The sequence below is a fragment of the Perognathus longimembris genome, chromosome 7 (assembly GCF_023159225.1).
Source record: "Perognathus longimembris pacificus isolate PPM17 chromosome 7, ASM2315922v1, whole genome shotgun sequence".
NCBI classification, from domain to species: domain Eukaryota; kingdom Metazoa; phylum Chordata; class Mammalia; order Rodentia; family Heteromyidae; genus Perognathus; species Perognathus longimembris.
Window position 1 is genome coordinate 51,579,414 of NC_063167.1, and position 72,089 is coordinate 51,651,502.

Here is a 72,089-nt window from a genome sequence, read left to right on the forward strand (position 1 = left end):
AACTTCAAACAATTATGAGTAGGCTTTACCAACAAAATGGAGGTTTCCAAATGAAGAAGCAATTCTGCCTTAGGCTTGCTGCATTAACAAACCTGACAGAAATGACTTCTGTCTGTGTCCCGCCTTGCAATTTAAGACTTAAGTCTATACCAATAACTTTTTTTTTTTTTTGACCAGTCCTGGGGCTTGGACTCAGGGCCTGAGCACTGTTATACCAATAACTTTTAAGGAACTTCTGGCCTTTAGATACCTTACATTTTCAGAACTGATAGCCTAACAATTCGCTTAAATGAATCATGAGTATTTCTGCTTCTCTGGGGAACATAAGACATCAATGCCGAATTGTTTTCCAGAGAGTGTTCCAGAGGAAAGAGTATTTAGGATATGTTTTCTGAATTGTTTCTATGAATTCTAGGGTTCTTCAATCTAAGCAGATTTAAACTACTAATAATTCTAGTTCCAGTAGCAAGGAAATTGCTGCTACTCCATGATATGGTATGGTAAAAGGCATAAGCAAAATATCACTGGTGGTTATTCCACAACTATGTACTTATAGGACAGAATATTGATGTCTATGCATTTGGTACCTACAAGTATAACCAAATTAGCTGGATGCTTTTATTATACTGGGCAAAATAGGGAAAGAAAATAACACATAAAATCTAATATCCAGTTTAAGCAACATATGAATGCTCTGAAAACAATTCTATGATTTACCTAAACAAATTATTTTCTCTTAAAGCCATAGAGTGAGAATTACAAGTAAAATAAATGGAGGTCTCAACTTGCCTGTGGCAGAATGACAATTTAAATTAAGTTACTAACCTTTCAAGATATCTACATTTAAAATTAAATATTGCTGATGAAAGATTAGGATATAAAAATAGGAATGAAGAAAAATGGGAATATACTGATGAGGGTACTGATGATGAAGTTGGAACAATTGAATCTCCAAATTCTGCTGAATAATCATTGCCAGAGAAATGGCCCTTCTATTTATGTCTGAGGAGATTATCTCTGATTAAAGAAGAGATAATGGGAACTACAAGATATTTTCCTGCAAAACAGCAGTAATTATCCTCAGGAACAACCCCTCTCCATTACCTATGCTTAGAGTTTAATAAGTAGACTTATTTGCTAGCAGTTCAAAAAAAGGTGTGGAACACTGTAACTCATGAGGTGCTGAGCTATAAATTTTTTTCCTGTATAAAACAGAACTTCAGAGAATATCCAAGTTAATAAATAGTAAGAATGTATGATGATAGTGAAAGGACCATAAAAGTTAAATAGCCCAAATTCACTAATAAATCCTAGTAAGTGCTGATTCTATAGTAAATTTTATAGCTCTGAGAAGATAGAAATATGGCAAATATAGGTTTGTTTTGTTGCATAAACTATGAAACACAGGTTCCTCTATATTAAATGAGGTCAAAATTCTAGGATTGTCTTGCTGTATTTTAGAAGGGTTAAACCAAGAATGTGGTGCTATTTCAATATTAGTTGCTTTATCATCTAAGAACTACTCACATACCCCCCCACCTCCCCAGGGGAAAAAATGAAACAATGAAAATATAGCAAGCAACTAGAGATGGTAAGGGCAAGGTGCAAATAATTAATTACCAAAGGCAAGGTGATTAAAGGTTATCATATAGAAATCTCAGCAATAATAATAATTATCTGTATCATGAAGACCAATTATAGTGGTTAGTCGTGATATTCCTAGAAGTGAAATAAGTGGGCAGTGCTAAATTCAAGGTCTCAAATAACCCATGGCTGATAACTCCACATTAGCCTTCATCTCACATGTTTGTCCTACACAGAAAATAGATCTCAGGAAATCATGGTTATTGAAACTTAACTAGGTGATAACTTCACCCGTAACTGCTGCACATGAGGAGGGTTTATTGTTCAAGCCATGAGCACTTTTCTCTGTCTCTGATACGCAGCTAGCTGTATTGACCTGAGAAATTCTTTTTCCTTCTTCACAATTGCTAACAAAAATCAATACAAGCAGTTTGCTTCCAGCTAGCAAGTTCAGCAATGCACATGCATTGTTCTACCTCAGGATTATATCAACTCTACATCCCTGTTATAACATGCTTTATAGGGATCATGTTACCTTTACCTGCCTGAATACCCTTGTAATTCATTTGACAGAAAATGTGCTGTTGGAAGTACTGTGTAAAAAGTAGCAACAACTCTAGATTACAGCTAACATTTTATGTTTCAGAGGGTGGCAAATAAGTCTAAGGAAGATTTAGGGAATTTCTACTTTCATCCATTGCATTTTAAATTCATAACATGCATCACAGTAGTATGTCCCTTCTAAAATAAACAGAAAAGTACTATACTCGAGAATTCTCTACAAACAAAAATGGGCACCTTAGCCAGTGTGTTAGTGTATGTCTCTCATGGCAGCTATATGGGAAGCATAAGTAGGAAGATAATGGTCTGAGCCAGTCAAGGGAAAAATACAACATCGTTCTATACTGACAAACACATCTTAGGTATATTTACTTAGCTGGAAATTCTCTTCCACCTTTACTAACATATTTTTGTTTCATCTTATAAAAATCAAGTGCCATAATATTTAAAAGTTATTTTAAACTTTTCCCTGTATGTCATCTCTTCTTTGTGTAACTTGTTATTACCAACACCAGTAAAATAGATTGAAATTGTGAACAGTTGTGTTTTGTAATTAACAGTCTAAAATTTTAGGGTACGTTTGGTTCTTTACTTGCTACCAACCATTTATTATCTCATTTATCTTTTACTTGTGATGACTTTTTATCCTTTAATAACTCAATTGTCCTTGACAAATCATTAAACCTGTAATGTGATCTTTATTTCTAAACAGTGCACTGTAAGATATTTTCAAATAATGTCACATTTCAATACTGTCTGAAATACAAACAAAAATCAAATGCAGAGTCTATGGCTACCCTTAACACACATACAGCTCATCTAAAATCAATGCATCATCTTAAAAGACAGAGAATAAATCAAAGTGAAATTCTGCTGAATTTCTAAAAGTTGAACCATTCCACCAATGTTTAATACCAGGGTAACATGTTAAGGAATCTCACTAAAACATATTTAGGTTATGAGAATTAATTATTTTTTATTATCTGTAGTTACAAAATACACTTTTGTTTCTAGGAAAAGGGAAAAAACAGATTAAAAAAAATGACTCTAGCTTACAAGTTGTACAAAACATGTACCCGCTGCCTTACATATGAAAATGTAACCCCTCAGTACATTGCTCTAACAATAAATAAGTAAATATTCAGAAAAAATTCATGTTAACTCTCATTTTCTTATTCCAGTAGTCACAAGAAACTACATTAGAATGCCCCCTTTAAACACAATTGTGAATAAGAGAGATTTGGGAAAGCTTTGATCTTGCGTTTCTATGTAGGTATTGATAAAGTCACAGGAAGCCACAAGTAGAAAATACTTCCCCTTTTGCTTTTAAAGTGGTTTAATAGTATCAACACTACAGTTAAGATTTAATAAAAAGTAATGTACAAACATATAAATGAACATTTAGTTGAAACTAATTTTTTGCATAATTGAGTGCATTTTTACTAATAACAGCTGCAGTATTTGCCTACTCCTGGTGTTTTAGCACGTTCGCAGTTCAATTTTGATTCTCTGAGAGCTTCATATATTTTACGAGAGATTATAAACTACTTCTGACAATTGGTAATATGTAGTTCATGCAAAGGCCATATTATTTTCATTGAAAATAATGATTAATTTCTATAGGTCCTCTTGTACTCCTTCTTGTTCTCTTGCCATTTTTCTCACTTTTATTTTCACATGCTGAAATAAAATGAAAGAATGAGTCCAATAAACAAACGTCCTAGTTTGTCTCAATTTGTTTCCAATGTGAACAGAGCATTTGGTAAGTAAATAAATAATTATGCTAATATTCTTTAGGAATTTTTCGTGTGTGTGTGCATGTGTGTGTGTGTGTGTGTGTGTGTGTGTGTGTGTACTGGGACTTTAACTCAAGGCCTGGGTGTTCTCTCTTAGAGTCTTTTTTTTTTTCTTTCTCAAGGGTAATACTCCACCACTTGAGCCATGACTCTACTCCTGACTTTGTGTGGTTAATTGAAATAAAGATCTCATTTCAAACTGTAATCCTCAGTATTCAGCATTGTGAGTAACTAGGCTTACAGGTGTGAGTCACCCTTGTACCTGGTACCAGGTGTCTCAAATACTTCAGTTGCTCTCACAAATCCCCTTGTTGCGTACAAAAGTAGTTGAACCTCAAAGCTAGAAAAAAAATTGTGGCATATGTCAGTGTCTGACTCTACACTCTTATTTATCATGAAATCCCATAATTTATCATGGAATATAAGACAAAATTCTATGTGTTCTTACGAAAAGTTCTGAAAGTTGGGGATTTTTCTATAGCTTATAATGCATAGTGGGGGAAAATGAAATGTTTGACTGCACTGACTTCAATTCCTATTCTAGGTTATAGAAATTCATATTTCTTATGGATATTTAGTGCAAGATATAATTAAAGTGTTGGCTGAACTGCTAAGGCATTCATTAGATAGGTAATTTACCTTTTGTGTTTTCTTTGAATCATTCTTTCCTTTTCTATCTTGGTTCATGCTTCTCCTTCTCCTTCTCCTTCTTCTTTCTTTTTCAGTTCTCCAGAAGTGACTAGATTATTTACTTCTCTCAGAAGTAGTGTTATCCATTAAATCTGCAAAGACCTATGCTAAAATAAAACATTGTTTTATCATCTATGTAGTGTTTGTATTTTTCATTCCTTCCAATAATGAAATAAAAGCTTTTAAGAAATTGCTTTCACCTGTCCATATTTTTAATGACATGCATAAGTTTTCTCTTGGATAAAATTAGGACATACCCACATATTTCACACCTTTTTCTATACTATAGGGTAGAAAGAGTTTGCATGCTACACCTTGTCAACATTGAAGTACACAGAAAATAGTGAAGGTAGCACTTATACAAGTAGAATAATGCCCCTTAAATGAAGGTCTTCAGCGAACTCAGTCCATCTCAACTTGTTTTGGTAACATAGTGGAACTGGCTATGATAACATATTAAGAACTAATTTTTTAAAACACAATTATGATCTGTATGCCCATACACAAAATGGAATATCTATTAATTATGACAAACCAGGAATATAGCACAGGAGAAACTTCACTTTTTCAGGAATAGAAAATATTAATAGAATTTAAATTAATAGAAGTTCCTTTTAGCTTCTATATATAACTATATATTAATATAGTTATCTCTGACTAGCAGTACAAAATCAGAGATAAGTGTATTTTCAGAGACATCATATGTCATGGATTGGTTTTTCTTATGAATACAATGAACCTATTATAACACTTGATAAACTGAATCATCTGGAAAGTAACTGGAGGCAGACACTAAAGGGTAAGAAGTCTGCAGTGAAAAAAACAACTTAGATGAATGAGAATTACTGGAGATCAAGATTCAGAAATTATCTAGGTACCAGTGGCCCATGCCCATAATCCTTGCTATTTGGAGGCTGAGCTCTGAGGATCATGGCTCAAAGGCAGCCTGGAAAGGAAAGTCTTTGAGACTTTTATCTCCAAAGAACCACCAGAAAACTGGAAGAAATGCTGTGGCTCAGAGGTAGAGCTGAAGAACTCAGGGGGAAAAAACAACTCAGAAATATACTTTACTTGAAATTGGTGGCTGCTTTGTTCCTGTGGAGAACGTCAAGAACAGAGAGAGAAATACTTTTATGCTACATTCTATCATATATTTTTAACTGGTAACTAAAGTTTCTCTGATGGTTGAGTAAAGAATAAAAATACAAGAAACATCACCACAAAATGAGCAAGAATGTCCCTTACAACACTTTCCAACTGTAATTATTTATTCTATGTATTGTGTAAAGTACAATGACTACACAATCATAGCAGCCAAGGCAGTGATCATTGTCTACTGTGCCTCTGCCATCCATCACTCCTTGTGTCACTCGTTGTGCACACAGATTTGTCCTCAGACTTTCTATCTCTTATTCTTCATATTTAATGATGCATAAAAATTTTGTAATAAAATTCATGTTTGTCATTTATCTCTATTCAACTCTCATTCTTATCCATTAGAAATATATATTTAAGTCACTTTGCATCTCTATGTATTTTTCCATTATTTACTTTGTTTTGACTTACCATTTTCCTTGCTGCTCATTCCTTTAGTTCCTACAAGATTTTGTTTAACATTCTTTACTAAATCCTGAAATTACCTCATAATAGACAATTTGAAGGCGCTATACATGATGTATCTTTACTATTAAAACATATAATTATGGTGAAATAACTGATTGGAAGGCTTCTTTTCTAAATTTATAGAATTTGTTTGTAGGAATATCATGTTCAATTATGATTAAAAATATGGACTATCTTCTAAGGTTTATTATAGGTTTCTGATTCTCATACAATAGAAGCAAGGGAAAAATAGTAATGCACAAAGTGATTCAAACAGGACAGAAAGATTTCAAATATATTATTACTGTGTTAATTATAAGACTACAATATTTGGAAAAAACTCTGGAAAGTGACTGTGTTTGTATGTCTGAGACATGTGTGTCACACACATACATGTGCATGCATACATACACATGTTGCGTGCATGTTATATGAATACACACATGTATATACCCATAAGCTATACATGGCATCACATATATAATACAATATTATTTATATTACATATATTGGATATGCATATATTACACATATTGGATATATGTGTATTTCATATATTGGATAGAATATATTGCATACACATACATTATTTTTCTCACACATATATATCTGGCAAAGTTATTTAACAATTGAAGTAATTATCAAGAAAATCTCATCCAATAGTACCTTAATTGGAAACTCATTAACAAGGAAAAAATATATATGGATTCATATTTCGTTTTATTCTTAATGTTCATATCTGAACATTTATTTATTATCTAGTTTATGCATTATGAATTTGGTCATTAAAAGACATTTGATGTACATTTTCCTTTGAACTGGGCAGACATTTATAGAGATAAAACTAAGTTTATAGAATTCAAATTTGTGCACTCCTCTTGCCCTATTAAGGAAATTAGCTTTGCACCCAACCTTTGATTTCTTGCTTCAGTGGTTTGGGTTAATATTGTTTCTCCAGGTGAGGGAATTTTTTAAACATCAATAAGCATCTTGAATTAGTTTTATGGTTTTCCAAAGTGATCTCCAGTTTTCCTGGATTTAATTATAATTGACAATTTGTTATTTTTACTCTGTAATTACAATAGCTGCTCTGTATTTATTTGTAGCATAGTTTATAGAAAAGTGGAAATGGTTGTGTATACTGTACATTAATGACCTTTTAAGAGCATGTAGAATGAGTGTGCATTTTCTCATTGGATTTACATACTAGTAAAACTCTCAGGTATGGAAACAAAGGCAAAATTTGCATCCACCATGAAATCAACTGTGAACATTACAGAGCAAGAAAGAAAATGTGATTTACAATATTATGGCAATGCTTATGTTATTTTAGAAGATGCCTTCCTAGCATTTAATGTGTCCACTCAACCCTTATTGTACCCATTATTGTCTGACTGAATTAAAATTTAGTATTTTGCTTCTAGGGAACACAGGTATGAGCAAATATGGGGTCTGACATAATCTTCAATTTTACCAGGAGGCTGGTCAGATGAAGCCTCAAAGATTAAGAAGGGATAGAGAATTCCCTCATCTCTCCTTACCCAAAATGTGAGAGGCATTAGAGATCCTTCAATATTATCAATCTCATAGAAACTGCCAAAATCTTTAACTCAGGATGGTCCTCTGAAACTATTTATACATTATGACAATCAAAACCTTTTATTTTTTGGTTTTTATAGGTGTGTGGTCTTTTGTGTGTGATTTCACATTCCTAGGCTTTGATGTTTTTTAGCTGTAATGTGTTCACACAACAAAATTATCACAAAAATTGAATTCAAATGTACATAAAATTAATTTTTCATATATATTACAAACATTACATAGATGAATTGATGAAATATTTTCTAGCTGTTATTAAAGTCCCTATCATTACCATATTTTTTCATTTCTTTATTGTTAAAGTGATATACAGAAGGGTTACCGTTTCATACATAAGGCAGTGAGTACATTTCTTTTTTTCTGTTTGTCTTTTGGTTGCTTTTTTTTTTTTTTTTTTTTTGTACTGGGGATCGAATCCAGGATGTTGCACTTGCTAGGCAAGTGCTTTGCCACTGAGCTACATTCCAGCCCAGTGAGTACATTTCTTATCCAACTTGCTACCTCCTTCCTCATTTTTCCCTTACTTCCCCTTCCCTATTTCCTTCCCCCCCCATGAGTTGTACAGTTTACACCATATAGTTTACACCATATAGTTTTGTAAGTATAGTTGTTGCATTGGTTTGTCTTTTTATCCTTTGCCTCTTAACTTTGGTATTCCCTTTTCCTTCCCTACTTTCAATACAGGTATATACAATATCCTGGGTACTAAAATCAGTTACAGTAATATCAGGGGTAAAGCTACAGGAAAGAAAGACTAAAGAAAGAGGGCATAATTTTACATGGTATATTGAAAATAACACCACTTGATTCCATAACTTGAAGTTCATTTCACTTCGTATCACCTTAGGTGTTCATATGGACATAGCTATTGAGCTATTGTAGTCTTCTGCTAAGTCTATCCAAGACATGTACTAATTATTCCCAATGAGGGAAACCACATAGTCCATGTTTCTTTGGGTCTGGCTTATTAGTATGATTTTTTCCAAGTCCTTCCATTTCCTTAGGAATGGGGCAATGTCATTCTTTCTGACAGAGGCATAGAATTCCATTGTGTATACGTACCAAATTTTCTCGATCCACTGATGCATGGGCATCTGGGTTGGTTCCATATTTTAGTCATGAAAAATTGTGCTGCTATGAACACAGTTGTGCAGGTGGATTTAGTGTGATCTTGCTTGTCATCTTTTGGGTAGATACCCAAAAGTGAGGCTGGTGGGTCATAGGGGAGCTCTATGTTTAACCTTTAGAGGAACCTCCATACTGCTTTCCACAGTGGTTGAACAAATTACAAAATAGCTTTTAACTACACAATTATCTTTGGTTGCTATACTAAAATCAGGCTCTATATTTGAAGCATGACCACCAATAATCTCCTCCTCTTCCCCCTCCCCCTCCTCCTCCTCCTCCTCCTCCTCTCCTGTGAAGTACAGAGTGGTACAGAGTGTTTACCATTTTCATATGTAAGGCAACTACATTTCTTATCCAACTTACTACCTCCTCCCTCATTTTCCCCTGCCTCCCCATTTCCACCCCCCCCCCATTAGTTGTACAGTTGGTTCACATGTATTGCTTTTGCAATGGTTTGTCTTTTTATCCTTTGACTCTCAATTTTGGTGTTCCCTTTCCCTTCCCTAGTACCAATACATGTATATACATTATCCAGGGTACTAAGATCAGATACAGTGATAGCCAGGTAAAACCACGGGAAAGCAATATGAGAGAAAGGAAATAAAGGGTACAGTTTCACATGACATGTTGAAACTATTTACAACAATGATATACCACTTGTTTCCCTAACTTGGAGTTCATTTCTCTTAGCATCATCTTATGTGTTCATTTGGATATAGTCATTGGGTCCTCCTCCTCCTCCTCCTCCTCCTCCTCCTCCTCCTCCTCCTCCTCCTCCTCCTCCTCCTCCTCCTCCTCCTCCTCCTCCTCCTCCTCCTCCTCCTCCTCCTCCTCCTCCTCCTCCTCCTCCTCCTCCTCCTCCTCCTCCTCCTCCTCCTCCTCCTCCTCCTCCTCCTCCTCCTCCTCCTCCTCCTCCTCCTCCTCCTCCTCCTCCTCCTCCTCCTCCTCCTCCTCCTCCTCCTCCTCCTCCTCCTCCTCCTCCTCCTCCTCCTCCTCCTCCTCCTCCCCTCCCCCCCTCCCCCGCCCCTCCCCCTCCTCCCCCTCCTCCCCCTCCTCCCCCTCCTCCCCCCTCCCTCCCCCCTCCTCCTGTCGTCTTCGTCATCATCATCATCATCATCATCATCATCATCATCATCATCATCATCATCATCATTTTATTATTATTTCATGCTGGTCCTGGGCTTGGATTCAAGGCATGCTCAGTACTGCTGCTCCTGAGCTTCTTGTTCAAGGCTACTGCTCTATGACTTGAAACACAACTGACTTCTTGCGTTTTTGGTAGTTAATTGGAGGTAATAGTCTTTTAGGCTTCCTTGCCTGGGCTGGCTTCAAATCATGATTCATCCTTAGATCTCAGCTTCCCAAGAAGGTAAGATTACTAACTTTAGCCACCAGAAGCCTATGAGACTTTCTTCATCTTTCACTTGAAAATTAAAGAAATAAAAAGCTGATATGGCTGCCACTGTTTTTTGCCTTAGATGTTGATGGGAAGTTCAAGCCATATTTGCCAAAGTTCAAAGGAATGTTCCCCCTAGGCAACCTTCCTATCTAAAATTTCAACCAAAGTCACTCTTTCCCTAATTCTAATTTTCCCTAATTCTAATTTAACACAGACAAACATGATCTCTTCTTCTCAGGATTCATTTAGAAGTTTACGTGTGAATAGCACAGTTTACTTTATTTCCTATATGTTGATATCTCTGTCATTTATCCCAATATCCACATTATGCAAATGAATGTTGGGAAGGATATTCCGTATGGATCTCTCCAATATCTAACAGATTATTAGGTAAAAAAATAAAATATTTTATATCTAGTCAACATATCACCTAGTTTTCAGTTGTGTTCTCTTGGGATTATGGAAAGTATGGAATTAATTGCTTACAGGCTACAGTGATGTTATGATACAGTAATAAAAAAATACTGAAGCTTTTATCCATCTCAAAGTAATTTTTTAAAAGATGAATACAAAATATATGTTATAGTTCTTACTCAATGGTGGTCTTTCTTTATCCCTAAGTTTTAATTTGAATATTCATTTTTTTACAGTACTCAATATTAGCCATAGTTAGGAAATGGGAGCTATGTAGTTCATAGCTGACTAATGACTATGCTCAGTGTGATGTTGTGTTAGGCTGTGGTGATAATGGTGCCTAAGAGTGAGTACTAACTTCTGTGTTCTGGTTCTGACAGGAAAAATCTAATGCAGTTGATTAAAATAATGGATGACCCATTTTATAGCAGTAGTGAAAAGCCATTTCATTCACAGTTCACACAGTCTGGAAATGGAAGGTGTATAGGGAGAGATGTGAAGAATCTAACCTGATGATAAAACTAGAAAAATTTCTACAAACTATTACAGAACAAGGAGGTCTAAAATAACTTTAGGCAAGAATTAGAGTACATCCAAACATGATAAGGGTAATCTTGATTTCAAACAACTGAGCATATATGAGTAGTGATGGTGTGTCCTTCTCTCTCAAGTGTTTCTTTGATTACACACACAAACACACACACACACACACACACACACACACACACACACACATCCATTACCATAGCCAGATGAATAGGAAACGTTAAATAATTTAGTGATGAGTTAGTACAAAGGTAAGCATAGTAGATGTAATTTTTTTCTGTACATACTAGTCCTATTGTTTTCTTCTTAGAATAAAACAAATCACATGTATTGATTCAAATTAAACTTAGCAAAAATTGTTAAATTGTAGATTCCTTGTTTTCTCCATGATAAACAGCTAAGCTTCTTACCATTAGTATTTCCCTGTGCTCTTTCACATTCTTCTCATTAAATAAGTGTCTACCTGAAAATTTAATGAGTCTGGTCCTATGTTTTTATATCTTTTTTAAAACACTTTTGTTTAATTATTTTTAACTTATTGGAAAAAGTAATAACAAGCACCAAAAAGAGCTGTTACATTATTTCTTTGTATGCCTGGTGACTAGGAGAATTAATTGAACATTTTAAAATTTCTTTTTTTCATTGCAAAGATGATTTGCAGAGGGGTTACAGTTACATAAGTGAGGTAATGAGTACATTTATTTTAGAACAGTTTCACCCCACCCTCATTGACTCTAATTATTTCATTCCCAAGCCCCCTCATAGCTAAGTTGTAAAGTTCCTTTCCAACTTAGTGTCTAGTGTCACTGCTGAAGTTATTCAACCTTTGTCCCACTCTTTCTGTGTTTCCCCTTCCCCTCCCCAGATAAACTTTCATACAACACAAGGGTACAGAAATAAAAAACAGAAAAAAGGGAAAAAAGAACAGAAAAAAAGAATTGTAAACAGTGCAATAAAAAGTTCCATTTCTTGGAATTCATTTTAAGAAGCATCATTTTATATGGTCGCATGCACATCACTATGGAGCCACTGTGATCTACTCTTAAGAATATCCTCCTTTGTTTTCACTGAATAAAACTTCAGCCAATTTGGGTAGTAGCATGTACAGTTCCACCATTAGAAAAGCTGAAGAAGATGGATCATAATTTTGAGGCGAGGCTTGGATACATATCAAGACTCTGGCTTAACATTTACCTCTAACATAAACTTAAAAAAAACATTTTTTATTTTCTTTTTTGTAAAGAATATAGTAATCTGAGAGAGGATCTCAGAATGTGACTGAGATAAAGCACGTGCTAATTTCTATAATTTTACTAAGGCACTAATCATAGGTAAATATCTTACAGGTCTGAATATCTGAGTCGTGTTCCACTTTATTGACATCTAAGTAGCAGAAAGGAATTTTGTGAATGTTCAGTATTGAAAATACTAAGTTCAAGAAGATATAAAATCTAGACATTCTCACGTTATAAAAATAAAATGTTATTCGATGCTAGTGGCTTACACCTGTAATGATTGCTACTCAGAAGGCTGAGACTAGAAGACCACAGTATGAAGAAAGCCTGTACAGAAAAATCTGTGGGAATTTATTTCATTGATTAAGAAAGCTGAACAAGTGTAAGAACCTGACTTCATGTTCCAATACTGGCAAAAATACACTTATGCCTATATTTGACTTAGTTTCCCTACTTAACCAGAGGGATAATTCATGAATTTCTTTTAGTGTTATATCTAAATATCTAATATGATTCTAGGAATACTTAAATGGACTCATCTTATATATGTAAATATATATCATAATACATCTGAATGTCTAATATACAAGTTATAACCTGAAAAACTGGATGAGAGTAATGGCCCTTATTAAAACATGTTTACAATCAGTTCACATATCACTAAAATTATCTGTATAAAGTGAATAAGCAGTGCTTTCAGAATGCTATGGCATAAGCATCCATAGTGATACTAATAAAAAAGATGGTTAGAACATTAGAAAACAACTCACAAAATAATGAAGAGTTCTTCAAAGGGATACTTGGCCAGCTTCCCCGTTGATATTTCATGGGTGTATATAGATGTGATTGAATAGGATTAATTGGTCATATGAGAGACTAAAATGATTTTGACCTCAAATATTTGGGTGGATGCATTTAGAAGCAAGTAAAATGAAAGCCAGGTGGTAAAACAATATAACATGATATGGATAGTATTTTATGAAAAATAGAATGAAATGATCTTTATTATTTTATATTCTCTTTCCATGTTCTTGTTCAAAAGCATAGTAATCACTGCTGTGGACCAAACATTTAGGAAATCAGGAACTAAAAGAGGTGGCATATTTATTAAATATTATTCATCTTACTTAGATTAATTTTCCTTAAGTTTCAGAGTAATCTAAGAGCTCAACATGGTAGCTATATTTAACAAGTCTCAGACTTTGTTTTTGTTAGTTAAGAAGAATGTTTTAACAAATTTTGTAGACTCCATTTTTTTGGTTGAAACATTCTGACCCCAGTTGATTACAAAAAAAACACTAATTTTTACATTTTTGGACACCAAATCTACCTATTCCCCAGGGGTCTTCATTATAAAGAGAAATAAGTTGATATTTTGATATCAAGAATAGTAATATTCAGTGGATTGAAGTAGCTTTTTTCAAATCCAGATAGGTAGTATGTGGAAAAAGAAGAAATCTATTCAAAGTGTATAAACTCCCTCTCTTGCCACTTCCTCATTAACCTATTTTATCAGGATATCTACTCCTATTGTAGGAAAAACAATGGCACTCCAAATATGTTTATATCTGAATCCCTACAAGCTATGACCAGGTTGCTGTGTATGGAAAGTAAGTAAATAGGTACATTTAACTTTGACAATAGTCAATAATTTAGTACTCAAGTTAGCCCAATTGAAACAGAAAATCCTTACAAGGAAAGACTATTCAGGCAAAAGAAGATGAGGCAAAGGTTTGGAACAGATGTACTGCAAAAGGACTGTTCTTGTTATTCAAGACAGTTATAGCAATTGCAACGAAAACCTCACTTTTCAGATTGGTGCATGCAAAAACATTCCTATTAATTCTGTACTTAACCTTCATAGAAATATTTTTCTAAGTAGAAAGAAATAAAATATTGGAATAATGTCCTTTGTAGGATTATATGGGAAAAAAAAACAAGCATTTTCCAATTATAGCTAGGTTTTGAAAAAGAGAAAAAAAATTCACTAGAATGAGCTTAGTCTACATTTTCCAATGTATAAAAATTATATACATGTATATATACATACACACACACACACACACACACATATATATATATATATATATATATATATATATATTTAGTACTGAGTACAAGGTCAAGTGGAATGATGCATGCCTAGTAAGCATGAAGCCCTGAGTTCAATCTCCAGGGCACAACAAAAAATCACAACATAAAACCAAAATGAAACCTGCGTTACAGCTGGTCCTTCACCATAGGCTAAAACATCCTGTGATACGCACTATGTGGTTTTCAACATAATACAAAATATTACATTCTTAAAACATATTGCTGAAAGATGCAATTATTTGGAATAATAGAAGGCCTTTATCCTTTATGAATTTGGCTTTTATATTTCAAAATAATGAGTGCTCAAAGGACTTAGCATTAAACCTATGGAATAAAATAAATCTATTTTTTATACTATGTGTGCTTTCAGACGTCAAGATGTATGAGCATTGAGAAAAGGAGAACACTGAACACTAAATCCCTGAAATACCTTTTCTCATTCGCAAGGATAGAGTTAAGCAAGGACTAAGGGAAACGACTGTACTGAAGTGTTGGAATCCATATTATTTAAAGGACCCTTGGAATTGGGTGGACTAGTGTTAATCTAAAAGAGACCCTACTTTCCTAAGTGTCTCCCAAATAACTAATTTCTTGTAATGCTGATCATAAAAGAGAAAATATGCTAATAATATCAGTGGCTATGTGGGCTAGCATATAACCCCCTCCCTCACTTCTATGGCAAGAAATAAAAGACGGAGCTGTGCAAAAGATATTTGCTCTTTGTCCACTTGGCCACTACCAGATCTTCCCAGTAGTGTGGTGAAATCTACATGCTCTTAAACTGTAACCTTACTTCTTACACCTAATTTCTTGGTCTCTTCTTTGGTCTTGTACCAACTTATTATATCATACGTTAGCTAGGCTTTTGACATATACATAGTACATAACAATAGAAAATACATTTACTAAGATAATTTTTACACAGCTGGGATATCCATTCCTCCTACTTCACTGGTAGATAGAGGCTAGTAGCTACATGATCACAAGAGAACACAATAGATGCTCTACAGTGTAGTGCAATATACTAAGCATGGATGTTCTATGTGGTACTCATATATTTTTAGCTTGCAATATTTTAAAATTTCGATAGGTCTGTCAGGTTATGACTCTGATGATTTTGGGAGAATCTATACTTGGAAGCATAAAAGAAGATATTGATGAATGATTGGTGGGCTCATACTACATGTTACATAAAACAAACAAATGTTATATGAATGAGAATAGCAATTTTTCTCAATATTCTTCAGGTGAAATAAAAAGAGGCATCTTATATTTGATTCCAAATTTGTCCATACATGCAATGCCTTTGAGCTATTGCTACTATGCGTCAGATTATTTCTTCTTTACTGTAGGAAAATTATCTTTCTTCATGTATTTACTTTATTCTTGTTTGTTTGATTGGCTATGATACTAAGGCTTGAACTTAGGGTCTGGGTGTTGTTGCTTAGCTTTTTCACTCAAGGTTAGTGTTCTACCTCTTAAGCCTGCACTCCATTTTGGCTGTTTATCGTTAATTGGAGAAGAGTCCTACAGATTTCTTTCTCTAGCTAAATTTAATGACACACCCAAATCTCTGCTGGGATTACAGTTGTGAACCAAAGGTATCTGGTTCTTTAATTTCTTTACTTGGCACAAATTCTTTGTCTTCTGCTATTTTCTGATTGTGAGTGTTAATGGTGTGTGTGTGTGTGTGTGTGTGTGTGTGTGTGTGTGTGTGCTGGTCAGTGATCTTATGCCTCAAACTCAGAGTCTAAGCACTGAGTGCTCTAGGGTAGCACTCTACAACTTTAGCCACAAATCTACTCTTGATACTGGTAGCTTGATATAGGTCATACTGAAAACTCATACACATAGAAAACCAACAACTCCTGGAATTCAGTAGTGTTTTTCTGCCCATTTGTCGCAGAGAGTTGGAGATTTAATATATACCAACCCACTACTGAAAATAATGCTTCCTCTGTGTTTACTGCAATATCTACAGGAAAGAATAGCTTGAAATTACCTGCAGCTACATGCAGAGAACAGGAACAAGAAAATTGTTCATAAGAAATATGGGATAGGAGTCAAGTCAGAAAAGCATGTCCAAATTATTAGAAATGGACAAAAGAGCCATGAGAGGACCAGGGGGAATGGTAAAGGGCTAGTGAATTTTTATGAATAATTCTTAGATTATTTTCCCTTACTACAAAGCTTCTGTAAAAACACATTTCCATAGTATATCAAAATAAATATTATTATCCCAAGAATTAGAGAGTTTTCCACTCTTTTATCAACAAATATAATTTTTAGAAGTAACGTCTGCACTTAGAAAATCTCATGTTGGATTAAGAAAACATGTGCCAAGACAATTGGGTTTTATTGCCCTGATTTCCCTATATTATAAATTATTTGCATTTATACTGTAACAGAGAGACTTTGGGGAATATGAGGATTCTGTCCTAGATAGCTATTTGTGCTCTGCTCCTGGTTGAGAATATGAAACAGAGAATGTACCTAATAAATATGTTAAATTGACCTAAATTCAAATTGTTGCTCTAGCTCCACTTTGTCAGAATGTTTTCTAGTATACCTACGTCATTTCAGACATACTGTAGGTGTCCCAAGTGAATACACGCACGCACGCACACACACACACACACACATTTTTAGAAAAGTAAGCACTTACTTTTACATAGGAGAAGTGAAAGGCTAACATTTGGATAAATCTGACCCTGAGGGTTCAATTAAGAAAATTATTCTCTAGTAATTTTCTTTGGACTTAGTGGGATTGACACTTTGAGCTTCCATGAAACCAAGATAAATTTACAAGTTAACTTATATGTTCTTGCAGAACACCAAAATCTCATTAGTAATATAAACATAGATATGTTGTAAAGGATGTGGAGTAAATTGATACAAAGCCTTTATTCCTAGAATGATGAGAACTATTATGACATTAATTTGAATTGCTGAATTATAATATTCATTAAGTGATGCTATGGAGAATCTTATCCAGCAAGAAGAATTCAAACTACTTAATATAATACATATTGTTCATTCTAAACTTGTAAATGCAAGAACTTCAATTATAAGACAGTTCTCAAGTGAAAGTATGGGTCTATAACCATTGTATCAAGAAACTTGATGTAAGATTCTCAGAGGAGCCGATGCAATGGAAAATGATTCAGCTCTTAAATTCAATAGATTAGACTTTGTAAATCCAGTGGGAATTCAGGAATCCAAGCTTCCAGAGGTTATAAACCACTATATCAGGGAAATGGGAGTTTGAAGAAAGAGAAATGAAACATCAAGTTTCCATCCTCCTCCATTTTATTGTCTAAATGTTTTTTTCAGTTTCAAAAAAATATAAATAAAATAAGATGAAATGTACAAATCAAGCTAAGAAAATGAAAGTATCCAGAGGTGCCTATTTGAATTCCTTTTCCTCAATCTTACACAGTGTTATCAACATTCTGTATACAACATCTTTTCCTAAAGAATTTTTGATTCTGAGAATAAAAGAGCTTCACATAAATTTGTCTCTTTTCTAGAGAAAATTACCATGATGGTATGAGAAAATGAACATTAAATGATTTGCTTCTGTCTTTTCTTTTGAATTAAAAATATGAATTCAAATTGTCTTTGTTAAAGGAGAGAAATAATACCCAACACTAATGTATATATTTATGCTATAAAGTACTATCTGAATTGAAGAAAGGTTAATAATTAAAGTTAATTTGGAAGCCATTTTCAATTTGGCTAGTTTGTGTATGACGACATTTTTTTAACGGCATTCTTAGCTGGTCTCCCATGGCTTATGCCTGTAATTTTAGCTACTCAGGAGACTGAGATCTGATCATCACAGTTCAAAGCCAGCCTAGGCAGGAAAGTCCTTGAGACTCTTATTTGCCATTAACCACCAGAAAACTGGAAGTGGCACAGTGGCTCAAGTGGTAGAGCACTAGCCTTGAGCTGAAGAGCTCAGGAACAGCACCCAGGGCCTGACACAGGCAGTTCAGGTGTTGCAGCCCCTGTGCCACAGGCAATTGGGGAGTCACAGCCTGGCCTTGGCAGGCAATTCAGGAGTCACAGCCGGGGTGCCACAGGCAATTCAGGAGTTGCAGCCTCTGTGCTGCAGACAATTCAGGAATCGCAGCCCAGCCTTATCAGGCAATTCAGGAGTCACAACCCCGGGTGCCACAAGCAATTCCGGAGAGTCAGCCCAGGTGCCATAGGCAATTCAGGAGTACCAGCCTAGCCTTGGCAGGCAATTCAGGAGTCAAACTCAGGGCCCTGCAGGCAGTTTGGGGGCCTGAGCTTGGGCTCCACAGGCAATTCCCGGGGCCTACCCATAGCTTCGCAGGCAATTCGGGGCTCTGAGTCGGGGCTCCGTGGGCTAGTCGGGGTTCCCTGTGCCGGTCGGGGTTACCACCCAGGGCTCTATCCACAGTTCAGGGGTCCCACCTGGGGTGCGCCAGGCAACTCAGTTGTCTCAGCCAGAGTCCCCTGCTCACGGTCACCAGCACAGGGTTTCCAGCCAGGGCCACCCAGGCAGCTTAGGGGTCTTAGCAAGAGTATGCTACCCACTGTCGCCAGCCCAGAGATCACAGCTGGGACCACTGCAAGCAGCACAGGAGTCACAGCCAAAGCCCACCGCACGCCTTCAGCAGCCTAGGAGTCCCATCCGGGGGGACCCACCACAGGCAGGTCAGGAGGCCCAGCCAGAACCCGCCACCTGCCCAGAGGACCCAGCCAAGTGCCCCATGCCCCATTGCCTCGGAGGTAGAACGCTGTTGCTGGTGCTAGGTTCAGGTTTGGGTTTCCTCAAAACCACAAAGTAGCCGATTCTGATGCAAACACACCAGAGTCTTTATTGCAAGCTCAAGCTTGGACTCACAACCGTCACAGATGCAATGGATCTGGATTGAAGAGTCCTAACCCTTCTGTTAGTAAAGTTTATAAAGGTAAAAGCATAGCACAGATGTAGGGGCTTGGCACAGGGATTAGAATAAGCAACAAATGAGCAAGTCTAGCACAGATGTAGGAGGTTGACACAGAGGTTGGAGCAAGTAACAAGCCGTGTACAGAATCAATTTTGGGGTTGACCTAATTATCAAGGTGGAGTCATCTCTACAACATCCCCACTTTTCTTTTAGCCTATTCAAACCCTTGACCTATTTTGTTTACATTGGGGGGCGGGAGTTTACTAGGTGTGTAGGACCATCAGTCAATTCTTTATACATATGGGTCAATCCAGCTTCCTGTGCCTCTAAGTGTCTATGGTTGGCCAGTGACATCTGTGAGGTTCACCCCCAGGAGGGCTCCATGCAGGTGCTCTCACCTATTTAAATCTCCATCCAGGTGACTGGCGCACCTGGAGGCAGTTACCTCCCTCCCATCTGCGGTAACACCCTAATCCATCTGGACATACTCCAATACACTTGGACATACCTCCCACCCCAGGCATCACCTGGGAGTGACTTTAGCCTGCCACATATGCTTTATCCAATTTTCTTTACAGAGTCAATCAACTCAGGAGTGGGGAGGTAACCACAGAAAATGTCTCCCCCAAATCTTAGTTTCAGCAGATCCAAAGCAGCCTTCCAGCAGGAATCAGTTACATGTGATGAACTCCCATCACAGTAGAAGTGCTCAGGGTGAAGATGTAGTGTCCTACAGGTGTCTCTCAGGCCATCCATGATCTCAATCCAAATGGAATGGGCAGGGGTTGTGGCTCCCAGTGACTCCAATAGAATGTCACACCTGCTGGGTTGCCTACAACTTTCTGCATAGACTTGTTTAAGAACCATCTTTCACATGTGTAAGTCTCCACTCTTTTACATTTGTTACCACAATTTTCCATGCCTCTGAGTTATCCTGTCTCTAAGTTACCTTCCCAAAAATGACTCTGGTACCTTGATCTTAAAGGAGAGCTGATGGACGAAGATCATCCATCTTCTGTAACTTCTTCAGGCTGACTCAGAGATGCTGACCCTACCTATCCAGGAACCTATAACCTTATTTAACCTACTTTACCAAGGGGTTGCCAGTGTCTGTTGTCTATTCGGGGCTTTACTCCAGACTGGAAATTACATACAACAGTTAACTTTTAACAACTGCATAGACCTCTTCTTGGGTTACAACATTGTAGTTTTTTTCCACTCTGGTTTACAGAAGCATTTTCCTGACTGTCTGGGGAAACTGATCTCTGATGACCTAACAATCTGTAAATTACCTTTGCAGGCCTTAGACAGATCAATAAAAGACACAATCTCAGGTCCATAAGCTTGCTTTCCTGAACAGATATGCCAGCTCAAAATTTACTCAGGGCTTTGAACAGATGCAGAGGGCTGTGATTTTAAATTCTACCCCATTTGACAAACTTAGTTTTACTACCCACTATCACAGGTGACTGGCAAGTTCCTTCCCAGTTACAAAGTAGACATGGGCATTACAAAGGCATGCTTACAAACTATTCTTCTAGGACCTCCCAGCTCCAATTAACTTTTAAAGGGCCAAACACACATAACTCTAACATCTGACATCTTTGCCATCCCAGCAGTGGCTTACTGCCTCTGGATGCTACATCATGTTGTTTCAGGAGTGACTTTTTCACTTTTACAGTCACTGGACTTGAACTCAGGGCTGGAGTGCTGTCCCTCAGCTCTCCAGCTCAAGGCTAGCACTCTGCCACTTTGAGCTCCACACAACACTGTTCCTAGCACTGTGCTGGATGATTAGACAAAGATTCTCACAGGGACCTTTCTCTGCCCAGGCTGGCTTCGAACCATAGATTTCAGTTCAATGAGTCTTACAAAAGGCCACTTAACTCCAATTAAAAGCGACAAGGTGGTCCACACAGTAGTTTTTAAGCATACTCTTACCTGGAACTTAGTAAGGGCCAAAGATGGATCTGACAAACTTGTAGGAATCATCTGTCCTTTTCTGCAGGCCTGTCTACAAATTTTACAGAAAACCTGCAAGGCAAACTGGAGTAGCAATTAAACAATCATCTTGGTAGCCCTAATTTTTCCTTTACCCAACTAGAAACAAATATTTAGGACAAGTTTTTCTTACAAATTTCATATCTAGAAGTGCATTCTTGATTTCTAAAGCATTTTACTAAACTCCACTTTAACACACTTTAGCTTTCATTTGAAGAACACTGAAGCCTAGACAGGTACCCATTGCTTCAGGCTGCTTGTCCAAACTGTGCCACAAATATCTGCTGCTAGTCAACAGCAAGACTTCTGACATACCGAGGAGTCAGGAACTGCCACTTCATTTCTTTGTTACTTCCAGTTGCTAGCATAGTTGTGATGTGCATAAATATATTCAGTGTATCCGTGTAGAGTCTCAACATTGAATTGATTTGATTATATCTGTTCTGTCCATACATTAGTGTTAACTCTGCACATTTGATTACTTTGAGTGTCATACAGAAGGAACATGCTGAAAAGAACTAATCCACGATACTTTGCCAATAAGTTCAGAGTAGCATCAGCCACAGTGTTAGGTGGCAGAAACATGGACCCCAGTGAAGACACAAACACAAGACCCAGGCCTACTCTCAGGGGTGCGCCCATGTTAAGAAACTTCTCTCTGGGAGTACACATGGTCACAGTGGAGAGGCCTCCCACAATGTTGGTGGTGTACCATACAGCTCTTATGAGAAGGGGTCCCCCTAATATAGTCAGAGGAGCCACCACTGTACCCATTACACCAGAATGAAGAAACCTAGCAAGATGCTTTGAGCCCATGTTCTGGTGATACGATATGGATTGAACAAGCATTCCAGATCCAATCATGGCTACAGGAGTTGCACCAGTTGTCACCCAAGAGCCTGTCAGAATGAAATTCATGAGAACAGAAGATCTGGCTATTGCCAAAGCTGACAAAGCTGTTACACCAATACTTCCTGCTAAGTACATATAGGTAGAATGTATCCTCTCCTTCACATACTGAGGCCAGATTATAGCCTCTTCAATAGTTCCAATCTCATTAGACATTTCCACGCCATAGCAATAGTATGCCAAGACCCATAGCAGCCCCTTCTGCAACAAATCACCTTCCCATCTGGCTAATTTTAAATACTTTTTCCATTGATGGTTTGAATGCTGCTGCTTTGAGTTCTTGAGCAGTTTTCCCATGGAACATCCCAACTCTTGTCTTGGTGGCAGGTTCCCTGCTGGGTGTTAAGAGTCATTGATTCTTTGTGATAGAATTCTTCACAAGGGGGAGGCTTTGGTGAAAGCTGGGTGGAAAACCCTAGAAGGTAGTGTCCAGAGACACACCACCCTTGCAGCCAGCCAGCATGGTGATGAACCAGGTTTACTAAGCAGATCTGAAAAGTTCAGCTTCTGGTGATCTCCACCACACAGTTTTCCTTGCCCACCTGTGAAAACATGGATGCCACACCTTCTCGGCCCTCTGCCAGGTCCTTACTGTCCCTGCATGCTGTCACTCTGACTCATTTCCTAGAACATCTGAACTCAATTGAGGTTTTCTTTAATGCAAGAATTACAAGCACCAGAGTTACAAACACAAGAATCCGGACTTAGCTTCTTCACTTTTTCAATACATCCAAATAAACTTTTTAACCTTCTTTTTAACTTTCCAATTTTAATCCATCCTAAGGGGCAATTTTAGAAATACCAATCAAATCATTCATTTTTACCATCAGGTTTCCAGTGTTCATCTGAGAACAAAAGAGACAGGATAAAGAAAGGCTTCTATTGGCCTGTCCTACAGAATGGGAATATACCCATCTTACTTCTTGGAGCTTGGTGAATTGCCTTTTTGCCAGCAATCCTTTTCCACCATGCCTGGACGCCCCCTTGGGGCCCATACTTTCCACCAGGCATGGCTAAGCTGGCTAAGCTGCACTTTTGCCAGATCACCCCTCACTTCTGAGGGGAGGCTCACTGGCCTACCCCAGGTTTTTCCTGTCCTTTCCTATTGATCTCTGAATGAGAATCCCAAGCAGTTCATTAACAGTGATGAACATTAATATCCAAATTTCTAACATTTAGTCCCAAATTTTAACAGTGGAAATATGTTTCAAGTTCCCAATGCCTTTTGCTAAACCAGATAACTTGATTACAGTGCAAATAGTCTTATGCATAAAGATACCAAGTTTTTCAAACATAAATTAGAAAAAATCTTTTTTTTTAAACTGTTGTTTCTCTTTAAGACAATACAATATCTTTTTAGATTTTTGGTAATGGCAAAACTTGACCTTTTGAGTTTAAACTTAGATGTCCTTTTGAATTTAAACTTTAACTCATCCATTCCTACATCATGATGGCAGTTTTAATCTTGACCATATTCATACCCGTACATGCACATATAAATGCAAAAGATCTTAAAGTGCGCAAAATAAATATTGGCCACACATTTTCCAGTGGCAAGAGGTATTTTTGCCAATCTTACTCCTGCAATGACCAAAACTTAAGACAAAACTTTTAACAAATGGTTTTAGCATTCTCCAGTCTCATTTACCAGGGCTTGCTTGTGTTAGCAAGACATTTTAGCATCAAATACTTTTCTGCTAGAGAAAGCTGGAAGAGGGTTCCCTGGAGTAAGAGTCAGCCCAGAGATTGTACTTGACTCTAGTCTCAGCCCCAAGTAGCACATTTTACATATTAATTGACTCTTTAAGTACCTACAGTTGGAAGAAGGGCTGTTACCTGAGACTGATCTCTTAGTTCACTAGGTGGCCTGACTATCTTAGGCCAAGTTTTGCCAGGAGCACTTCACAGTTTCAACTTAAACTTTAATTTTAACTTTTGCTAGTTGTTAGTACAATGTCCTCAGCTGCCTGCACACTCCCAACTGCCTTTTACAGAAGAGGACTCAGCACATTGCAGACTCTGATTTTTCCCCCATAAATGTGCAAATGAACAACAAAAACATCGGAAACAAATTTATATTTAAAACTGGTACCAATCTCAAGGACAAATCCAGTCAAGGCAAAACAGGACAGAGAAACAGACTATGCCTTGAATGGCATGTCCGGTTTCAAAAAGCTGGCTGCTGGAGTGAGGGGAAGAACATGGGGCCCTGAGAAGGCTCAGGGGGATCCTCCCCTGTGGAGATTTCCATCTTCCCTGGCAATCAGCCTGCCGAGGCCACCCAGCAGAGGCTTTAACATCCCAGTCAGGGTGAGTGAGTGGGAAGATGGTATTTATACTGGCTTCATAAGGGGGTCCTGCAGCATGCACTAGGAAGTTTAATTAATTTATCTTTTTTAATTTCCACACTCAAATCTTGTACCCTTTTTCTCACATCATTAAAATGGTCAGTCAGAAGTAAGAGGGGAATAGTATGAGTCTGTCTCATCTCTCAATACAGCAGTCTACACACAACACATAACAAATAGGGATAAGGACATGAAAAAACAATACACATAACAAACAGCGCCAGCGCAGATTGGAAATGCAATTGCAAAAACTCTAAAGAGGAAAAACAGAAACTCCTGGTCCTTCTGCAATTCTGAACGGATGGACTGCAGAGCCTCAGCCCTTCCTGCTGGTCACAGGCCCCGTGCGGCAAAAGGTTGCTAGACTCTAGCTCCAGTGCAAATGAGACAGAGTTCCTAAAAAAAGACAGATGGAACTTCTCCAGAGGCTAGAAGAAGTAGAATGTTTTCCTCTCATACCAACTCCACAAAAAGTCAAAATTAAGTGTCTAGACAAAATTGAGTGTGGAACGCGTCCCTCTCACACCGCTGCATCCCTTCAAAAAATACAAAGGGGAACTCAAACCCCCAAAATGAAAGCCTGGAACATCTTCCAAGACCCCCAGGTGACGACCCTCCAGCGCATCAGCTTAGGCCAATGCCAACTCTTACAAATTCTGGTACCCAAATTACAAATCAAGACAGACAAACAAAAACTCACCAATTGGTGTAAGACTCTCTGGTTCAGGGGTCCTGGGGTCTAGGGGATCCCGGAAGAGCCCCCAATGTTATGCCCAGATTTGGGGTCCCCAAAAACCACCAAGGAGCCGATTCTGATGCAAACACATGAGAGTCTTTATTGCAAGCTTGCGCTTGGACTCACAACCATCACCAATGCAGCAGATCTGGATTGAGAGCCTTGACCCTTCCATTTGTAAGGTTTATAAAGGTAAAAGCATAGCACAGATGTAGGGGCTTGGCACAGGGGTTAGAGTAAGCAACAAATGAGCAAGTGTGGCACAAATGTAGGAGGTTGGCACATAGGGTGGAGCAAATAACAAGCCTTTCACAGAATCAATTTTGGGGTCAGGTTGACCTAATTATCAAGATGGAGTCAGCTCTACAACCCTGGCAACACTTTGGGAGCAACAGACTGGTTCCCCAGGCTGACCACAATCCCCCTATTACTGAGGGCACCCAACTTCTCAGTGAACCACAGAGTCACCACCGCCCAGGACCTCCAGAATCCATTGAGCCCAGGTTAACATTAAGCAAGATAATAGGCATTTGGGGTCAATCTGAGTGAACCAAAGGTGTTCCTAGAGCAATTGTATCGACCCCCAAAAAGATAAAACATGATTGTAACAGTATACAATATAGCTACTGTATACAGGGCTCAGGGTTGATTTTTACTTCCAAAGTGTAATTTGTGGGACACCAAATCTGCTACTATACCCAAAGAAAGAGAGTGAATTTTCCTGTCTAGGTCTGTGTACCTATAAAAATAGCACAATAGGACCTGATAAGGTATGGTTCAGGTCCTAAACAGTGACAAAGGGAACTAGCAGACTAGCATTCCAAATCCAAATGGGCAGAAAAAACACTCAAAACAAACAGGAAACAGAGCATTCAATTGAAATCCCAGAGGAGAGGCCTCAAAATGCTCTACCTACTATGCTGATAAAAATGATAAATGAAAAGTTTGAGTCTCTCCAGACAAGTAGCATGAGGAGGCAAACCAAAAAATAATTCATGAATGTGATGAATCCAATCATAATCAATAGAGGACTTCATTGCCTCTACAAACAGAATGATACATGAACTCCAACAGAAAGAAAAAGAGTCCTATGAAAAGATAACTAATCAGCTAAAAGAGATTAGAGACAGCACCCAGAACCAAATTAATGAAATAAGGAAGTCCATACAGGACCTAAGAGAGAGTTACAGCAGAGACATGGAAGCCATCAAGAAAGATCAATCCAAAGGTAGGGAGATAAGAAACCAAGTTGTAAGTTTAGAAAGCAGACTGTACAATGCAGAACATGGAATCTCAGGAATTGAGGACAGCATAGACATTATGGAGAAAGAACAAAAAAACAATCCAAAATCAATCCACAACGCAAGATAGAACACTTCAGGAGCTTCAAGACATAATCAGGAAGCCCAATATAAGGCTAATAGGTATTGAAGAAAACATAGAGAAAGAAGTCAATGGGATAGGTAACTTATTTAACAGAATATTAGCTTAGAACTTCCCAAACACCCAGAAAGACAGGCCCTTCCAGATACAAAGAAGCATTTAGGACCCCAAACAGACCAAACCAGAAGAGGACTACCCATTGACACACTGTAATCAAAACAGGATTAATAGAGGCCAAAGAAAGAATCCTTAAAGCCGCTAGGGAAAAGAGAACAATCATATAAAGGATAAGCAATCAGAATTACCCCAGATTTCTCAGCGGAGACCATGAAAGCAAGGAGAGCCTGGAATGTCGTTTGCCATATCCTAAAGAAAAATAACTTCCAACCAAGAATTCTGTATCCAGCTAAACTCTCAGTCATAGCCAAAGGTCAAATAAAAGTCTTCCATAGCAAGGAAAAATTGAACCAATATATCTCCACCAAACCAGCATTACAGAAAATCCTCAAAGACGTCCTCCACATCGAAAACCACCAAGGCCACAGTCCAGACAGGGAAAGCATCCATAAATAAAACTCCAGATTAGTAAAGCAAAAAGGGAAAACACAGCCCCTGCAAAGATAGATACAATGAAATGAACAAGCAATTACCTCTCAATCCTAACTCTCAATATTAATGGACTTAAGTCTCCAATTAAATTGCATAGATTGACAAGTTGGATCAATAGGTGAGCAGGCAGCAAGGAAGGAAGAAAAGAGGGAAGGAAGGAAGGAAGGAAGGAAGGAAGGAAGGAAGGAAGGAAAGAAGGAAGGAAGGAAGGAAGGAAGAAAGAAAGAGTGGTGGGAAAGGAAGGAAGGAAGGAAGGAAGGAAGGAAGGAAGGAAGGAAGGAAGGAAGGAAGGAAGGAAAGAAGGATGGGGAAGGAAGGAAGAAGAAAGAAAGAAAGGAAGGAAGGAAGGAAGGAAGGAAGGAAGGAAGGAAGGAAGGAAGGAAGGAAAGAATGGTGGGAAAGGAAGGAAGGAAAAAAGGATGGGAAAGGAAGGAAGGAAGGAAGGAAGGAAGGAAGGAAGCAAGGAAGGAAGGAAAGAAGGGTGGGAAAGGATGGAAGGAAGGAAAGAAAGAAGGGTGAGAAAGGAAAGAAGAAAAGAAGGGTGGGAAAGGAAGGAAGGAAAGAAGGAAGGAAGGAAGGAAAGAAGGGTGGGAAAGAAAGGAAGGAAGGAAAGAGGCTACCCAGAAGAAAGACATGAAAAAATACATCTTTTGGCATACTACTGACATCTGACATATTACTGGCATCCAGAAAAATGTGACAGAACAGATAATTTATTTTTCTTTGTCAGTCATGGGGCTTGAACTCTGGGCCTGGACCTGTTCAGCTCTTCAGCTCAAAGCTTCCAATCTAGCCCTTGAGCCACAGTGCCACTACAATTTTCTGGTGGTTAATTGGAGATAAGAGTCACACAGACTTTCCTGCCCAGGCTGGCTTTGAACAGTGATCCTCAGATCTCAGCCTCCTGAATAGTTAGGAATACAGACATAAGCCACAGGTGCCTGGTAAGAAAACCTCTTTAATGTAGTGAGAAGGAGAAGAGTTTGACAACTCCTACTTCTCATTAAGTATCAACTATCATGCATTTTCATAAGGATATCTGAGTATTTTTGGTTTATATTGTAGTGCACTGTAGAGCACCTGTTGTGTACTTTTGCCATCATGTGGTTCCCAGCTGCTGTCTACAAAGAGGTGGAAGAAATGTTTCTGTTGCAGATGCTTTTCCACTATCAAGAAGTCAAAAACACATTCATGCATATATTATGCATATATCTGGTGTTACATAATGAAGAGGCCATCTTCCAAGACAGATGTCCTTAGGTGAGTTCATTATTATGCAGATATCAGAGTGTACCCACTGCAACTAAGACAGATGTTGTGTGTTTCACCTGGTGATATTATCTCATGGAACTACTACTATACATATTTTAAGACTTTTGTAATGCAGTGTATGACTTTATTTAACTCTCTGAATAAAATGGTGGCCAATCATAAAATGTGGATTGGAAAGACTCACTAATCTTTCAGCATTCAACTCAAGTACTACATTCTCTGTGAAAGTCTCTCATTTGCTTTGTCCATATTTAAAAAATAATGAAAAATGAAAATCTATTGAAATGTGATCAAAATAATAATTTGAAATAATTTGAAAATATAGCTCTTTTCAATTCTTGTAGCACCTCACACATCTGTTAGAGCACCTGCACTTAAATTTCCTCTATACTAATATGTTTTCCTCAGTTGTCTTTCAATGACTTCAGGAAAGCAGGTATATATATGTATACTATATTTATTTAATATATATTTAATATATATAATTATCATCTACTAGCATCTTGGGCTTACAGTGGTGTTGATGTCTATTATTTAGTTTAAGCAATTTCACACCAAAGAAGACCCAGGGATGACTCACAAAAAAATCTCTCTTTCTTCATATTCATGCCTACCCTACCTTCTTATATTTTACATCCCAGTTAATGCATTATAATCCATGTTGTTATTAGAAACTTTACAAAAGTGTTCTTGCCTGTATAATCTTATCAGTCAAAACACAGCTTTGTTAAAGATAAGGTTTGTCTTCTATAAAGAAGACACACATGATATTGATTCAGTTAAGCATTTCACAGCCAAGTAGCTTCCTATTCAGCTTAATAAGCGATATAGAAAATATTGTCAAAAAAGATAAATTGTTTTGTTAATCAGTGTAAAATGAAATAATTGTAAAGGTTATCCAGATCAAGGAGATCTACTTGATTACAAAATATTTTTAAAATATTTGAATTGGTAATATGAGGATGCCTCTTTGAAGAGAGGAATACAAAAATTTAGTCTTCTAAAATGAAGCCCTATCAACAGGATGACAACAGTGTATGTTCAGAACAGACCAAGCCTTGAAAAGTTTAATGTGGTATCCTCTTGTTTGCATTCATATTACAATCATAGCCACTTTTATTTCAGGGCTAGGAAATCAAATATGAACTGATTCTTTTACTCCTTGACAGAAACTAAAGATTGAATAGCATTAGTCAGTGAAATAAAATTTCACAACACATTAGGGCATATTCCTGCATAAATATTCTTTCTCTTCACCAAACACAGGCAATAAGAGGATGGTTACCCTGAGACTGAGGATCAATATCTAGAGAATTTTAGGCCACAGACATGTTGCTTTAGTAAACTTCTGGCTTCTTTCCAAAGTACACAAATTTTGATTTTTTTCTTATTTATTGTCAAAGTGATGAACAGAGAGGTTACAGTTTCATACATTAGACATTGGATACATTTCTTGTACTATTTGTTAACTCCTCCCTCATTCCCTCCTAGCCCCTCCCCCTTTCCCTCTCCTCCCATGAGTTGTTCAGTTAGTTTACACCAGTTTTGTAAGTATTGCTTTTGTAGTCGTTTGTCTTTTTATCCTGTGTCTCTTGATTTTGGTATTCCCTTTCACTTTTCTAGTTCTAATACCAGTATATACAGTTTCCAATGTACTCAGATAAGGTACAGTGATAGTGCAGGTACAACCATACGAAGGGGATACAAGACGATCATCAACAATAGAAGCTAGTTTCACATGGCATGTTGAAAGTAACTACAACAGTGATATAACACTTGTTTCCATAACATGGAGTTCATTTCACTTATCATTATCTTATGCATTCATAGGGGCATAGCTATTAGATTCTTGTGAACCTCTGCTGTGACTAGTAACTGGTGAGACAAGATCGCAGACTTCAGATTTCTATAAGGAAATAAATATACCTGTAACTGCTAAGGTGAAATGATACTGAAAAGTGGTAAATACCTAACTTTATTTTAGTATTGCTTACCACACATTTATATGATACGTGTACCATTGCTCTTAACAGTGGAATATAGGTTTTCTTGAAGAAGTTTCTTCATACTTCTTTCATAGTTTTTTCCAAAAAGAAAAAACAATGTTTGCAAATATTTTTGGAAAGAAACAAAATGCTACTGCATGGATATTTCAATATTAGTGGAAGTTTAATAATAATTTTAGAAAAAAATCCTCAATTACGTTAAAATTTGTTATGAAGATGCCATCTTGCTGGCTCAGTGATTGCAGAGTTGGTTAAACTCTTCATGTTTTAATCTTTTTTTTTTTTCAGTACTTTGAAGTATGGTTCATTAAATCATTGCAGAAAAAAATCAACTTTCATGGCCACTATGGCTCAAAGTGGTGGATCTAGCTAAAAAACAAAACAACAACAAAAAAATACCCCCAAAAAACAAAAAAAAAAACAATAAAATTTCCATGCCTCCATTTTCACACACATACGTTTCTGTCTGCTTTTGTTCACTCTCTAATTCAAAGACAGCCTTTAATTATAAATAAAAAAGTAAAAGATGTCTGTATCCAAAGTTGTATAGATCCATACTCTGATAAACATGGACTTATATGAGAAGCTCTTAACTGAAATAGCTTTTAATTTATTTTCAGAGTTAAATATACTGATTAAACACTTGTTTCATTTACAAGTAGAGAATCATAAGTGTATAAAATAGATTTGAATGATAATGTGGAAGTAGAGAAGTGATGATTAGGTGAATTGGCTAGAGAGTGAGTTATAGGTCTATCTAATCAATCACATATCTTGAGTATCAAAAGGAGATGAAGCATTTACAAATGACAAGAAAATATTAGTGCAGCAATTCTGAGTCCTCACATTAGAAACAATTTAGACAAAAAATGAGTTCCTGGTGTTATTAATTTGGAAGCAGAGATATTATATCCTTAAATACTCATCGTTATTTTTATCTATCCCAAGCAATATCGGAGATCCTAAAGGGAATTCTTTGAAAGAAGTGCATATTTCCTAGTCACAAGAAGATTATGTTTAAAACACAAATGTAGAGTTTCCAAGTTGCAGGGTGAGTGGGAATTTTTTTTTTTTTTCCAGTCCTGGGGCTTGGACTCTGGGCCTGAGCACTGTCCCTGGCTTCTTTTTGCTCAAGGCTAGCACTCTGCCACTTGAGCCACAGCACCACTTCTGGCCATTTTCTGTATATGTGGTGCTGGGGAATTGAACCCAGGGCCTCATGTGTACAAGGCAAGCACTCTTGCCACTAGGCCATATCCCCAGCCTAAAGCAGTATTTTATTTATTATTATTATTATTATTATTATTATTATTATTATTATCGCCAGTCCTGGGCTTGGACTCAGGGCCTGAGCACTATCCCTGGCTTCTTTTTGCTCAAGGCAAGCACTCTGCCACTTGAGCCACAGAGCCACTTCTGGCCGTTTTCTATATATGTGGTGCATGTATGTGAGGCAAGCACTCTTGCCACTAGGCCATATTCCTAGCCCTGGAAATTTTTTGAAGTTATTAAAAGAGAACAAGTAATTCTTACCTCCAACTATCCAGTGGTATATCAGAATGTAAGGACAACATATTTAAATTATGTTATGACTCAAAAAGATTGACTTACTTACTAAAATGTATACATTATTTAGTGTCTTGGGAAGGAAGAACTATAATGTTCCCTAACATTTAGAAACAAAATTTAAATAAAATAAATATAATAAATATTTAACATTAATATATTAAACATAATATACAAAATATATTACATGTTAAACATTAGATAACTTTCTAGAATTTTGTTTCCTTTTTATTAATTTTATATTGATTTGTAATATTTGAACTAAAGTATTGTGTTTCAATATTAAATACATGAAAAGCAGTCAACCCCAAACCAGAAAAAAACACGTTGTTTAATATGCTCAAAAAGGTAATGTCATAGAGGAAGGCACAATTCACCAATGAGGAGGAAATTTTACCTTTAAAAACAAGGTATCTGTATTTACTTTATTAATTTTCTGGCGTTCTAGTTTTGCCAAGTCATGGCTGTGCTTTTCCTGACTCATTGTACATTTTTATTCCGTGTGACTCATGTGCGCTTCTAGGTTTGCTTATTGCAATACTTTTGGTACAACTTTGCCAAAAAATACTCATGTGAAAGCCCGAGGAAATGCTTCAGAGAAATGAACAAAATGCTCTGGTTGCCATGGAGTGGATCATCTGCCAACAGCTCCCAGTGACCTGCTCTACTGTGTATTCCACTGAAGTAGCATGGCCTGAGCTGTCTATGCTGGTGCTCCAAAGAGTGATGCTGCACATTCACATCTACAAAGATTGTCTGCAGATTTCAAGCTGCATAGAAAGAAAATTTTCCTCCTATTTCATCACATACATTTCAGTTTTGCTGCCAAAGACAACATTTAGTTTTTTAATTAATTATTTTTCTAAAAGGTATGCATATTAATAGATCAGAAGAAAGTGAGGGAGAGCAATACAAGAGCAATTAGAAACTTTAATACCTTACTCTCAAAAACATTTATTTTCTATCATCCAGTTAGGAAAATAATACAGAAACATTGGATAGTACGTATGTTTATTGGGATTTGTTGAGAGGAACACCAAACTGGAGAGACAATGGGTAAAAAAAGAATCAATGCAACAGCAATTCTTACAAGAAAATATGCTATAAATGAACAGTACATCTAAGGGAAGGGGAGGGAAGGAACCCAGGAAAGAGGAAGGTGAGAGAAAAACAAAGGAGGAGTTAACAAGTTTGATAAGAAATGTATTCACTGCCTTATGTATGTAACTGTAACCCCTTTGTACGTTACTTGGACAATAAAAATGCTAAATAAAAAAGAAAAACTGGACATGAACTACACTTTAAATCAAATAGATATAAAAGGCCCATTTAATAGCCACAGAATACAAATCCTACTCAAGCTCATAGAGAATATTGTCTAGAGTAGATGATTTATTAGGCTGTACAAAACTATTAAATCTAAAATCAAAATTATATGCAGTCTCTTTTCTGGCCAGGATGACATGACTGTAGAAAAGAGTAATAATTTCAGAAAATTTGAAAATATTGAAAAATAAGCAAGATGCTGCAAAACAATCATTTTACAAAACTGTATGGAAGTTTTGAAAGTACTGAAAATATGGTTAGCACATAATATATCAATCCTGCTTCTGAGTATGTGCTCAAAGGAAATGAAGCTTGTCAAATAATATTTCCAGTCACATGCTCACTGAAACACACACATAATTGTTGACATATGTGGAATTAATCAAATGTCTATTATCAAACAGACATGCAGGGTGCCAATGGCTCAAGCCTGTAATCCTAGCTACTCAGGATGCTGAGATCTGAAAATTTTGGTTCACTGCCACTCTGGCAGGAAAGTCCATGAGACTCTGCTCTCCAATTTGAGCACTGCGGTTTCTCAAATGGTAGAGTGCTAACCTGGAGCTGAAAAACTCAAGGACAGTGCCAGAGCTCAAGCCCAATGATCTACAAGAAAAAAAAGGAAAACAGACACAAAGCTTCTTAGTTGATTTGTTTAGCTTTGTTTCTCTTGTATTCCCTTCCTGTGGTTATACCCCCACTAACACTGTATCTCATGTTAGTATCCCAGATACTGTTTATACAGGTATTAGTAATGGGGCAAGGAGAGGGAATACCAAAATTGAGAGACAAAGAAAAAAAAGACAAACCATTCAAAAGACAACACTTATAAAACCATTTGGTGTAAACCAACTGCACAACTCTTGGGAGGAGATGGGAAGGGGAATGGGAATGTTGGGAGAAAAAATGAGGGAAGTAGTAACAAGTAGAACAAGAAATCTCTGTAACCTCTCTGTACCACACTTTTTTTTTTTTTTTTGCCAGTCCTGGGGCTTGGACTCAGGGCCTGAGCACTGTCCCTGGCTTCTTTTTGCTCAAGGCTATCACTCCGCCACTTGAGCCACAGCGCCACTTCTGGCCATTTTCTGTATATGTGGTGCTGGGGAATCGAACCCAGGGCCTCATGTATATGAGGCAGGCATTCTTGCCACTAGGCCATATCCCCAGCCCTCTGTACCACACTTTGACAATAAAAAAATTGCAACAAAATTAAATAATCAAGAAATATTCACTACAATAAAGTTGATGTCATCCCAGACATGCTAGGCTAGTTCATTGTATATAAATCAATAACTATAATACAGCATATTAATGAAGCCAAAGAAAGAATCCCATGGTCATTTCAATAGATGCAAAAAAGCCCATTTTACAAAATGCAACATCCTTTTAAAATAAAAGCCCTGCAGAAACTAGGAATGGAATACTTTAATATACTAAAGTTTTTTTTTTAATGTCTTACATCCAACATCATACTAAATAGTGAAAAAATAAAATCATTTACTCTAAAATCAGGAAGAAGCAAGGATGTCACCCCTTTTCAATATAATAATGGGATTTTTAGCCAGAACAATAAGTGAATAAAGAAACATAATAGAAATCTAAAGAGGAAAGAAATAAAACTATTCATAATTTCAGATATGATCTTATATCTAAAGATTCCACCCCCAAGCTAAATAACTTTGGCAAAGTAGATGGATGCAAAATCAACTCCTCCAAATTAGTAGCTTTTCTGGATACCAACAATGAGTAGTTAGTGTGGAAAATCTGAAAAATTACTCTGTTTGCAAAGGAAGAGAAGGGACACTGTAATAAAAATTGTAAAACTCAAAAGAAAGGAATTGAAGAAGAAACTAGGAAGTAGAAACCCACACATTTTCATAGATTGGCAGAATTAACATTGTGAAAATGGTCCTACGGCCAAAGACAATTTACAAATTCAGTGGAAAATCCATGAAGCCAACATCATTTTTAACCACAGTAGAAAAACAATCTAAATATAAAAATAAATCTTGAATAACCAAAAACAAGTATAGGCAAAAAATGCAATGCTAAAGTAATACAATTTCAGATATGAAACTTTATTACAGAACTATAATTAACAATTTAAGTAGCTTAATATTGGCACAAAAGTAGTCCTTAAGACCAAAAACATAGATTAACATAATACAAAATGAACCTAGATACATACATCTGTCTGAAATCTGGCAAGGAATTCAGAAATATGTGTCATTAATTCTTCAATGTTCTTTTACTAACTCAATTCTTCAAAAAGCTTGACTACAGGTCTTATATTTTCCCTATTTTACATAAAATAAGCAGAGTATTTAGGGATTAAATTTTACTCTAAAATTAAATTTAAGAGATATATTTTCTTGTGAATTGTTACTATGCAAAAAAAAATCTCTGCTTTGGATCAATGCTGTTCAATTCTAGACACATAACTGCTTCATCACTATGTAGAATTGCTCTCAAAATAGATGAGTAAAATTGAAATAGTCCGATTTAGAGAGACATGGCTGGAAATAACAGAATACATACTAAAACTGATTTTCAGACAAATCAGTTTGTTTTGTTAATATTTCTTCAAAACACATGAGTTATATTTATACTCCAGTTTATCTGCTAATTATCTGGAGTCCAAGTTTTATCCAGTAATCTTAGTCACAGAAATAATATTATGCATGTACACAGAAGTATGACATCTAAGTATTAGAAAGATTTAATTTACGTATGGTATATGTAAGATGTTGAAAGTACAGTGTGCAGAGAAGCCTGTACTTATCACCCTACCATAGCATGAGTGAATTCCATATATCTCTTGAAAGAGTCTAAAAGTTTCCCTCATGAGTTCAACCATTGGGAAATTAATCCTGAAATTAATATTGTTCAGAGGCAAATTTTTAAAGAGGTGATTATATCATCTAATAGATTGATGTGATGAAGTAAGTGTGTTAGTGCACTAATGGATTCCTTATAAAATCAAGTTTGGTACGTTTTGCTTATTCTCTGTCACATATGAGCTCTTATTTTTCTATCTCCTAACATGGAGTGAAACAGAAGAGCTCTCTTAAATCCAAGTATAGCCAATTAACAGGATAAGAAAAAAGTGTTTCCTTACAATGACTAGTTATAGGAAAGTAGCTGAAATCACCATGATACTTTTTTTTATCTGTTATGACAGGGAAGGGATATACTTTCAGATGAAAAAAATACAGAAGACAGCTGACAAATTTGTGCATAGGTGTAATTGATCCACTTATTCTTTTGTGAATAACTTGCTACTAAGAGCAAAATATGCATAGGGAGCATAAAAATGTAACAAATGATTCAGGAAGTCATCACAAACATTAGGTGTCAAGGGGTCAGGTTAAAGTATGGTGAGAAATACTCGGCAAATATGTCCCTAAAATGGAGACACAAGATCTACAGATTCTAGAAAAGAACAATGGTGAACCAGACATGGTCTAACTCACAAGCAGAGATGTGAAGGAAGACAAATATGTATCTGTAATTATGGCCCAATTCGTGTCGACTATTGTTTGTATTTCCCATTGCTTAAGCGACTCAGAGCCAGAGGACCAGGTAGAAGACAGTCTGCACATAAAGAACGTGGCTGGAGCAAGGAAAAGGGTAGATTTGCAGTCGAATGAAAAATAGTCAAGGATAGAGTACTGATTCATGCAGTGTAGTCGAAGCAGAACAATAGATAATACTGTGTTAGAATTGGAAGGTGAAAATTATATACTACAAATATCCCTGAGTAGCTTTGATAGATATTTCAGCCAAACTATTCTCATCTATGGGCCTGTTTTTGTCTTCTTTGAAAAGAGTTCTATGAACTCTAGGGTTTCTTGGAGGTTAATGATGTATAATTATACATAGTAACTAAATTTCCTTAAGAAAGTATATGAAGAGAATGACTTTGGGAAATGAGGTTCAGAATTATTTAAGAAAGCAAGATAATTATCAGATAGCAATGATCTGCTTAAAGAAAATTAAGAGGGCAGCAGGAAGGGTCATCTGAAGAGTTTGCTAATGGATTTTTAAAAAGAACAAAAGGACTGAGAGATGTTACAAAAATAAAAGCATAAAGAAGAGAATACAAAATAATTTCAGAAAAATTAATGGTTTCTTAAAATTATCTTAGTTTATTTTATTCTAATCCTAATTTTAAGCTATATATATGTATATACATATATGGAAATAATTACAATATGGGAAATAATTGCAGTGAATTTTAGATAAAAATTATGAGTTTAAGTGGTATTATTCCAAACTGAAAAGTTTCAGCACAACTAAGGACATAGTCAAAAAGCTAAAACAACAACAACAACAACAACAAAAAAAAAACACAAACAGCATGGAGAATGAGAGATCTTTACCAGCTATACACCCCAAAAGGGCCTAACATGAAAAATACACAATGAGCTCAATGAAACCCCTCAAGCTACATAATTTAATTAATAAATAGGTAATGCATCTAAATAGAGATTTCTCTGTAGAATAAATAAGAAAGGTTAATAAACACAACAGGACATGTTTAATATCCCTGGCCATAAAGAAAATGAAAATCAAAACATTTGAGCATCGACCTCATTCTGGTAAGATTGGCCATCAACAAGAATATAAACAACAACATATTCTGGCAGGAATGCAGGGGGAAAAAACCGTTTAACAATAAACTACTGCAGCCACTTGAAAAGGCAGTTCAGATATCCTTTAAAAAAAATAAACTAAACAAAAATCTGTCCTATGATCCAAATGACAATCTTGAGCAACCACCCATAATATTACAAGGATACAGTAATGACAACTGCATGTCCATATTCATCACTGGAATACATGACAGTAAAATATGGAACTGGCCAGAGGCCCTACAACAGATGAGAGAAATATGAAAATATGGTTGGTATATACAATGGACTTTTACTCATAGATTAGAAAGAATAATATTTTATTTTTTTCAGGGAAATGTATGTTTGAGAAATTTTAAGTCATGCTCAGAGAGACATGCAGGAGGTTTTTCACTTTTATGTGGAAGTTTGAACTAAAATATACACAATCATGGTTCTGGGATGGCAAATAGAAACAGCATTGGTGGACAAAAATGGAGATTGGAAAGTTGAGTAAATGGTCATTATATTTAATATACACCATGGAAGAGGTGAGCTGTGAAGAGGATGGGATGGGGAAAGAAGGAAGAGAATGACAAAAGGAGTAAAATAGATAAGGATGCATGGTACTCATAACCCAACTTCTGAAACTTAAATCCCTTTGCGAAATCTCTTTTTTTGTTTTTTTTTTGGCCAGTCCTGGGCCTTGGACTCAGGGCCTGAGCACTGTCCCTGGCTTCTTCCCGCTCAAGGCTAGCACTCTGCCACTTGAGCCACAGCGCCGCTTCTGGCCGTTTTCTGTATATGTGGTGCTGGGGAATCGAACCTAGGGCCTCGTGTATCCGAGGCAGGCACTCTTGCCACTAGGCTATATCCCCAGCCCCCATCGAAATCTCTTAATAAAAATAAACATTTCAAAATGAAATAAAACATGCTCTAGTTTACTTAGATCTAATGCAAAGCTCAGGCTAAGGAAATATATATTTCCTTTGGAAATAAATACAGTATATTTTGAAAACAAGTAAATAAAAAAACAAGATAAAAGTTTAGCAGTGCAAGTTTTCTTTGAGTACTTAGAAAGAATGAAATAAATCTTTACTGAAGGACTTTGAAAGCTTTAAATTGCCACTCAAATATTGTTGACCTTTGTGTTGATATCAATGTGCAGATATTTTAATGGATTTTTTATAAACAGAAAAATGCTTACATGTTTCAAAATAAATCTTTTTGAAAGAAGAAGTGAGGGTCAGGTCAAAAATATGACATGGATAAAATACAGTTTATTAGTATGGTAGATTATATTACTCCTTACCAAAAACTTTGGTCCCTGTGCCTGTCATGTCTCTTCCTGTCAGAGTATGTCCCATTGAACTATGATGTGGCCTTGAGACTTGTTTTTACTGATGAATGTAGACAGAAGCGAAATCTGTTACTTTGGAGCATAAGTTCAAGAGTTGGCATGGTTCTTTTCCCACTATCGCTCTGTATAGCAGTGCTTTGTGTAGCAGCTGCACGATTATCCTGGCTTCCATAAGTGATGATGACAGGAAACAAAGCTACAGTTATCTAAAAATGTATGTGAATTGTTAAAAAGAATGATATATATGGTATATATGATATATATATATAGAGAGAGAGAGAGAGAGAGTTGTTACAAGTCACTGGTATCTTTGAGCTAGATTTTACAGTCACACAAGAACTTACTTTATCAAATACATTAGGTTTCCTATTATATTTAAATAATTTTCTTTGCAGAATCGCTGTTGGGTACTTATTTTCTGTTTTGATAAATAAACTATATAGTTCAGCGCACATATTTTTAAAGAGATAGACACGTCCTATAGGTTTGGCTTGATTGACTTTGGGTAGAAATATATTAGCTGTCTCCTTCACTCTCACTGGGGGTTCAAAGTCCACAACTCTCAATAAATGAGACTGCATCAAACCAAAAGTTTTAGCATGGCAAAGGCTATACTGAACGAGGTAATAGATAGGCTACAGAATTGAAGAAGATTTTGCCAGGTCCACATAAGGCAATATCACATATGGCCTAATATCAAGAATACGCTGAGAAGTTAAGCAATGAAACCTTCAAAAACCAACAACCCAATTAACAAATGGTTTAATAAGCTAAAGAGATTCTACTCAAAAGAAGTAAATATGGTCAATAGACATATAAGAAACATTTAACTTCTCTGGCAATGAAAGAAATGCAAATAAAAACAACAGTGCAATTCCCCCTCTCCCATTTAACAGGTTCACTATCAATAAAACACAATTTTAAAAAGCCAGAAGGATTTACATGTGCATCATAATGCTCTGTTGGTATACATGCAAACTTGTTTGACCACTCTGGAAAACAATGTGGAGGGTCCTCAAAGACATAAACATAGAAATACCCTATGATTCAGCAATTTCACTCCTGGACATGTATGCAAATATTAGAAACCAAGAAACAGTAAATCCAACAGATTTTGCAGCACTATTCACCATAGCCAAGATTTGGAATCAGAACAGATGCCCTTCAATGGATGAATGGATTAACAAATCTGGTATGTTAACAGAATGAAATTTTATTCATCTATTAAAAAGAGTATTATAGCATTTGTAAAGAAAAAATGGGGAAAAATTATTTTAAGTGGAGTCAGGTCCAGAGAGACTAAGGATCCATGCTTTCCCTTACACGTGAAAGCTAGATTTAGCTCACAAACTCAAAGGTAAATACACTGGGTGGTATCAAGTGTATATAAATGTATTAACAGCAGTATGATTGATTCCAGGGAGATCTTAATTTCTTAAAAAGACAATCTCAAATTTTAGAAAAATAAAACACCAACATTCCAGTTCTCAAAAGGGGTGGGATGGAGATAAGGGGAAGAGGTTAGACAAGTGAAAAGGAAAAGAGAGGGGAAATGCATACAAGAATCCATTGTATATCCTACAAAATGAAGACAAATGAGGGAAGGGTGTTTAAGGGAGAGATTGGTGACAATTTTGAAAGGGGTGACATTGATCAACATACGTTTTATTCATAAACTGCTTTGCTAAATAGTAACTTATTTGCACAAGTACTTTAACAATAATAAGATTTTTTTAAATAACCAGAAAGATAACAAATGTTTTAAAACCATAGGAACCATACAGAATTACTACTTACTATGAAACTCATATTTAACATTATCTAGATTTTTCTTCTTGAGGCAAACTCAAATATTTTGATTTCTGATACTGAGGTATCTTGTTGTGGATTCATCTTTCAAATTATTTCTTTATTTTGTTGCTTTGAGCCATTTTATTTATCATGCTCAAATTTAATATCTCTGCTGAATATTAAACTAAAAGTTCTATTGGATTCTCTTAAAGTTGATAATGACTTCTGTGTCTGTGGTAGTCAGTTTTTGTGAATTTGACAAAGTACTTCAGGAAACAAATTGAAAAAAATTATGTAGGTTCCTGGTTTCAGAGGTTTTAGTGCATGTTTGCTTGATTCCAATTATTTTAAGCCCAAATTTGGTGAGGCATGTCTCCATTATCAGGAGGACATGATAAGGCATAATGGTTCCCTTATACCAAGTGGAAGAGAGATATAGGGAAAGAGAGAGACAAGATCAATTCTTCAGAGGTATTTTTCCTTGACCTTTTTCTTCCATCTTATGTCCCATCCCCAACTAGTTATTTCAATAAGAATTCATTAGTGGATTGACACATGGAAAAGTTATCAGCAAATCATGCCTTAATAGTGCCAACAGTTGATAAACAGAACTTCAGTACAGTGTGTGTGTGTGTGTGTGTGTGTGTGTGTGTGTGTGTGTGTGTGTGTGTTTTCGTGTCTGCCAATCCTGAGGCAGGACTGGAACTCAGGATCTGGACATTGTCCCTGAGCTATATGCTCAAGGCTAGTTCTCTACCACTTAAGATACAACTCCACTTTTTTGCTTTTTTGTGGTTACAAATAAGTGTCTCAAGGACTTTCCTGCCTGGACTGGCTTCAAATTATGATCTTCAGATCTCAAACTCCTGAGTAGCTAGCATTGTAGGCTGGAGCCACAGGTTCATTGGCCAATGACACTTTTGAGAGATCACTTTATATTTAAAGCATAAATTCTCATTCTGAGCAATTGGATAAGTCCACTCAACAGAAACCATACCTTTATAATGTTCATGCATATATACGTAATGTGTGTGTGTGCGCGTGCACATGCACGTGTGTACTGAGCAATAATCAGAATCCTAACTGTATATAGACGGAACTAAAGAAATTGTGAGATGAAACAATTACAGCATGAAAAGCATAGGAGAGTAAAGCAGGAATGTGTTAATAGAAGTAGTTCAGGGCAGAGATTACATGCTCTTCAAAGAAAGAAAATGTTTCAGTCGACCTGTAATTTACAAGTGCTGTAAAAACCAGATAGATCATACATGTTAGAATTTTAGAAAATCATTAGATTTTCTAATAAAGTGGAATTTTAAGGCTCATGTGAGTGTTACTGTTTTTGTTAAATAAGTGAAGATTAACTTTGTGTCTCAGTCCTCATATTTACACTGAAACTTACAAAAACTCTTACATGAGGGAGATATGGAAAAATAATAGTGATTGCATATTTTTTAAACTTATTTCTTACTTTTTTCATTTTTCATGCACAATGAAACATGGACACATTAGAATTGTAATCAGGCATAAGGCATGTACAAGTGGTAAAATTTATTATTCTTATGGTTTAATGCCATAATTTTGTGGTTCATAGTGATGCCCATACAAATTTATTAATAGACAGTCATATTTCCAGTGCCTTATACTTTTTAAAACTTTATTTATTGTTATTACAAAGGTGATGTACAGAGTTACAATTACATAAGTAAGACAAAATGTATTTCCCGGTGCTGGTGGCTCATAGCTGTAATCTTAGCTACTGAGGAGACAAATTAGAGGATTATGGTTCGAAGCCACAGGCAAGAAAGGCCATGAAACTTATCTCTAATTATTGACCTTAAAGAAATAGAAAAGGATGTGTGGCTAAAAGTAGTAAATCAAAAAGAAAGAAAGAAAGAAAGAAAGAAAGAAAGAAAGAAAGAAAGAAAGAAAGAAAGAAAGAAAGAAAGAAAGAAAGAAAGAAAGAAAGATAAAAACACAGGGACAGCACCTAGGCCCTCAGTTCAGGTCTATGACTGACAAAAAAATGAAAACAAATGAACATATAAAGATTTCATTTCTTTTGTGAATTATGGCACAAATTTTCAGGGTCATTCAGTGTCTCATTACTTACATGTCTTAATTGTTGTTCATTACAATGTGTGGTTAATATAGGAAAAATTGAATATGAAAAAATACTGTAAGCTGTGGTACCTTGTTCCCTTGAGTCTGGTAATTACTATTAGAGTAGAGATATTTTTGATGCATCTTATATATCAAAAATCTTGTGAACAATCCAGTTGTACAAAGATAAAAATATAAACTGAGTTGTTCCTTTGTTTTAAGGTTTTTTTAACTACTCTGAGTCATTTTCATACCATTAATATAATACATCAATATTAGTATGACATATATAAGTATTTCTTAAATCAAGTTAAGGGAAGATTGCATTTACATTCTTGTCTTTCTAAAGAGGGGCTCAAATTTTATAAGCTTAAGGATTTATAAAACTGGAATTTTGATACAGTGTAAGAGATTATATGTCGTGTACAAAATTTAGCAACATCTACAGGTAAGAATAATATGAGAATGCATGAAATGGCTCGAATTCATTAAAATCCATTTAAATAATTTGAGTAATCCTTGAGAACCTTCATTGGATTGACAAGCAAATCTGTACTTAAATATTTATACTCTGGCAACAGTGATGATAAAAAAAATAATGGGAATGAAGAGTTATTTTAAGAGACATTTAGGTAAAGACATGATACAGTATGTAAACATATGTTAAAGATAAATGTATACCTAAAATTATTAAGTGGTGAATACTCATTAATATGTGATTATAAAAAAAGATCAATTAAAATATTATGGTGATTCTGAGATACCATATGGCTACTAACAATGAGTTTTAAGGAAACCATGTTGTCAGAGGGATCTATCTTGGGTATATGTTGACAGAGATGAGAAAGGGTGATCATTCACAATACAACATAATTGTTGTAGTTTTCTAAATATTCCACATGACAAGCTTATTAGCTACAAATGTTTCTAGCAAAATGAGATCACTTGGGATCACAAAAGCATCAAATCTGTTTTATTACTGCTTTGGTATCCTTCATTTGTCTGACCTCTCTTCCCCGTTAGCAATCTTCTCATTCAAATGATAAATGGCCATTAAGAATATTCACAAATGATATACTGTTCTTATAACATGACAAAACTGAAAAATTCATGCTTCATTTTCTTTAAGGTAAAGTGTGAAGCTGATCATGTAGTCTTTATCATGCAGGGGTGTCTCAAATCCTAGGCTCTAAGGGATCACTAAAATTGCAGTGATATGGCAGGGCCAGAGACCTTTAGGTTTTATATTTTATATTCTGATGGATGAGTTTCTTATTATGGCATCTAGAATATGATGTTTCACCCTCACACTAAATTAACAAAATATTATCAATATATTGGTATATATTATTATCTATGGAATTTTCAATTGAACTTCTTGTATGATAAAAGGTATAAAAATATGATCCAAGAAAATTAATATATGTTTGTCCACTTACTCCATCCCATTGACTCTTGCATGTGAATTCTTCCAGGTTTTTATAATAGAGATTGAAAAAGACACATTTGACAGATCAATATTTCTAGTGGTTTCTATAAAGTTACTTATCTGGCAGACATATTCTCATGAATTCCTGTCATAAATTGTCATTTTCCATTATTATCTACTTGATAAATCCACTCTTGTACTTTAAGTAGGACAAAGCAAACAGTTATAAAAAAAAAACAGAAATTAAAGTTCACATTACTCCCCAATATACCAATTATTATTAGAAAAATGCTGGATTGGTGAAATGTGTGTGTGTGTGTGTGTGTGTGTGTGTGTGTGTGTGTGTATGTGTGTATGACTGCTAAATTGCTGTAATATTTGCCTTGAATGTGGTAATAATCTTCCTCCTGTGACATCTTACTTACCATGTCCAAGGTATGTGTAGTCACCGTTTTAGGAATGACCCTTGCAAGTTTTTGTCCATAGTGGCTCATATTTCATAAGAAGGATTCTTTGTAAATACAATGTTATAGTAGATCAAGTATTATTGCTCCTTTACTTACAATAGTCCTGATTCTCACTGTGGTCTTTGCTCTAGAAACAAATCCTAGGACTAGTTTTCTCATCACTTTTTGTTTCAAGAGTTTGAATTTGAGTACCTTAGAATATAGAACATGAGACAGCAATTCAAGTGCATCATCTTACTTTGGACTATAAGAAGAATAATTTGGAAAACGTAAATTTTGAAGATGTCATTAAGTGAGATACTTCTAGTGATTGAAGTCTAATTATACTAGAAATTGGTGAAAAGTATATTTTACATATATAATTGTTTGAATATTAGTTTATTAATTTTGTATGAATCATTGCTTAACAGATGTTATCAAAGTTCATTATTTCCAGTAATTTTAGCTTCTTGTAGTTGAAGAGTCCTTTATCAATGCTTCCAGAATAAAAGCTCTGCAATACACTGATGCAGGAATTTTCAAGTGAAAGTTGCTTGTTATTTACAACCCAAAATAAATTAGAGTTAGCTCCTGTTAAAAACTCACCATGGTTAACTATTCTTATACAAGGATATTGCTTGAGATAAGCTATAACATGTAGTAGCTATCACTTTTTAACATCTAAATTATGTCTATATGCCCACATTGCTCATACTGCCCCCAAAATGTCCTTTGCAAAACAAAAATCTGCCAAAGTCATTTTCTTGCTGAAATTTCTGGTGACATAATGTAGTGAAAGGGTACAGTTAAATATCCCAAAATTTCCTACAGAGTTTGGATGACAAACTAATTTTTCCCAAGACGTTTGTGTAGGCAATTCCTTCTCATTATAACACACTTCCATTGCTCTGGTTTTAGTTTAGTCATAGCTCCTTAAAGATGCTGGTACTTTCTTTCCTGCTGATATTTTTGCTTTCCTTTAAGCAATGTGATTTTGTCATGGTAAACTATCAGCAACCATTACGTAGATACTAGAAAGAGCAAAATGATTGAAGTGTTTTTAACAGAATTGAGTGATAAGAAAGACTTTTTCCTATTTGTGTTCTTACATACCTGTTTCCTAAATGCACACATGTAGAAAGATTTATTTTCCTCCATTTGACATAAGTTTGACATAGACTGTGAAGATATACTAAATGGCCTTCATCCTTTCTGCTCTCTCTACCATGTGAGAACACAGTAACACAACAGGCTCTGCAAGCAGAAAAGGCACTCATCAGAAGTCAACCAGATCTCCCTGATGGTCTTAGCCCTCACATTCTCCAGAGCTATAAAAAACAGAATTCTACTTCATTAACTTATCTAGTTTATGGGATCATTATGACAGCAACTTAAATTGAGTAAGAGGAAAGTTATTAATAAGAAATGGTTGTAAGAAATACCTAAAATGTGGAATCGACTTTTGTTTAATTAATTTATTGTCAAAGTGATGTACAGAGGGGTAACAGTTTCATACATAAGGCAGTGAGTACATATCTCATCAAACTTGTTACCTCCTCCCAAATTTTTATCACATCTTCTTCCCTCCCCAACTCTCCCACCCAAGTTGTATAGTTGGTTTATAGCATATTGTCTTGTAAGTATTGCTAATACATTAGTTCTCCTTTTAGCCTTTTCCTCTCCATTTTGATGTTTCTTTTCCCTTTCCTAGTTCTGATAAATGTAATACAATACCTAGGGTACCAAAATCAGTTACAGTGACATAAGAGGTAAAACCATGGGGAAGAAAGACAAAAGAAAAATGCATAATTTCACAGGGTATGTTGGAAACAACAACAGCAATGACAAACCACTTCTTCCCATAACTTGCAGCTCATTCTGTTTAGCACCATCTATGTGCTCATATGTACATAGCTACTGAGCTATTGTGATCTTCTTTTAGGACTATCCTAGATACATACTAATTATTACCAATGAGGAAAACCATGGAGTCTATGTTTTTTTGAGTCTGGCTCACTTCACTTGATATGATTTTTTTCCAAGTCTTTCCATCTCCTTATGAAAGGGGCAATGCCATTCTTTCTGATGGAAAAATAAAATTCCGTTGTGTTTGTGTGTCACATATTCTTGATCCATGGAATCATTTTCAGAGCTATGTAATGACTGAAAGCTAGAGGAGCTTTGTTATGATGCATGAATAATTTTCAAGAGCCAATATTTGCTTCAATGTACTTTAAAAGTGATTTTGAGCAATGCTTAGAAAGAAAAGAGATCGAGGAATAAAGCCTCATCTTCTTTAATAATATACAAATAGTCATGGAAAGAATGTTAGAATAGGAACAGTGACCCCAAACAGGTCTCTAACAGGAAGTCTCATCTTGAAATGAGTGTTGGAGAAAATGCAATCCTCTATTATTAAGTGGTGAAGAATTTGGCTGAATTCCTTGTGTTCTACAAGGTAAAGCTTATAAATAAAACTGGGTATCTAGTTTCACCAGGTTATTTTCCTTTCTGAATGCTAAGAAAGAAAAAATAATTGAAAAAGTATTAATCTCTAATATTTTCTTCACTTCAAATATCAGCTGCAAGTTCTGGGGTTTCCAAGTCTGTTTTTGCATTTGTTTGATCAACCTTACACCTTTAGTGTTTCCCATTATCTTTTTAGTTTAATAGGTAACAGAACTTGGAAAAGCCTGACACTTGTATTTCTACACAATTTAGTTGTTAATGATAAAAGTCAAATGAAGAGATTCTCAGGTACAAAAAATCCTTGTTCTTTATACTTGTCATTATCCTAACCTGTCAGTAGGTATCAACAGCCAGAAGTCACTTTTCAGTTACTCTTCTCTGGAAGAGGCCAGGCTGGTATCAAGCAGCTCAGACTCCAAACCTGATCACATAGTTGATCTTTCTATAACCCAGCCCCAGCTAGAGACAAAGTAATTAACAAAAGTCCTGCATGATCCAGGGTACTGACTAGAAAATAATAAGTCCATCTATGCCTTCAGAATTTCCAAAAGTTTCAAAGATATAGAAACTGATCCCCAGAAACCCCCATGCTATCACGGTATCTCATCAGAATACCCTGGATACTGTATATACTGGTATTAGAATAAGGGAAGGGAAAGAGAATATCAAAATCGAGAGATAAAGGATAAAAAGACAAATGACTCCAAAAGTAATATTTACAAAACTATTTGGTGTAAACCAACTGAACAACTCATGGGGGAAGAAGGAAAGGGGGATTGGGGGAAATGAGGGAGGAGGTAACAAATTGTATAAGAAATGTACCCACTGCCTTACATACGGAACTGTAACCCCTCTGTACATCACTTTGACAATAAAAAAGTAATTATTTAAAAAAGAAAGGGAGAAGAGCTAAATGCATGCATCAGAATTCTTTGTCATGTCTTTACCCTCAAGCCAAATCTGAACAAGTACACTATGATAAATCAATAATAGCAATCAGATTGTCAAAAAATCATTCAGTCTTCAATCCTGCCAGTCATTTCAGATGTAACTTGAAACTATCTTGTTATTTGTTATATTTGTCAACTTAATTTGGTTGTAGTATTGATAATAATTATCAAATATGTTGAATAACAAAAGACCAAATAATTCACTAAACTTTGGATCTGTATAATATTGCCTATATTCCTAGGAGTCAAGTAGTTGACACACAACTCTGTAACTTCTATTAAAAAAAAAAAAAGCCTGGCTTCTTTGAAGGTGGATACAAAGTTCTCTAGTATTATTTCTGGATTTATATAACTAACTACTAAAATATTTTGATCTGAGAGTCAAAAACTCTTGCTTATTTTATCAGGTAGGAAACATTTTTTTCCATTTTATGATTTTCTTTTAGCTTTTGGTTTATATAAAATTTTGATTTAATATTTAATGACTATTATGTGTTACTCATGAATAAATTATAAAATATGCTATTTTTTCCAATCCTGGAGCTTGAACTCTGGGCCTGGGCACTGTCCCTGAGCTCCTTTTGCTCAAAGTTCACACTCCACTACTTCAACCATAGCACCACTTCCGATGTTTTAAAAATCTGTGATTAATTGGAGATAAGAGTATCCCCAACTTTCCTGCACTGTCTGGCCTCAAACCTCAACCCTCAGATCTCAGTCTCCTGAGTAGCTAAGAATACAGCCATGAGCAACTGGCACCCTGCTGAGAGAAAGGATTTGTTGAAATAATTTAGGAATATGTTTTCTCTATGTGACTTTAAGAAGGTATACAGCACATTAAACTGTATAATCCTAGGTGCCAAAGGAAGAAAAAGAACTGTCCTGTGGTGTGTGATTTAGTTCATTGCCAAAATAATAGATTGTCTCTTTAGAGAATTACTATATTTTATTATTAGAAAAATGCTTACTGTAACTGTCTAATATAATTCTATTTCAGTTTCTTAAATATTTGATCTTTGAAAATCAGTATTATTTATTTAGATTCTTTGCTCACACTTCTTTCAAAGGTCAACCAAACTGCAGTTACAGTAAGTCTGAAGTGTATTGTTTCAAGGAAAGAAAATATCTAGGATATTGAGCATAAAGTTACAGATGTTGTGAAAGCTAAAACCAACCAAAGCCTTATTAGCATTTTGCTTGTCCTATTAGGGTATTAAATATGATGTAGAAGTATTGGAGCTACTAGTCTCAATTGTAGCTACTCATTTTTTTTCCAGTGGATGTCAGCATGCCCAACTCTTTTAAGCATTTTTTTCTCTCTTAAAATTTCTCAGATTCCTCAGTGGTTAGGGAAGAAGAGAAATAAACTAAACAGAAGAGAAGTGATAGTAGCAAGCATGAAACATAGAATTTGTTTTGTTAGAAATATAATTTTATAAGCCTCTTCTCATTTGTGGAAACAATGTGGGCCTATTACATTCCTAACATTATCCCATTCAAATATTCCTCTCATTTGATATTCAGCACCATACCAAATTATGCTACATAAATGGATCCTAACTTTTACAGTATTAACATGGGATATTCTGGGACTAAATGTTTCCATCAAAAGTATATGAATCTTGCTGCCGCTCAAGACTCATACTTCAAGGAATAAATTTTCTCATACAATTAAACATAAGCAATTGGGAGTTAAGGGGATTTCTACTGCCTCTTACCAGCTATATTCTAGTGTGGGTAATGTCGGAAGAGCCTTAACCTTTAAAATTGTGGCTTTCTGCCATACTCATATTAAAGCATCCATGGTGCCGGGGCTGGGCATGCACGATAATGAGAATTTAAAATTCCAAGCTAAATATACTAGGGGAATTTTTCAGAACTCATGTGCAGCCTAAAGTACTCGACTTTCAGGATCAGGGTGAGCATACACACAGTTGCTGTGAAGAGGGAGATGATCGGCTGTAGTATATGCTTGGAAAGTTAAAGTGGAGCAATTTTGCTATTAGTATTTCAACACTTTTGCTACATCGTCCCCAGTGTCCTATCAGATTCTAAGTGTTTTGAAACATTTATTCTGGCCCATATACCCAATAGTCTATTTCTTTTTCTCTTTTCTGCCTTTTTCTTCATGTTTTTTTTTTTTTTTTCTGATGCTTCGTTGGTACCTTTTATATTGTTCACATATAATCACATCATCTTTTTCTGTTCAATAGCGCTAGAGATAATACATATGCAAATCTAAACACGATTGAGATTTCATCTAACTCCAGGTGGAAAGGAGATCTTCAAGAATATAACAATGAATGCTGGTGGAGATATATGAAAAAGGAGCACATAAATATTCTTGTAGGGAAAGTAATCTAGTACAACAACGATAGAAACAGTACAGGCAATTGTGTATCTCTTTAAAAATAAACACTTCCCCCCCCAAAGAATCATTCAAAACAACCACTTATCCACTGTTTCATTGTCATACAAATTTTAGTTCCACTCCACTAGAGGAAATGTTATAAGATATTAAAATGTAAGCCATACACACCAACCCCTCATTTAAAAATGTATAGGAATTAAAAGCAATAGCCAAGTAATAACACACATTGCTGACCTAGAAATCTTGAGGCCCATAATACAGGAGGAATGATTGTAGCTGAGTTTAGGAGGGAAGTGTGTGGGGTTAATTGATAGGACAACTGTTTTAGGAGGAAAAGTTCTGAACACTAATCCAATCTTCTGTTCTGTCAAAATAGTCATGAACTTCTGCATTTCTTCTTACTCGGATAACAATTAGTCTAGTAGTAAATAACTTTAGATAACTTTCCATGTCCTAATTTATGAGTTTTAATTTCAAAAATACATTGTATTAATAACAGTTGTAGTAATTCATCAGAACATCTGGTATCTATAAAAATACAATGCCTTCCAAAGATTGACAAACAACTCATTGTCAATGGAAAATATTGTATTTTGGAGGGACACATGTTTGTTTTGTGTGAAAGACAACATTTGAATAATGATACTTCAAATGATTAATTTTTTAACCTTCTAATTTTCCTAGCACCCTTTTTGTTAAATTACTCTATTATTTTCATTTACCAATATTATTATGGGTCCTTTTCAAACAAGACATTATGTTACATCACTTGCTCCGAGTCAAGTATTAATTAATAGGTAAATTGGGTTTTGACAACACAAAGGATTTTTGTGTTATGGAAGAAAGAATAACAATAGGAACAAGGGATTTTCCTGAGAAAGTACATATCAATCAAAATAGAGCAAGAAAACTAACAGAATTCTAGTATAGAGATATGTAACAATTCTGATATTTTTGCTATACATAATCTTGTTGTCCAGAATCAGAATATTTCTCGTTCTCTTTTCACTCATTTTATTTACCTGTACTATATTTTAAACTCAGGGAGTAAGGTTTGTAATTATTTTTTCCCTTAAGGCTTTCCCTTAAGGCTAGACACGATTTCATAATGACATTTTGTTGCCAAATTGGTGACTAAGTCTTAAGGATTTGTCTGCCCTGACTGGCTTTAAATGATAATGCTTCAAACTTCAGCTTCCTAAGTAGCTAGAATTACAAGTATGAGCCACCAACACCTTATGTAACTATAAAAGTGTTTAAAATTGGGCTATAGACTGAGTCTATTTTTTTTATACATTTCTAAGATTATTTTGCTCCATAACATTTTCAAGAACACCAAACTCAAGCTATGGTAGAGCTATTCTTTATGGTGATTCAAATTTCCTTTGAACATAACAGCCTTAACAATGCATCATGGCTTAACTTGGTTCAGACATGTTAATATTTTGAAAGCACTCTTTACTAAAAGACATGATTAGACAGTTGTAGTAGGAGCTATGCTGGAAATTACTTGTATAATTAATCAGAAGCCAGTCCAGGCCTGAAAAATGTCTCAGCATATAGGTTAAATATTGCCTAATTATACTCTCTTTAATTATAGTGAGTTTGAAACTTCACCTTTTGTTTCTTTAGAGGCACTATCCAGAAGTACATTAGCAGGGACATTGTTGAGCAATATTTTAATCATGTAGTGTGGTGGCATAGGTAACATCAATACAGTATATGATTTATCACACGTTGAATTAAATTGAGTACACTGTAAGAACTAAAATTTTTTGAATTATGTTTAATTTTTGAGCATCAAATGACCACAACCACATTCCCACTTTAATCAACAAATATTTACATGATTCAAACACAAACAATATAATGTAATATATTTTGGTAACTTCATGAAGCTAATTTATATAATTTGATATTTACAATAGTTGGACAGTTATATTTTGTTTAACATTTAGGATGCTTTATTGTGCTCATTACCATTTAAAATAAAGACAGGTAATACCAATGCCCAAATTACATATCCTAAAATCAGTAAGGTACACATTTTTTAATGTTTCCAAACTCTTCCCTAGACTACCAACAACAAGGAACTTACAGTTTACTAATTATTATTGGTTTCCTCCTGGGTCTCTATGATAAAGAATTGTATGTGTTAAACTATTTGTGACATGCAGTTATTTGCATTATTTGTATGAGGTAGAGTGTTCTAGTTCTAGGTGAGATTAAACTCTGAAACTATATCTAAATAAAGAATATGATCTTTCCAGAGGGAATGGGCTCATCTAATCCACTGAGGTGCTGAACCAGACAAAGGTGGAGTAAGGAAAAAGGGTTCTTTCTGATTCTATTTTCTAGTTAAGACATTCTTTTTCTAGGATCACCACCAATTTGAATAATTCCCAGGCCTACAAGTTTTTTTTTCTTATTTATTGTCAAAGTGATGTACAGAGAGGTTACAGTTTCATACATTAGGCATTGGATACTTTTCTTGTATTGTTTGTTACCTTCTCCCAATTCCCCCTTTCCCTCTCTCCCCATCAGTTTTTCAGTTGGTTTACACCAAACAGTTTTGCAAGTATTGGTTTTGTAGTCATTTATCTTTTTATCCTGCGTCTCTTGATTTTGGTATTCCCTTTCACTTTCCTAGTTCTAATACCAGTATATACAGTTTCCAATGTACTCAGATAAGGTACAGTGATAGTGCAGGTACAACCACACAAAGGGGATACAAGACGATCATCAACAATAGAAGCTACGGTTTCACATGGCATGTTGAAAGTAATTACAACAGTGATATAACACTCGTTTCCATAACATGGAGTTCATTTCACTTAGCATCATCTTATGTGTTCTCTATAAGGGTATAGCTATTGGGCTCTTGTGATGCTCTGCTGTGACTTGCCTAAACCTGTACTAATTATTCCCAATAAGAGAGACCATAGAGTCCATGTTTCTTTGGGTCTGGCTCACTTCACTTAGTATAATTTTTTCCAAGTCCTTCCATTTCCTTACGAATGGGGCAATGTCATTCTTTCTAACAGAGGCATAAAATTCCATTGTGTATATGTAACACATTTTCCTGATCCATTCGTCTACTGAGGGACATCTGGCTTGGTTCCATATTTTAGCTATGACATATTGTGCTGCGATGAACATAGTGCTGGTGGCTTTAGTGTGTTCTTGTTTGTGGTCTTTTGGTAGATGCCCAAAAGTGGGGTTGCTGTGTCATAGGGGAGCTCTATGTTTAGCCTTCTAAGGAATCTCCATACTGCTTGCCAGAGTGGCTGAACCAGTTTACATTTCCACCAACAATGAATAGGGTTCCCTTTTGTCCACATCCCCTCCAACATTTATTATTGTTTTCTTTCTTTCTTTCTTTCTTTTTTTTTTTACCACTGGTTCCACATCCCTGTAATGTGGTAGACTGAAATATATAAGGTCAGGAATGTTTTGCGTTATTCATCACTTTTATATAGTGTTCAGCACTGTAGTTTCTGGGTAAATAAATCAAGCCTTTGCTTTCTCCCCTCTAATATAGTCCCAAACTAATTAGATATAATAAAAATATTTACAGCACTCTCACTCTCTCTATGTGTGTGTAGATAGAATACATATGTATATGTATATATATATATATTCATTTTTTTCAGTATTTTTGTTGTCCCTTTGTAAAAACAACATAAATAAATGTTTCTTCAAATCAAGGGCTAAAGTTTGATGTTGTTTTTATTTTTGTTTCACTTAATTTTAGACCTTATCCTACAATGAGCAAATTGAGAGACATTTCCATATTTCCCTAAAAAATTAATACTAGTTTTCCATAGCTGTTTCCTATATATTTCCCAATCCTGAGTATTAGCTATAGTTTCATCTACTTGATAAGGGAAAAATAGTATGTGTATAAATAAGATGTTTTCATTCATTCTAAGACCTTTATATATTTTTGTATGAATGATGTTTTTTATGTTATCTGACTATTTTCTATTGTTTTATTTGTGTATTTTCTTCTTTATTTTTTTGGTTTTTCTTCTTGCATTAGTTTTTCTGAATTATATTCTACAGATTTTTTCCTAGTATATATATTTTTGTTTTGTTTTGTTTTTGTTGCCAGTCCTGGGGGGTGGACTCAGGGCCTGAGCACTGTCCCTGGCTTCTTTTTGCTCAAAGCTAGCACTCTACCTCTTGAGCCACAGCGCCACTTCTGGCTTTTTTTTTTTTTAATATATGTGGTGCTGAGGAATTGAACCCAGGGCTTCATGTATATGAGGCGAGCACTTTACCACTAGGGCATATTCCCAGCCCCCTAAGTATATACATTTTTTCTTTTAAAAAAAAATTATTTATTAGGGCTGGGGATATGGCCTAGTGGCAAGAGTGCTTGCCTTGTATACATGAGGCCCTGGGTTTGATTCCTCAGCACCACATATACCGAAAACAGCCAGAAATGGTGCTGTGGCTCAAGTGGCAGAGTGCTAGCCTTGAGCAAAAAGAAGCCAGGGACAGTGCTCAGGCCCTGAGTTCAAGGCCCAGGACTGGCAAAAAAAAAATATATTTATTAGTTAAAATTTTTTGTCAAGGTGTTGTGCTAAAGGGGTACAGTTAGATAATAGGGCAGTGTGTACATTACCTGTGATACGTTATACCCTGTTTTTCTTTCCTTTCCCTAGATCAGGTAGACATATATACAATACTCAGTGTACCAAAAACATATACAGTAGCCACGTAGGACTTTAAATATAATGCCAAAAATAGAATTTGCTTATCCTTGTCTTATATGATCATACATACATAGCTTTTGAGCTATTGTGATCCACTGAGAGGTCTATTTTTGAGCTATTGTGATCGACTGAGAGGTCTATTTTTCATATGTTGAGTCGTTGTTTGGTTTTAGTTACACAATGTAAGGTCGCTGAACCAAACCTCTGGGAATACCATTTGACAAGAAGGTTTTTGTTTCCCAAACCTGGTCTCTACTGTCTCCCATTCCCCCCACCTTAACAAGCATATATCAAGGAGGTCATGCCCCTTTGTTTTCTGTGTTCTAGGCTTGTCTCACTCAAGTTTTCTTGATATAGGACATTCTTACTGGGGTGAGATGGAATCTCAATGTTGTTTTGATTTGCATTTCTTTTATGGCTAATGATGTAGAGCACTTTTTCATATGTCTCTTGGCCATTCTCATTTCCTCATCAGAGAAGTCTCTTTGTAAGTCTTTAGCCCACTTGTTGAGGGGGCTATTGGTTCTTTGCAGTATTGTTTTGGAGGGGTTTAATTTTTTATTTCTGCACATATTTTAGATATGAGGCCTTTGTCCATTGTATGGCTGGTAAAGATCTTTTTCCAATCTGTGGGCTTTCTGTTTATCTTGAGAGCTATGTCCTTTGCCGTGCAGAAGCTCTGCAGTTTGATGCAGTCTCATTTGTCCATCCTTTCTTTGATTTGTATCATTTCTCGGTCTTTGTTAAGGAGCTAAAAAAAATAGGATGGAAGAAAAATAGCCTCTTTAACAAATGGTACTGGAAAACTGGTTCAACACCTGCAACAAACTAAAACTAGATCCTTATATATCACCCTGCACCAAAATCAATTCCAAATGGATCAAAGACCTCAAAATTAAAATAGATACCCTGAAAACACTAAAAGAAGGACCAGGCCTACAAGTTGAAAGTAGAATTACAACACATATTCTCCTGGGACCATAATTCAGACAGAAGAATGTGAGTCTCCTCAGTCTCTCTCTCTCTCTCTCTTTCTCTCTCTCTCTATCGCTCTTTCTCTCCATATGTGTGTATCTGTGTATACATATATACATACATAAATCACATGTAAATATAGATGTGTGTCCCCATGTGCATGCTATTAGTCTATTGATTATTATCCTGTGGAAACTTTGATTACTACTTTGGTACTGCAAAATTTAAAGCTACTCCAATATACTGTAAACTGTTGTTTGAAATCCAGATAATTAAGTTTAAGTTTATAGTGAAAATAATTACAATTTTATAAAAAACAATAGGGAGTAAAAAGTGAAGAATGGTAACTGTTATGGTGTAATTATAAGCAATTATATGGCTATTCACATCCTACATGCAATGAGTTTTGTAAGACAATGAGAGAAACAAATATGATAACTTTCTCTTTTTATCTTATCTCATGGAATATTACTCTTATTGACAAAAATGTGAGTAAATACACTACACAATCTATTCTGAAGAAGATAGTAAAGAATTTCTGTACAATCTAGTAAAATATAAATTCAGATTCAGATATAAAATTCTGATTAGCAATTAAAGGTTGAAATATGCCCCTCATTTTGTTAGTGACATGAAAACCTTTTTCATTACTGGTTGAAATAAACCTTGGATTGTATGAGAAGGTCATCAGTAGAATGTGTAGACTTTTTAGAACTGTTTACTAGTATATAAAGGGATGTATCTGAAAGTATAGAATTTAGTGACAGAATGCTTAGAAGTAAACAATAGAGCAGTGACTTTAATATGCAATACCATTTTGTTAATGAAAGCATAGTATGTGCAATTTTGAACACATACAAAAGATTTCTAAAATTCAAAGAACTTCAGAGTAATTAATATTTGACTTTTTATAATAGAATAAGCAATTTTAGATCGATCTTGTCCAAGAATTGCTGAAAGCAAACTCTTGCAGGGTATATTAAAGTCTCTGAATGTCAGCTAGATAATAGCGTGAAGAGAGTAACTGTATATCAGAGATGCATAGCTTTTGTGAAGAAAGTATTCAGAATGCTGCACTATTTTCAAAGGAAATGTGAAGAAAAAATTGGAGAATGACACTAACTGGAAAAAAGAGAATAATAAGTACAGCACAAAGAAGTAAATTAAAACTGCCAAAATTCAATACATTTCACAGTTGAAAAACTACTCCTCTAAAAGCATATTGTTTAATTTTGTTGCATTTTGGGTTTTCTTAGGGAAGTTAAGTTTAAAAAAAAAAAGATTACTTGTTCTGCTATTGCAAATGCACTCAGAAATTCCTGAAGTACAGCTAAGTAGACATCACTGTTATAGCTATACTTTTGTATATTTGGAATGGCATGTCAAGTACTTTTGATAAAATGTTTCTTCATACAAAAGACATTGTGGACTTTGTTATTTTAAATTGATTCTTATGGCATTATTGACCTTTCTAGGAAAAAGAATGAGATTATTTCATTTGCTTGGAAATATGTCTGAAAGATGTAAGCCATTTCCATGTGTTAGGTTTCTAGTATCTTGTGCAAATCACAAAGGGTCACACAATTTTCTTTTCTTTCTGCTTATTTGGACAGTTTCTAACTACTATATACAAGTCTACTTGTATCTGTTTCTCTAGTGAATAATCTACTTTTAATCAACCTGTGTTTCTGTGTGTGTGTGTGTGTGTGTGTGTGTGTGTGTGTGTGTGTGTGTGCCTGCGTGCGTGTGTGCTGGTCCTAAAGCTGGGTGGTAGTGTTCCTGAGCTTTGTCTTTCTTTTCTTTACTTTTTCCTTTTTTTCTTTTTCTTTCCTTTTCTTTTTTTTTTCTTTAGGCTAAAAGTCTATAGCTCCACTTCTGTTTTCTGATAGCTTATTAAAGAATCTCACAGAGTTACAGACTTACCTGTTTGGGCTGGCTGCAATCCTTAGATAAGAGACTCTTTAGTTGCTATGATTATAGGTACAGGTACCTACAGGTAGGATTATAGGTACAGGTACAGGATTATAGGTACAGGTGAGCCACAAGTTTGTAGCATGACTTTCTTCTTTTTAATCTTCCACTTTTTGCCTCATTTTCAGCATTAAATTTTAATTTGTTTATGTTTCCTAGTTATATATCATAATTCTTGCCTCATTGTATGCTAGTGCATGTTGCTCAATGGGAGCAAATTGTTAATTTTCACTTTGTTGTTGGTCTTTATTTGAATATTCTTGGCTCTATCATGGAACATGTTTTCTGTCCTCCCGATTAGTTTGTTCCTTTAACAGTTACTTTTAACTCAGCTTAGGTAGTCTTACTAAGTAAGTCTAGCAGTCTCATTTCAAACTAAAATTTCTAAAATCAAACCTTTGTGAACTATGGAATTCCCTGTACTCAATGGTGGAAATATGCCATTTTCTGTTCTAAGTGTACCTCTTTTGGTTTTTCTTTTTTCTTAAGCAGAAAAAAATTTATACATATGCACAGTGGCAAAATCTAAACTAATGTTTTATTAGCAAGTCTACAAATCTTTAAACCCTTTCCTTTTCAGTTCATTTCTTTGCAGTATTTATCCACAATTTTTTCAATGTTTGTGGCAGAAGTTAGAATGGAGGACTCTTGATTTCTACTAGGATTTGACTTCCATCTTTATATTCTTGTCATTCTTACTAGAGAAACAGGTAAGACAATCACCCACTTAGTCTCTTCTTTGAGGTCCATTAAATTGCCTCTCATTATCATATGTGAAAATTACTTCTCATATTTTGTCTGATTTTATATTTCATTAATATTGGAGACGAAATCCTAGACTTCATCATTACAAGAAATGGATATTCTAGCTCTTGGATTAGTATACAAACTTACTTAAAATCTTGCTACCCAGAACTTCACAGAATATCGATGTCAAAGTCTAAAACAGACACCTGAGAGAAATTTTTAAGTCAAACCTTGGCATGGCTAACATGATATATCTGTCAAGAGAAAACATTTAAAATAAGTATTGTGGGAGGATGTTACTAAAGATAAAACTATTATGTGAAATGCAGAAATCTCATAGACACATAGACTCAAAGAGATGTATATTTAGAGTTTAACTCAGTCCATTATTGACTGTAAGTATAAGAATTCTCTTTGGAATTTCTGGGAAAACATTATATCTATGCAGATCCACTGCAAAGATACTTTGCCTATGCATATCCTTTACTTTATGATAATCACAGAATTTCAAACATATTCCTTTATATATAGTCGCAAGTTAATTTTTAAAAATGCTATTCAATGCTTGTGTGACAGATACTCCTGAATCATTGCTGTTGTAGTTCTTGGTGGAAAATCAGCTTTCAATAAACAAACTAAAAATTAATTAAATGTGGTAGACACTGTGTATACCCATAACATTCCAACTGGCAACAGACTTATCTATCCATGTAAATAATTTTACGAAAAAATAGACAATATGCAAGATGTTGTGATACTAATTGATTTAAAGTTAATAAATGAAGAGAATCTTACCATACCTTGACTGTTTTTAATGTTTTTTCAAAGCCATTTTTAAATGCTGTTTGAAACACAACATAATACCTGGGTGAAGCAGACTTATAAACATAAGACCATAGAGGTTAGTTTATTTTAAGAGAAAATAATTATCTAGTAAAACAGAAAAATGTACTCATTGCCTTGCATAGGAAACTGCAACCCCTCTGTACATCACTTTTACAATAAAGAAATGAAAAAAATAGAAAGTAAAACAGAGACACTAAAGAGCGACAGAAATTGACACTATGATCCTTTCTCTCTCTCTAGGGATGAATCCTCAGCTACAGTTATATTTGGAAAGAACACAACCAGAGAGTGAATGATTGGCAGCTCAACTTAAAATTGTCACAGTAAACAGGGAATAAAAAGAAGCTCAAGCTCTTTTATTTTATTTTATTGCCAGTCCTGGGGCTTGAACTTATGGACTGAGCACTGTCTGTGGCTTCTTTCATGCTCAAAGCTAGCACTCTACCACTTGAGCCATAGTGCCATTTTGGGCTTTTCCTGTATATGTGGTGCTGAGGAATCAAACTCAAGACTTCACATATGATAGGCTAGCTCTTTACCACTAGGCCATATTTCCAGCCCTTCGAGTTTTAACTTTAAAATCGAGAAGAAACTCTTCCAGAGTGAGGCATACATAAACAACTGCTACTATTAATTCTAGAAGTAAAACAAGTAATAAAGAAATAATCTGTCCTACATTACTAAGACAATTTTAATATATTTTGAAGTAGATCATAGAAGTTAAGAATAGGAAATACATATATATATAATATTTAATAGAAAATATTCGCCTTACAGAGAAAGCTAGAAAGACATTTTTCAAAATTAGTTTAAAACTATAAATTTTAGTTTTAGTAGCTTAGGGAACTCCTCAGAGCAAAAGAATCTTCAGCATGTTATAATAGAGAAGTAAAGTCAAGGAAAATAAAAACAATTAAAAAACACAAATATGAAGAATATATGATGTTTAGATAACAAAGAAATAGAAGTATAGTTACTATAATCTATGCAGAAGGAAAACTGAATGGGGTTTGTAAAGATCAAAATGAGAAAAAAATATCCTATCAATCTAAAATATTTCAATGGGGGAAAAAATCATGTCCTTCAAACATCAATGTTTAAATATTGTTTAAAGGGGAAAAAGAAAAGAAAAGAATCACCAATAATGTGAACTATGAGAAGTATTAACGCTTTTAGCTCATGTAATGTGCCACGTGGAAACTTAATTCTAAACAGAGGAAGATTGATATCAACAAAAGGAAAATAAGATGTACAGAAAACATATCTCTTGTTACTATTTCTTCAATAGGTACAGTATTAGCTATTTAAAAAACCAAAATAATTAATGTGAGGGTATTTGATGACATGTGAGTCTATCTTATATTTAAAGGTTTAGTATAGAGATAAAAATCTATTTCTAATTCTTACGAAGCAATGTATAAAAAAACATGGTTACATGGTTGAAATTATTCTAACTAAGAAATATTGTTTTGGTATTTTTGGCCTCCTCCCACCGCGTCATGTGACATGATTATCAAATGGGTAGTGATGGTCTTAATATCCATGTAATGGATCTAATAATTTAGAAGTGATTGGATCTTAAAGATTCTGACTTAATCGATAGATAAATCCACTGATGGATTTCTAATTAGATGGAATTATTGTGAAGGTATGAAAAGCTTTCAGAGACAGGGCCTCCATAGTCTTAATAGTAGTCTGAGATCTCAGACTGGGAAAGCCATTTGTATACAATGACACCTGGAAAAAGGAGTTTGCACATGTGCAACCTCAAACTCTTGCTAAGTATAGTAAGGAAAACCTGCAGACTTGGTTAATTTCTTGTTGTAACAGAATATCTGAGTGAAATAAAGTTAAAAGAGAAAATATTGATTTGGGTTCATGGTTTCATAAATTTCAGTACAAAGTGGTCTGCATCAGTTACTTTGAGCCTGAAAACAGAATATCCATGTGTTCAAAAGCATGTTATGGGAGAATCTGTATGCCTCATGGAAGCAGACCAAGAAGTAGAAAGGGACAAGTAGAGCCATGTAAAATCCCAGTGACATTAGAACAGCCAGGAAATCTGGGAACTTCTTATCTCTGGAAGTTTCCATTACCTCCCAATAATGTCATCATTATGAATCTATTGATTATTTCAGTGTCCTCATAATCTGATTAATTTTCAATATTTGGGCAAAACAGCTAGGGACCTAAGACTCCAATACACAAGCCTGAGCTAGGTGGGAGCATGAATCTTTCACACCAAACTATAACAATATCCAAAACTTCAAGGGAAAGATTGCGTGGTGGGTTTTTAAATATCATCGATCCTCCACGTCAGTACCGTGGCCAGGCCACGCTAAGCCTGAAAAAATAGGAATGGTCCAAAAAAAGAAAAGTTCCACATTAAGGTTTTGGACATGCTAGAAATTGTTTACTCCTTTCCCATTTCTTTTTTTTTTTTTTTTTTTGAATGTGAACGTTGTTCTGTACTATACTCTGTTAGGAAAGCCCAAATTAAATACTTCTGATGTTCCTATCTCCATCAGAAACCCATATCCTCATAACCTACTAGCTTTTATTATATATTTCTTCCAAAAGTCTTCCAAATTACTAGGGTATTCACACTTAAGGTTTATCTTTTCTTTTTCCTTCCTCTTTAAATTCTGAACCTTCATCCAAATCATCTTTCAAAGCCCATTCATTCTGGTGTGGACTTTTTGGTGCCTTATTTTGAGTACTTCTACTCTCTATCCACTATGCAGTTCCAAAATCACTTCTACATTTTTAGATGTTTAATATAAGAGCAGTTCCAATTCTTCATTACAAAACTGGACCACCAATTTTTCAACTTGAGGGGAAAAATGATTCACATTTTATTATTATAAAGTAATATTTTCACCTTGATGAGATATCAATATCTGATGCACATGCATTATAAAAATCAGATACATTAGAAAAATCTGAAAGTTACACAATTGTAATTATCTAAATGGAAGCATTATCCTCTGTCATGACAGAAAATCAGAGAAATTTTAGAAAGCATTATCAATCAAATTGTTTAATTTGTATTTATACTCCAAAAATAACAATATATTTTCATTTTTTCTGGAAATATGCTAAATAGTATTTTCAAACAGAACAATATCCATAATTAAGTCTTTTATAATTTACTTTCAGACATATGGAGAACATCTCTTGTAACAAAATCAAGCATAATAGAAAGAAATTAGCAATAGCCATGTAATAAAATTCCAAAGTTAATATACTAGTTCACATAAGTAAAACACAAAGCATTTTAACTAATGAAGAATAGAATCACAGCATATTTAAAATTAGTGGTACGTAATTACATTTATTTTCAGCAATGATTATATTATACCAACTGGTGTTCACAGAATTTTTTTATTTGCTAAATAGGAATCTAAAAGGGAAAGTAAAGTAAAACAGTCAGTATAAATGAATGATTATACCTTTTATATTTATTTAAATGACAAGAATGAGACTCTAATAAAATAGTAAAGCTAACCAATAGTATTTTTCTTCAACATATCAATGAAATTGTTGCATAGTTAGTAAGCAGTAGAAATACAAAAATAATCTACAATAAGCTCTTTGTGTAAGCATTTAAATCAGGGTGTTATACATATATATCATATATACATATATGTTACATATCAAAAGAATAATCCTTTGCAATAAAGAGTACTAATTGAATTGTTTCATTTGAGTAATTAAAAGATCAGGGATGTTATATTGTTTGATAAAATATTTTTGGAAGAATGAATTTGTCCAGTTGTTTTTCTTTCTGAGGTCAATATTTGCCACTTTCCATGTATGTTAATCAATCTATAATACATTGCTTTCTTACAGTAAGTTAATGATTTCATTTTTCAAACAAGTTCATAAGTTATTTAAAACATTACTTCCAGAAATAATCAAAGTCAATATGGACATATGCACTATTCTACTAGGATGTGAGCAAGAAGCTGCACCACAAACATCTTCTTGTCCCAATGTGTTTGCCAACAAAAAACTTCATGCTTTCAATGAAAACTGTCTACGACAGGTGTCAACTGCTTTCTGAAATTAAACACCTTCGTGGAAAAATGTATTCTAGAAAATGTGATGACATGTAATATAAAGACAGCAGTTGCTTCCATGCATACATTGTCAAAAAGGGCACACAGCCCATTATTTTTTTGTAGCACTGTGCATTGCATGTGTTTGGTTACAGTATAACAGGCCAGACTTTTATGAAAAAATGCTGTCCTTCCTTTCAATGATGCAAGATGTGAAACTGAACTTTTCTGTATACTTTACTATATTTTCGGTCAGTTAGACACTAGTGGTGAGCATATGCTCATATTGAGTGATTCATCACTATTGTAATACAACTTGTACAGTTTTCAAACATTGAAAAATAAATCATTTCTGCATAGTTTGTCATTACAATTTTATCCATTAACTTACAACTCTTATAAAAGGCATCTAGGAACTCTTCTCTTACATAAAACACAAAGGCCTTTTTTTGATAAAGGGACACATCAATTCTGGTTGAAAACAAACTCATAAAGAGTAAATCAAGCCCTTCAACAAGAACCTCTGATTATCCAGATCTAGAATATATACTCCTACCCTGGATCTCCAAAAGTGGGGAGATGGAATATTTCTCTGATTTTACTTTGAATTGTAGTCAAGGAGGTTTCATGTTTAGGCTAGCCACAGCAGAGGATCACAAGAGCCTAATATCTATGCCCCTATGAATGTATAAGATGATGCTAAGTGAAATGAACTTCAGATTATGGAAACGAGTGTTATATCACTGTTGTAATTACTTTTAACACGCCATGTGAAACCGTAGCTTCTTTTGTTGATGATCCTCTTGTATCCCTTTCTGTGGTTGTACTCGCGCCATCACTGTATCTCATCTGAATACACTGGATACTGTATATACTGGTATTAGAAATAGGGAAGTGAAAGAGAATATCAAAATCAAGAGACAAAGGATAAAAAGACGACCCCAAAAGCAATACTTACAACTCATAGGGGGAGAAGGAAAGGGGAGGGGGAATGAGGGAGAAGGCTACAAACAGTACAAGAAATGTACCCAAGGTCTAACATATGAAATTGTAACCTCTCTGTACATCAATTTGACAATAAAATAAAAAAGTAAAAAAATAAAGGTAGAAACAGCAAAACAAACCAATACTTCTCAATCCTTATTGAGATGCTTAAAAACTTCCAGTGGATTACACTACCAAATATGTTCTTACTATAACAAAGAACTTTTCTTTTTCTGATCACAACTGACTTGTTTTCGAAGTCCCAGAACCACCTAACTGTATGTGCTGCACAAAGGTAACATTAACAACTGACACTATGCTATGTATATCATATATTTTAATGCTTCGGCTTTGTTTTTGATTCTATATCTACTTGTCAATGGAAAAGAAGCATATTCATCATGTCTCATCCAATTCATATATTTTCCTCTGTGAGACTTTTCTATCCTACTTTCTGATAACATAAAACTACTTCCTTTATGTTCTCTGTATCTAAGCACATTGTTTATTACATTAATATAAGCATGTACTTAATTTCATCTTCTAGATTATAAACTAATTAAAATTTTGGCTTCTGTTGTACTTTATTCTTTCATCATGCCAGTATATACTAATTTCCGGTTACATGTATTTATTTGATGCTGATGTTACAATGAAACTATATATCTGACTTAAAATAATAACTGAAATAAAATTAGAGATGATTATTTGGAAAAATGATAGGAAAAGAAAAAATAATTATCATTTGTTTCTATTTCCTTATTCTGACTTATATTTCATGCTTGTGGCTGATTATAGTTTGAAACATTTTAATTCACGTTAGGGTTTATTTCTCCAAAGGTTCATTTCCACTTTAGGCCACTTCAGCTTATACTTTCCAACAAAAGAATTATGCTAGTCTTGGTGGTCAGAAGTTGTTTTTCTTATGTTTACAGTTTTCTACAAATTTTTCTGGCTTCTATTTCAATTCCAAACTATATATGCTAGGTTGATGCTTTTTACGTTCATTCTATACTGCTACAGATAAGTGCTATAACATCTTTTACAACTTCACTGTGAATAATTATTTTTAGTGAAAATCACCTATTCAAGTCTCAGTAGAAGCCATTTAGTCTTCCCATCAAATCTGCATACTTTAAGTATTTCTACTTAAACTATTCTTAAATTTTTCTGTCACAATTTAGGTAACAATACTGATTGTGAATGCTTAAGAGTGAATTGCTGTCAAGATTGGAAATCCAATCAAGCTCTAAGAAATAAATGGCTTCAGTCTGCGGTACAGTGCTATTTAATAAGTTTGGAAGCTTTTAAACTTCTCTATTTATAACTGACATGGAAAAACAATAGAGGCCCCTTTAGAAAGCAGCATAAACAGTTAAATTCATTGTTATCTGTCAGAAAGAGAGAGAGAAATGAGGCATGATTATTTTTCCCATGGCCACAATGTTATCTGGCTTTTTGGTCATTCTCAGAGATATTCTAGAAACATCAATTTCTTGGAAGCACCAGATTTTCATTATTATAGAACAGAAGGAGATTTTACTCGTGTCCCAATGTGCCACTTAAGAGAAGAAAGAATGAATGGGTGAAAGAAAAGTGATGTTGCAGATTAAAAACCAAACTTCTAAAGCCAACAGAAGAAATAGTATTCTTGTGCCAGGAAGCAAAATCCAAGTACAAAATAAAACTCCTTCTGTTTGAAGTTCTTAGGTACCACTGAGCTAGTCCTTGGAGACCTGCCTTCAGTTTTAGAGACTTTGTACATTCAAATTAAGATGCCAAACCTTCAAACAAGCATCAACAAACAAACAATGCAGTCGCTTTCTACAGATCTGTTCTTTTAGGGCTCTGTTAATAACAGACAAACTGGACTACATAGACATTCTTCATTTTTCTTCTTACAGAGTTTCTCTTTTTTGTTAAAGAGATGAGGTAGGAACTCTTCTTGTAAAATATTATGCATTTATTTAGGTTAGTGCCTCTTTGCTCTTTGAAGAATTTACCACATTCCTAGTCTTGAAACATAAAATTTAAGACAGGGAACTGTTTGCTTTCTAGTTTCCAAGATCACCCAGAGAGGTTAGAGTTACATATATAAGGTAGTAAGTACATTTCTTGTCGACAGTCTTCTTTATAACATAGGAAGAGAGATTTTTAAGTCTTTAATTATGACCAAACATTAGGGTAATCTAAATTTTTGAAATTATCAATCATTGTATTATAAATTCTACCTATAAACAGAGATGTGTAATGATTGTGATATAACAATGTGCAAATGATTAGGTAATGTTATTGTTTCTACCTTCTTGTTGTTTCTTTAGTTTTACGTAAGATATTAAATCATAGTCTTTTAGCAATTTTCAAGAAGGAAATAAATAATTGTTAACTGTAATTGACATGCTGTGTTAACAGACGACGAGAATTTATTCTAGTACTTTTGCCATTAAAACCTTGACAAATGGCTTTCCCGTCCCTGTACCAGTTCTGTAACCTTCTCCATTCTGCTTCCATTGAGTTCTTCATATGTTTCCCCAAATAAGTGATAAAGTTATGCTTTTTATGCCTGATAAAATATTATATGTGTGTTTGTGTCCTCTAATATACATGTTTGAGTGTCTATTCATATATGTGTGTGTGTATTTTTCTATACTCACTCATCAACTGGTGGACACATACTTTTTCCATTTTATGGGTAAAGTGCATTTACACATTTGTCAAAGAATATGAGAGTGAAAACATCTAAGACAGCTAGTAATTGAAGCTTAAAAGTCACTTTTGCTGAGGACCAATAACTTCTTACTTGAGTCTGTGAATTAACTGAATTCAGAGTGAAGAAATACATCCTATGTGCAGTTTTGTGTTCATGTACTTTGGTTTAAGCCATTCTCAACTGCAGTCATTTTGATGCCATCCTGGAATTTAGGACTTGTACATAAGACAAAGGCCATGTACCATGCAATATGACTCCTTGGCTGCCCTACATGGTTATTCATGAGAACATGTGCTGCCAGAATACTTGCCATTATCATAACTAGAAAAACATACCTATGGCTATGACTATGAAATAATTATATGCATTTCCTCCTTTCATTTAAATCTTCTTATTTCAATCTAAAGCAAATATTTGTATAAGAAAGACAGATTGAAATATATCTTTGCTTGTTCCAAAGTTTGTGTATGCCAGGTAATAAACCTCCCTCCTCCGCCATTCACCAACATTCTTTTTCTTTCTTTTATTGTTTTTTAATTTGGCAGTGGATCTGAGCTACAAAGGAGTTTCAGCCTGAGTCGTAAAATAACTTGTAACAATTTATTTATGTTCTGTATGTGTCCAATAGTAGTATCACTGGCATCATATTTTAGTTCTGTTTGTGTTTCAGGACTCTCTTCAATGTTCTATAATTTCTCATTAAATTTCAAAAGTTTACAGATGATAGGCAGTAACTCTGAGAGATAGAGAAATACAAAGGGAATCTAAATGAAAGATGAGATCACAAAGCTATGAGAATTTCTTGAGTTACACATAAACTTAGCTTTGTAAACTAGACCTAAAGAAGAATTTTTCATAGTAAAATCTCAATAAGTACTCAAACCCCAAAGATTAATAATGGCGTTTTTCCCCAGTAAAAAAGGGAATTTTTCAATGTGAATCAAATTTAGGCATCAAAAAAGAAAGCGATAAAATAATAACAACTTGTAGCTCTGAAAGGAATCCATTGTTTTTATTTACCTCATTCTCCTCTAGCTACTAGTAACAACTCTGTCCTGCTGACAATGTCATAGTGTTGTTTTCCCATATGAAGTCAATTTGTTCCATGATGAAGATTTTACATACTCCATTGAGAAAGGGTACAGATCATTTTGTGTCCATTTTTTTTAACAATAGAAACAAATTGGGTAGCCTGTCTTATGTGTTTAACTTATAGCATGGGATGAATTTAAATATTGATTCTAATCCCCTGATGCATTTTCTTCACATTTTAAAATTTATATATAAAAACATTATGTGAAAAGGAATTTCCATTATATATCATTTTTCTTTTGTAACAACTTAGCTTGTACATATATCATTATGAAATTTTCTAGGTCTCTTCTCTCTGTGTTTCCTAAATAAGAGTATCTGAAAAGGTCAAGAAGTTGGAAGGAGTTTCTAAATATAGAGTAATTTTCTTCACTTAATTTGAAGACATGAAAAGCTAGTACACTATCTTGCTTAGATGCATGATTTTATTTCATTTAATATTGCTTTTCTTAAATAAAGCAGACTAGATCCCAATTGGAAGACATGCAAAAGTAAGTTTTCTAAAAAAAGTCTTTATAATACAAAGTAACCTTTTCTTATTAACTATACTGAATTAAAGTTATAATTAATCTCTCTTAAACAATCATTTTCCATCACTTCACAGTATTTCTCAATTAAAGGTTATGAATTTCTTCCTTCCTGAGTTGTCAGCTTGCTTTGCCTTTTGTATGCTCTATATTTCCGTTGACCCAAGAAATGTCTAATATTATGCCAACTGTTTCAATACAAAGGAGGCATTTTATAATGTGAATAGCATTAGTAAAATGATATTAAACACAGCTAGTCATTATTAGAATAAATGTGCTTTCTCTCAGCATGAATAATTTCTGATACTTGCATATAATGAATTCAGTATTATTAGTTGAATTAGTTTCAGGTGCTAAGTCTTACCTTCCATTTGTATTTCTTACATGTTCCACTAGAGAGAGTCTTACATAATGAACAGTCCTTCATACATTTGTTGTTTATTTGTAAATGAAGGAAATATGATTTTTTTAATTATCATAAACAGAAGAATTTTTTTTTTTGGTATTTAGGTTGTTAAAAAATGTATTGCCTGCTGGGTGCCCATGGCTCATACCTGTAATGCTAGCTACTCAAGAGGCTGAGATTTGTGCATCTCAGTTGGAAGCCAGACCAGGCAGGAATAAATAAACTGGAAAAGGAGCTGTAGCTCCAGTAGTATAATGTTATTCTTTAGCAAAAAATGTTCTGGGCAGAAAGCAGACCCAGAATTTAAACCCCAAGATTGGCACACACACACACACACACACACACACACACACACACACGCACACAAAAAAAAGAAAAAGAAGAAAGAAGAAAGAGAAAAGAATATATTCCCTAAATAAGATAATCAAAACTAGTTTTATTAATAGGTACTGAACATAGCAATTTTAAACGAGAGATGTGTATAAAAAATCTGATATTACTTCAAAATTAGTAGGAAATATTGGAGGATCTCCATGACTTTGAGTTTTTTCTTCTTTCAGTGTCACTAAACTTTCTTCAGTACAATAATGCTTGGACAAAAGATCACAACAACTCAATAGCTTTGTACCTCTGAACACATAAGATGATGCTAAATGAAAGGAATTCAAAGTTATGGAAATAAGTGGTTTGTCACTATTATGTTGTTTTCAACATACCATGTGAAATTCTGCCATTTTCTTCCCCGTAGTTTTACCCCTGATGTCACTGTAACTGATTTTGGTTCCTTGGGTATTGCATATATATACATGATTGAAATAGGAAAAGAAAGGGGAACATCAAAATGGAGAGCCAAAGGGGAAAAGGCAAACCAATGAAACAGCAATACTTATAAAACTATATGCCATTAACCAACTGTAAAACTCGAGTGGGGGAAAGAAAAATGATGGAGGAGGTAAAAAGTTTGATAAGAAATGTCCTCATTGCCTTACATATGAAACTAACTCATCTGTATAATCACTTTGAAAATAAATGTTAAAAATAGTGCTTAAAGTATTTCTAAATAAAAATTTTGAAGGACATATACTGCTTTGAAACAACAATTATGTTTTATGATTTCATATGAATACTTTCATAAAACTACAATTTAAATATGATAGGTGTCATATATCCACATATCAGGTGCACTTCTTTTACTATTGAATACTGGTAGTGCATATATGCAAATAATATCCTATATATGTGATTAAGAGTTGATTATAATTGATAATTTATTGGTATTATTTTTTTATTTTGATTAACTTACTGGATTCTTGCCCTTTCTCATAATAAATACATTATTTATATGCCCATGCATAAATACTATAATGTAGAAATATATACAGTGTATAAATGTAGGAATATAAATGTCTACCATAGCATAAATTATAAATAGTATACAAAATACAGTATTACATAAACATCAACATTTTGCTTCACATAAGAGTTAAAATACTGAATTATGGGTTTAGGTTGATTTTTTTTATCATCAATAAAGTAATTTGTCAACATATAAAAAGTATGCATGAAATTGCCATTTCATCTAGCCAAAAGCTGTTCAAAGGCTTTCTAATATATAAAGTTATAGTATAATAGAATGTTAGTGTTAGCCAGTCGTCAAAGCTTAACTCTCAGGAAAAGATTATACACATTTCAGTTAAAACTACAGATATAAGATTGCACAAATAAAACATCAAATTTTGGGCATAGTTCAGTCATGAAAGAAACAAGTCAAATAGACTCTGATGCTGAACT

General features: G+C 34.9%; 1 pseudogene; it reads right to left on the reverse strand.

Annotated features, from left to right (window-relative positions):
* Nucleotides 1-21,858: 21,858 nt before the first annotated feature.
* Nucleotides 21,859-23,491, reverse strand: LOC125355702 (annotated as a pseudogene).
* Nucleotides 23,492-72,089: the final 48,598 nt, after the last annotated feature.